Source organism: Nyctereutes procyonoides, unplaced genomic scaffold, assembly GCF_905146905.1.
Source record: "Nyctereutes procyonoides isolate TBG_1078 unplaced genomic scaffold, NYPRO_anot_genome, whole genome shotgun sequence".
NCBI classification, from domain to species: Eukaryota; Metazoa; Chordata; class Mammalia; order Carnivora; family Canidae; genus Nyctereutes; species Nyctereutes procyonoides.
The window spans coordinates 1,043,324-1,114,705 of NW_026575117.1; the positions used below are offsets into that span (position 1 = coordinate 1,043,324).

Genomic DNA, 71,382 nt, shown 5'->3' on the forward strand with positions numbered 1-71,382 from the left:
CTGCATCATCTAAAGAGAAAGTCCCTGGAAAGGATTGTTTTCCGCTCTACAAATTCCCCCAAGAGCCTCCTAAGACATCAATATCCTTGCCTACAAACTGGCAGAGGGGAGGTAGCTGTGGAGACCAAAGAATGTCGTGGTGGCCTCGGACAAGGTAAGTGTGGAAGATTGTTGAAATTATCCAGTCGAACTGTGCACCTGCCTCCACTCCTCCTCTACTTTCCTTGTATTTGGACCCAGATTTGCCTTCGTTTTCTGAGTAAAGTTTCCTCAATGCATGGGGTAAAACTTCATATTTTAGAACTTGAATGCATGAGTGAAAAAAATTAAAAGAATAAAATATGAAATCAAGAAGAGCCATTAAAACAAGCATAGTGTAGCTACCAGGTAAAAATACTGATAATATGGAAGGTCTTCCCAACACTAAAATTTTGTTGAAGCCTAAAGAATTGTGGATTCCTGGGGAGTCACAGAGAAATTCACTATTTTTTTTTTCCAGGACTAAAATCAAATTCGATGTTGTTTTTTTTTTTTTTTTACTATACAAGGGATATTTATAGGCTGAACTTCTTAGGCACAGCTGATTATTTGTCATTCCAGGAATCTTTCAAGTGTTCTGTACATATCTCAGGAGTAAGAGTAATGTTTTTTCTACCTTCACGTAGCCCTCGAGCCTATGGCAGTGGTTGGCACCTAGCAGAGGGTCAACGAACATGTGAGAGTCAACTGAACAAATATGTGAATGATGAACAATGGTACAGTCTTCCCAGTGAACAGGGCCTCACCCAGGGCAGCAAAGTAGACACTCTCTTGCCTTTTATGAGCCAATTTGTGCTGAACTTGCTTGTCTTTTCTTATAATCTCATAGCCTCCTGTTTTGTCCAGCAACATTCTCCATAAGGACTATTCTCTGTGCTTTCGGCTGAGAAAGGACAGAGAAGTGCTTGCTTCAGCCCGAGGGCACTCTGATCTCACGCCTGTCTCCATGCAGGCTCTGCCCTTCTGCCAAGCACTGATGCTTCCTCCATCCCAAAACCTTCCTCAAGACAAGAGGCACTTTATAGGAATTCATTTTCCTAACCTGCAATGCATTTATTTTAATCTGCTTGTGACCTGAAAAGAACAAAACACACCTCCACTCTCTCATTTCAGATTTGGGGTAGTCCTGAGAATATAGCGGTACTCAGAGTAGTAAGTAGACAGGGTGACTGGTGGCTCCTGATCTAAATTTCCCACTGTGGTGCAAAAACTAATAGTGGAATTTAAAATAATAATAATAATAATAATAATAATAATAATAATAATGGAATTTTAAGGTCTACAGATCAGGCTTCCAGTTATTGTTTTGGATCGCAGAAATGTGGATTTGAACAAGTTGTTTCTCATCTTTGGTTCTCAGTTTTTCTATTTATAAAACAATAATAATAATCTGTCTGTCATAGGTAAAAATAAATGGGATAAAATATGTAATGTGCCTGCTATCATGACCATCACATGGGAACTCTTCACTAACACTACCTCATTCATCCTTTATGATTCTTCCTGCGGAGCTTTCAGGCCATGGTTGGGGGGCAGGAGTGGGGAGATACTGCTGATACACAAATATTACAAATATTTGAAGTGTGAGAAGCTTAGAAGTCACGGAAGAGGAGAATACCAAGCACTCATGGGGGTCGGAGGAGAGAGTGTTCACTTCCAGCGGCGCAGATCCATGAGAGCTGCAAGATGATAGGAGTGTTTGCTGGACGCTGGCAACGAGGATTCCAATAGGAAGAGAGTGAGAGAATGGAGGGAAGGAACGACATAAGCAAAAATAGAAACACAGGAAATGCGTCCCGTTTGGCTGAGCTAATGAGTATGTAGAAAAATATTTGGCTCTAAAATTTGATTGGAATCAGATCAGAGAAGACAATAAATATCAAGCTAAGATCGGTGGGGCTTATCTTTGAATCATTTTGAAAAGAACAGGGACAGTAAAAGCCATACTTAGGCACATTCATCTGCAGAATGGCTTGTTGGAGGTAAGAAAATCATGAAAAAGTCGTTAAAATAGTCAAGGGTGAGAGGTACTGTACATGACTATCACGAACCTTAATTCACCTTGCAAAAAGTCTAGTAGATGACAAGTAGATGTGGGTCTGATTTCTACTGCAGCTGCATTGTGTGATGTCTCCTTCCCAAGACAGTCTTAGTTAGGTTAGAAGTGATTTTTTTTTTTAATTCCACAGCCCTTAGGTGTGACCCAGGAGAGGGGGATGTGCGAGGTGGAGTTATATGCTTGTCCAACATCCAGTGACCAACAGGCACAAAGTGGTTCTAGAGAGACTCTTGGCCTGAGCAACTATCAATGTCAACTACTGAGAGAGAGGAGAGGGGGGAGAAGCAAAGGAATGTGAGGAGGAGTATTTCCTAACATCTGGGCACTTAGCATCTAACAAGAAACAGATGTCACCATGAAACGAACAGAAACGGGGCAGAGACGAAGATGACCATTCAGCCAGATCAGATTGTGGATGAGGGCCAGAAAAGGTGGGAAAGCCATGGGAGGAATTATTGAGACCAGGGCTCCTGACAGCGTCTCTGTATTTTTTTTTAAACCACTCTGAAGAACAGGAGGGGGGGGATAGTTGAAAAGAGAAGTGCACATTTTGGGGGGACCTGGGTGGCTCAATCAGTTGGGCATCTGCCTTCTGCTCAGATCATGACCTCAGGGGTCCTGGGATGGAGCCACCAGTCAGAGTCCAGCCTCCAGCTCAGCAGGGAGCTTGCTTCTCCCTCTCCCTCTGCCCCTCCCCTGCTCGTCGCTCATGCCCTCCCTGTGTGCATGCACGCTCTCAAATAAATAAAGTCTTTAAAAAAAAAAGAAGAAAAAGGAAGAAAAGTACACATTTTAAAGCTAAACACAGAGGGACAGAGAGTAAGGGGGGGAAGAACCAAGAAATTAATGAACCTCCAGAAAATATGTCCAGATAATTAATTTGTTGTGTGGCTTTGTGTTTTCTTGGCATCCACTGAAGATGTTTACAAAAGATGCATTGAGGGGCCCCAAAACAAATATTCCAGATGTTTCTGGCCGCGGGAGCTACAACTGAGAGATATTTCCAACTGGCCTATCTAGGCCCCCCAGAGTCAGCTTACGGAGCTGACCGCGAAAAGGAGTGGGGCGGTTTTCAGTGGCTGGGCACCACCCCCATTCCAGGAGTTTGTCTCCTTTCTTCCCCTTGCAGATGACACGGCTGGAGACCCTGGGGAATCAGACTATGGTGACTGAGTTCTTGTTCTCTGTGTTCCCACCTCTGCATCAAGGTGGCCTCCTGTTTTTCATTCCCCTGCTTCTCACCTATGGATTCATCATCACTGGGAACCTGGTGATAGTCATTGTGGTCCAGCTGGATGTGGCCCTGCACACTCCCATGTACTTCTTCATCAGTGTCCTCTCCTTCCTGGAGGTCGGGTACACCACCACCACCATCCCCAAGATGCTCTCCAGCCTGGTCAGTGAGCAGAAGACCATCTCTCTGGCTGGCTGCCTCCTGCAGATGTACTTCTTCCACTCCCTGGGCATCACGGAAGGCTGTGTGCTGACAGCAATGGCCATTGACAGGTACGTCGCCATCTGCAGTCCTCTCCGTTACCCGACCATCATGACTCCCAAGCTGTGCACCCAGCTAACAGCTGGGTCCTGCCTCTGTGGCTTCCTCCTTGTGCTCCCTGAGATCGCGTGGATTGCCACCCTGCCTTTCTGTGGCCCCAACCGGATCCAGCAGATCTTCTGTGACTTCACACCTGTGTTGAGCTTGGCCTGCACAGACACATCACTGGTGGTCATCGTGGACGCTATCCACGCAGTGGAGATCGTGGCCTCCTTCCTGGCCATCGCCCTATCCTACGTCCGGATCATCGTGGTGATTCTGGGGATGCCCTCGGCCGAGGGCCGCCGCAAGGCCTTCTCCACCTGTGCCGCCCACCTTGCTGTGTTCCTGCTCTTCTTCGGCAGTGTGGCTGTCATGTATCTGCGGTTCTCAGCCACCTACTCAGTGTTTTGGGACACAGCAATTGCTGTCAGCTTTGTAATCCTTGCTCCCTTCCTCAACCCCATTATCTACAGCCTGAGAAATAAGGACATGAAAGATGCTATTAGAAGGTTTTTCTGCCATCGGAGGAGGGCTGGTGGGGTCAGGGGGTAGACCTGGAGGCTGGACTCTGAAAAACCTCCTGGAAGTTCAGCATTTCACCATTTCCTGTCTTGTTCATGAGTATGATCTATTTCTACTGCAGAAAAATAACACTACTCGCTCTATTGTTATAAATAAGAACAAAAAAACCGCCTCGTCCAGGATGTGGGCAGCAATGTCATAGCCTGTTTGTGTCAGTGCCCCTGCTGTGTTGTGTCACCGTAGTGGTACACGTGGCTTCTACTGCTATTGGGCACAGGCTGGCTTCCTCCTTGCCCGGCCAGCCGGGCTCCTGCCCTTCTCTTCTGCGCCCCCACATGCTGGTGAGGCCGGACAGCGGGACGAAAGGGATGAGAAAGACATTGTAGTTCTGATCATTGCTACTGTCAACTGGCCCCAAGTCCTCTTTCCATCCCTGAATCCCCTTGTTCAGAGACAGAGGTGGTTTCAACCTCAGGGCTCTACTTTATTCTCTGTCCTCAGTAAACACATAGTTTTGTTTGATCTATTTGGTGTTCAAGAAATGAAATTATACCGGGGCACCTGGCTGGCTCAGTTGGTTAAGCGTCCGACTCTTGGTTTCAGCTCAGGTCCTGAGATCAAGGGCCAGAGTCAGGCTCTGTGCTCAGCAGGGCGTCTGCTTGAGACTCTTTCCCTCCACCCCCCACCCCACTCCTGCGCATGCTCATACTCTCTCTCAAATAAATAAAAAAAAGTCTTAAAAAAGAGAAAAAGAAATGACATTATACCAATCAATGTCTTTCCCCAAAATTTCATGAAACCCACCAGTCACTGATTGTAGGAGTCACTGACTCTGTCCTCCATGGGCTTCCAGTCCTCATTGGGGTGACTGTGGCATCACAGAAACACCGTCCAAACCAGATTTTATACCTTGTTTTGCCACTAAGTTGTGCTGTTTCTGTATCTGTAATACTTCTGGCTGGATCAGATCAGTGATTCCCCAAAACCAGTTGGTCATCAGAATTTATGATTTAGAAAATCTGAAAGTGAAGCCCATGCATGCATTTGCATTGCTTTTGGGTTTTTTTTAAAGATTTTATTTATTTATTCATGAGAGACAGAGAGAGAGAGAGAGAGAGGCAGAGACACAGGCAGAGGGAGAAGCAGGCTCCATGCAGGGAGCCCGACGTGGGACTCGATCCTGGGTCTCCAGGATCAGGCCCTGGGCCGAAGACGGAGCTCAACCGCTGGGCCCCAGGGCTGCCCCTGCATTTGCATTTCTGAAAAGCTGACCCAAACTTTCTGAGGATGGGTCAGAGTTGGTCACTAAGATCATCTCCAGCCCTGGGGCCCTTGCATATTTATAAGGGCTGACATTTTTTAATAACACCCGAGCTTGTGGTAAGTACCTTACACGCATCGTCTCATTTGTACTCACGACAATCCTGTGGAAGCAATATTAACCCTGATTTTCCCAATGAGAAATGCGAATCATAGAATTTCAATAACAAGTCCGAGCGCATGGAGTTAATGATTAGGAATCCAGGGCAGAAACACAACTGCAGCTGCCTCCAGAGCCAGGGCCTATTCACTGTAATCCGGGCTGGCTTCATGCAACCTTCATCCCAAGACCAATTGCTAAACCCAGGAAGAGGAAACGTGGTCACTAAGTATTATCCACGGAGTGCTGATCAGGGTTTGCTCCTCCAGATTCCAAGATTGATTTATTAAAAAAACCTTTGAGTAGCAATTCTATGTTAGTCCTGTGCTAGGTGCAGAGGATCCATTAGCAACTGTCGCATGGGTGGCTTGGCCTTTGGAGACCTCAGAGTCTCGCGATTCAGTAGCTGCTCTTGATAAGAACGTCATTGTCCGTCGAATTCGCTGGTTTTCTTGGCTCAAGAAGCCGTGGTCCTTGTACACTCATTGTTCTCTTCTTTTACTCCCTTTAAACCTTCCCAAATGTGCTACTTGTGTTCCACACCTCTTTGAATACACACCCTTTTGTGTCCTTTGCTCTATCAACTCTGTGCGTTGATTCTCTTCACGAGGACATCCTTATGTCCTCCTTATGTCCCTAAACCTATGGGATTATTTTTGCCGCCGTCGTCCCCTACTTCCCAACATTACTCCAAATTATTGGAATCATCAAGAAAGATTCCTCACACTAATATCACTACCACCGGTGTCAGGACCAACGTGGGCCCTGTTTGAGTGAGACTTGCTTTCTATCCTCTGCTTCTCTCTGCTATCCTGCTTGCCCTCATACCTCCTATTGGATTAAGGGCACACAGACAGCAGGAAGAAGGGTCCCTCGTCTTTAACACCACAGCCTTCAGCACGGGGTTCCGTTGACGGGCTGTCAACCAGCTAAACTTTTTTCTTGACTTGTGGACCAACTAATCTTACAGGTGGGTTGAGGCCTTTAAGAGCAAAGGCAGCAGAAAGAAGAGTCTTGGTGACAATGACAGACAGGCTCCATATCTGCCCAAGGCAGCAAAAGCAGAAGCACAGGAGGGAGGCTCTGTGGTCTGTGTGGAGGCAGGATCCCAGGAAACCAGGCGAAGCTAATAAGTCCATCTGGCAGCTGCTTTGTTTCCTTGATCTTGTCCTAGCCCCAGATCCAGCTCGTTCCCCAGCCCCGGCCCCAGGCCCATAGGAGGAGCCTCTCCTATGCACAACAGTACCTTTTCTTTTTGCGTAAGCTCACGCTTTTAGAAAATATCTCTTTTCACCATTTGTTCTAAACCTGAAGTTCCCTTGGGAGACATCAGCTATCATCTCTACACCTGATGTGGGAACTTCTCAGCATTTCTGAAAAAAAAAAAAAAAAAGGTAACCTAGGCTCTGCTTGGACTCTTTACCCAGATGGTCTCCTACAAAGTCAGGTGGTTATCAGTAGCTCCTCCTTACTGGAGTGAACTTAGGATGGTCACTAAGGCTGAGGACTCTAGGTCATACTGTCTAAACATGAATCTGGATTTCATACTTTCCAAAAATATGATTTGGAGAACTAACACAAGTGTCCTGAGCCTCAATGTCCCTGTGTGTCACTTGGGATCTTTGAGGATTTTGAAGATTAAATGCTGTAATTGTGTATAAAATGTTGAGCACGCTGCCTATAATATTTATCAGATATTAATTATTTTTTAATGTTTTTGTTATTTTTATTACTGTTCTGAGCTGAAAATTACTTCCAGGGCCCTCATGTCATACCACTCCAGGGGACACCATTCAATCTTTACTTTTTGCTTTCTGGAATTCCAGGAGCAAATGCTGAACCCCCTAGGTTTCACAGGACCAAAAGTTATCATTTTATGACTTTTGGCACGAAACAGAAGAATGCTTTGCACGTGTAGGTAACAGAGTCCTGTTTAGGATGTATGGTGTTTTCCCATGTTGGAAAGTAACTATCTTTCATGAGACATAGTTCTTTTTATTTTGAAAGTAGAAAATGATCAGACTGATTTTTGCTAAATCCCTTAGCAAAAGAGTTGGATATTCTCAGAACGTGGGATGAAACACTACTCCTCTGAGACCAGGATAGAAGATTCTCACCCCAGTTTAAATTTCCTTTCCTCAAACAGGGATAGAAACCACGAGGAACGAAGCACCAAGCCTGGCTAAGGCACTTGTACAGGTCACACAAACCCCTGGTTTGTGTCATTTTAAACAGTGATACCCCACAATTGCATGCATATTTTTCCTATAAAAAATAAACGTTTTATTGTTTGTTTTGCTACACTAGATCACCTTCCATGTGTCTTATATCTTTGGACTAATCAACTCCCATGTTTTGTAAGAGAGGCAGAGACACAGGCAGAGGGAGAAGCAGGCCCCATGCAGGAATTTTTGTAAAGTACAGTAATCATGGAAGTAATAGTTATTTTGATGCATTTCTCTTTAAATAATCTTTGTCCACCTAAAATCATTATGTTCAGAGAAAGTAGTCACTAAGATATCTATATTCCAAAACAGGATTTCTTTACAAGTTATCTCAACTCTATAAAGGCTTCATATGTATGATTTCCTCTATGTAATTCATATGTAGGATCTATTTATTTATATACACATATACACCTGGAACTTCATAACTTTACATGTAATGTATATATAACTTCTCTATTTATGTATCTAACTTATATGTTGTAGACAACTAAAGCTTAATTATACATAATATGTTATATACTTAAGCTTTGGTTTGCTTTTTCCATATCCGCACTTACTATTTTTTGGTATAATTATTTTGATTTCTTTCAGAGAAATGTCCAAAAGCATTAGTTTCTTCCCATATTTTTGTCATTTTACATGCTTCAAAGCTATGTTGTTAGATGTAACTCCGATCAGAATAAATGTTTTCTTTATAATATCTTAAGAGTTCCTCTCTGTGTTACTGCTAATACTCCTTCATAGTAAATTCTATTTTATTTCTTATTAATTTTTTTTAATTTTTATTTATTTATGATAGTCACAGAGAGAGAGAGAGAGAGAGGCTCAGAGACATAGGCAGAGGGAGAAGCAGGCTCCATGCACCGGGAGCCCGATGTGGGATTCGATCCTGGGTCTCCAGGATCGCGCCCTGGGCCAAAGGCAGGCGCCAAACCGCTGCGCCACCCAGGGATCCCTTTTATTTCTTATTAATATTACCACATCAAACATTTCCTCTCTCCTTCCTTCCAGGCGTTATCTGTGTGTCTGTATGTTTAGATCAATTCCCTTATAAGCAGCAAATACTGGATTAAAAGATCCAATATGATATGTGCACTTAACCATTTACGTATTTTGTGGTCTAAATAGGTTTGGAAGTGTTTTTACCAAAATATTTGTATTTCCTGCTTTCTTCATTCATTTCTCTTGAATTTTTTCCTTCCTTTTCTAGTTAGATTGATAGAATTTAGTAACTTTTTCCTACAAATATTTTTCTCTGCTAGTTTGAATATACAGATAATGACTCTCCTTTAATGATTATCCTTTTCCCTTATTTTTTATTTATTTTTGTATTTTAAATATTTATTTATTTATTATTTTAGGAAGAGAAAGACAGTACATGAGTGGGGGGAGGGAAAGGGAAGAGGAAGATAATCTCAACCAGACTCTGTGCTAAGTGCAGAGACCATCACGGGGCTTGATCCCACAACCCTGACATCAAATGTTTAATGCACTGAACCACCCAAGCATGCCTTTTTTCCCTTGTTTTCTTAAAAAAATGTTTTATTATTCAATATTTGTAAACATCAATGAAAGTATAGAAAATACTAAGCCCATAGAACTCAAATTTTAATAATACAAAATATTTTATACAAAAATAAAATAGTTTTATTTTTACTTCATCTTTTTAAAAATATATTTCTTAAAGATTTTATTTATTTGACAGAGAGAGAGAGAGAGAGAGAGGGAGCACAAGCAGGGGGAGAAGCAGAGAGAGAGCGAGAAGCGGGCTCCCCACTGAGCAGAGAACCCAATGAGGGGCTGCATCCCAGGACCCTGAGATCAAGACCTGAGCCGAAGGCAGATGCTTAACCAACTGAGCCACCCAGGTGCCCAAAAAATATTTTAAAATAAATCCCAAAGATCTTGACATTTCCCCCTTAACACATTTCTTCACTACCACAATGGGCTGTCACGCTCTAAAGATTCAACAGTTTCTCAAAAGCACCTGACACCTGGTCCATAGTCAAGTGTTCACCCACTCCATAAACGTCCTTTCCCATTTGGTTTATTTGAATCAAAATCCATGTTAGTTGATTGTTGTGTCTTCTAGATGTCTTTTATTTTATTTTTTAAAGATTTTATTTATTTATTCATGAAAGACAGAGAGAGAGAGAGAGAGAGGCAGAGACACAGGTAGAGGGAGAAGTAGGCTCCGTGCTGGGAGCTTGGTGTGGGACTCGATCCGGGGACCCCAGGACCACATCTTGGGCCAAAGGCAGGCACTAAACTGCTGAGCCACCCAGGGATCCCCTCTAGATGTCTTTTAATTTAGAATAGTTCTCTCACAGTCTCTCACCCTCCTCGTCTTTCCCCTTCCCCATTTCATATCTGTCTCCCTATATCTAAAACTCATGTTTAAAGGCTTCTGCTCTACTTGATGGGATGAGCACAGGGTGTTATACTATATGTTGCCAAATTGAATTTAAATTAAAAAATATAAAAAATAAATTAAAAAAATAAATTAAAAAATAATAAACGAATAAATAAAGGCTTCTTCCCCGTGGAGACATCTAGAACAAAGTCTATCTGGCCAACTTAGCCATGTTCTGGTGAGACTGTGGTCATGCACCTGTTAAGCCTAGAGCTTCCCATAAAACTCCAGACAGTGCAGTGCATTCAGTTTTAAAGCAAATAGTCATCAAGTTAGCCTTACTTCAGCCCTGCCTTTAAAAACATCTTTACTGAGATACAATTTACAAACCACAACAATTCATCCATTTAGAGTGTACAATTGAATGGCTTTTAATATATTTACGGACATGTGCAACCATCATTAACAATCAGTTTTGAGGGATCCCTGGGTGGCGCAGCAGTTTGGCGCCTGCCTTTGGCCCAGGGCGCGATCCGGAAGACCCGGGATCGAATCCCACATCGGGCTCCCGGTGCATGGAGCCTGCTTCTCCCTCTGCCTGTGTCTCTGCCTCTCTCTCTCTCTCTCTGTCTGTTACTATCATAAATAAATAAAAAAAAAATTAAAAAAAAAAACAATCAGTTTTGAACGTTTAAACACCTCATAAAGAAACTCTGCATCCTTTTTTTTAGGTTCACGTATTTTGTTTTTAGGTTTTATTTAAATTCAACTTAGTTAACATATAGTGAATTATTAGTTTCAGGGATAGAATTTACTGATTCATCAGAAACTCTGTATCCTTTAGCTCTCACCACCCCGTACCCAGTTGCCCCCCACACATACTTCTGCCACTAATCCAGTTTTTGTTTTACAGATTTCTCTATCCCGGATATTTTGTGTGAATGATATCATAGAGTTGGTGGCCTTTTTTATGGGGGGGGGGTCTGGCTTCTTTCACATAGAACAATACTTGCAAGGTTCATCCATGCTGTGGTATGTATGAAGACTTCATTTCTTGTTATGTACAAATACATTCCATTGTTTAGGTATGTACACGTGTAGTTCACTCAGTTCTCTGTCAGCAGACATCTGGATGGCCTCTGTGTTTTGGCTACCATGAGAAAGGCTGCCGTAAATATTCACGTACAAATTTTTGCGTGGACACATATTTTCATTTCTCTCGGATACACACCGAGGAATAGAATTGCTGGGTCATGTGACAACCCTGTGTTAAATCTTTTGAGGAGATGCCAGGCTGTTTTCCAAAGAGGCTGCATCGCTTTACATTTCCACAAGTCGTGTGTGAGGGTTCTGGTTTACCTCCACCAGCAGCAACATATGTGGTTACCTGGCCCTCTGATGCCAGCCATCCTAGGGAGTGTGACATGGAATCTCACTGTGAGGTTGATTTGCATTTCCCCAAGGATGATGATGCTGGGCATCTTCCCATGTGCTTATTGGCCACTTGCATATCTTCTTTGAATAAGCACCTACTCAGATTCTTTGTTCATTTTCCAATTGTATTATTTGTCTTTTTCTTACTGAGTTGTAAGAGTGCTTTGTATATGATAGATAGAAGTCCCTTACCAGATACATGGTTTGCAGATCATTTTTCTTATTCTGAGAGTTGTCCTTCACTCTCTTGAAGGTGAGTCCCACTTTCACACCTCCCTCTGCAAGTCCTCAGGTGCCCAAGCCCTGGCTGCCACTGCTGACTCCAATCCAGACCCATAGCCTAGTCATCAACTGCTGTAACTGGTATTTTCATGTTTTTTTTTTCCTTTTCTTCGTGCTTTCCTGGACCTTTTAAAGCCTAGAGGAATTGAACACCAATAAAAAATAAATTTATTAAATAAATAAATAAATAATTAAAGCCTAGAGGAACCCAGCTGGGAAGCTGAAGCCTTTGTTTTCTTCATCAGAGTCCCTGACTGACTTGCCCTGTCACGTTGGCAAGATGTTTCACTTGGGTCTAAATTGCCAATTTTTTTGAAATTGCTTTCATAAAATGGCCAACTTTGATCTCTCTGTTAGTTTTCGGCTTAAATGTCATTTCCTCCAGAAGAGAGTGTGTGTGTTTTATTACTAATTACCAGAGTTTTAATTAAGTAATTATAATTAAGTATAAATTAATTATGATGTTAATATCTATCTTCTCAGTCTTTCCAACCAGCCTAAGGGCAGGAACTGGACTGATTCTGTTTTGCTCATCCTTTTATGTAGGTTGTTGCATGGCACCTGATACAGAGTTAGAGCTAAATAAACATGTGCTTGATGGACTGGATGGATGGGTGAATGGATATCTTTAGGGTGGTTGGAATAGAAACACTTGGGGATTTTTGTAGAAAGTTCTATAAAATTGCAAATTTTCTTATAGTCAGTGTTTGATTCTCTATTCATAGTACATATTCAGGTTCATGATAATCCCTAATACCAGCTAATAACTAAATCACCACATATCTCATATGCTAAGTTATAGGATTATTTCTCATATATTTTCATAGGTTTAAGGACATAACTAGCTTGAAACATAATAAAGAGGCAGTCCCATGTAAAGAGCAATCCTGTTTCCTGCCAGTGGTATGACTCCTACACCGTCACAGAGAACGGATGTCAAGGCCGCCAAGACTGAAACACGCAGCCTTCGGGAACCCGAGCACCACAGCTGGCTCACCTCTCAAGTACACCCTCTGGCTCCGTACTCCTTTCCTCTGGGGGAGTAACTGGGAAGTATTTTTGCGTAGTTACATTTTCCTGGATCTTGTTCTAAGGCCCAGAGCAATGATGAGAGATTTGGGGAAGAATAAAATAAATAAAAGTATATATATATATATATATATATATATATATATATATATATATTGCTATCAGTTACATGCCAGATAATTTGTCTGTGATGTACAGACCTTATCACTAATTCACAAAACAACCTTTAAGAAAGTATTTTTAGCAAATGGCAAAATTAAGACTCTAAGGGTTTGAGTTACTTTCTAAAGACCATGCAATTAATAAGTAACTGAATGACCTTGGATTTAAACCCGGATTTATGTTGTCATAAAAACATGCTTTCCTCTACTATGCCAGTGTTTCCCATGGTGATCCATAAACAGCCAGTAGGCATAAAATACCATTCAAGTGTAAATAGCATGTGAAAAGCCATTTAATTTTCTTCTAAAATTTATTTCACAAATATTATTGTTCAGAAACAACTAAATACGTATCAAACTTACTGCATTTATTTATTTATTATTTATTTATTTATTTATTTGTTTATTTATTTATTTATTGTAGATAAAGCTCAAATTTGACAAAAAAATCCCATGTGTGGTATACAAATATCCGAGATTTGAAAATCACCGCACTATTGTCTATTCCAGTCTGGTAGCTTGCTGCGTGTGGCTCCAGCAGAGAGTATGGTGGTCGAGTTGGCACCGAGAGCCAAGCAGCACTTGCCCCAGTTCTGTGTCCCATGCAGAAAAAGCACTCAACGCCCAATATCTCATCGGTGGGGACGGCCAACCCCCAGGGCCACCCTAGGTCGGCCTCACACTTGGCCTGCCCTCCCCACCTTCATCGCAGTATCCCTGACCTCTCAACTGCCTCCTCAAGGCCTCCTTAATATCCTTGTTGCGCAAGCTGTAGATGAAGGGGTTGAGAAAAGGCGTGAGCACCGAGTAGATCACAGCCAGCGCGCGGTCATAGTCCAGCGAGTAGCTCTTCTTCAGCCGCACATACATGAAGAGGATGCTCCCGTAGAAGATGAGAACCACGGTCAGGTGGGAGGCACAGGTGGAGAAGGCCTTTGTCTTGCCCGCAACTGAAGGAATCCTGAGTACCGTGCGGATGATCTGGACATAGGAGCTGAGGATCAACAGGAAGGTGGCCAGGATCTTGCAGGAGTTGATAATGAAGTCCACTAGGACATTGACAGATGTGTCTGTACAGGCCAAGCTCAGCACAGGAGGGAAATCACAAAAGATGTGCTGAATGTGATTGGGGCCACAGAAAGGGAGACGGGACACCAGAGAAATTTCAGCCACCGGCCCAGCCAGGCCTCCCAACCAACAGCCAACAGCAATCCGGGCACAGAGCGCCGGGGTCATGAGGGTGGGGTAGTGGAGAGGCTGGCAGATGGCTAAGTACCTGTCATAAGCCATGGCTGTGAGGAGGTAGCACTCAGCAGCTCCAAGAGAGTGAAAGAAATAGATTTGCAGAAGGCATCCGGAGAAGGAAATGGTTTTCTCCTCGCTGAGCAGGTTCAACAGCATCTTGGGGATGGTGGCCGCTGTGTAGCCGAGCTCCAGCAGCGAGAGCGCGCTGACAAAGTGGTACATGGGCGTGTGGAGCCGGGGGTCCAGGCGCACCACCAGGAATATCAGCAGGTTTCCCAGGACGGTGGTGACGTAAATGAGAAGTAGCAAGACGAAGAGGTAAGCCTGCACCCCCTGGACATGAGGAAAGCCCAAGATGATGAACTCTGTCACCCAGCTCCAGTTCCCAGGGGTCCATGGCTCACCACTCATGTCCCTGGATGTGAGGCAGGGAAGGACAACGAAGAAAGTCGGGCCACAGAAGGTGAGCAGGAACCCTCAGAGCACCTCTGTCCTCCCTCCGCCACCTCCAGAGTAAAGTGCTCTCGGCAAGGGCTTTAAGAGGCCAGCGTTTCGATCCCTGCCGGCAGCCTCCTTCACAGGGTCTGCTCTTGTCACCAGTTCTCTACTCTCACAGCCCAATTTTTGGCCCCCACCAGCCCTTCTGTAACCCAGTTATCTTGCCTCGTGGAAACTAAGTAGGTTTTAGAAACCCAAGTGTTCTTCAGCTAAGGTTTATCTTATTATTTATCTATATTCCTTGTCTCAGGTATGAATGATCCTTTATAGTGATAAAGTATTGGTGGTGCACTGGACCAAGATTACATAATTTCAATGGTATATTTTTATTTTATTTTTTTTATTTTTATTATTTTTTAAAAATATTTTATTTATTTATTCATGAGAGACACACACACAAAGAGAGAGAGAGAGAGAGAGAGAGAGAGAGAGGCAGACACAGGCAGAGGGAGAAGCAGGCCCCATGCAGGGAGCCCGACGTGGGACTGGATCTCCACAGGTGTGGGTCTCCAGGATCACGCCCTGGGCTGAAAGCGGTGCTGAACCGCTGAGCCACCAGGGCTGCCCTCAATTGTATATTTTTATTTGTAATTTCCATTTATTTCCTTCTTCGACTTTCTGAATACCAAGAATCAGTCCTGCCCCCACCCCCCCGGGCTCCTTCCCAAGTCCTGATGGAGACTTAGCTGTAGCAGCCTCCTCCCGGGGCACAGAGGTCAGAGTTTCAGCGTTTTGGACACTGGTGTGAACCTCAGTCAAGGCGAAGAGGGGTTGAATAAATCTGAGAGTCACAGAAAATGAGGAGCCAGTCTATCTCTTTGCATTTCTATTCCAAACTGTGGCCCTCTCTCACTTCCGCTCTGCCTCCATTGACCTCGGGCACTTTTGAGATTTAATTGCTTCACAGATAGTAAATATTTAAGTCGTACTGTGAGGTCAAGGTAACAAAACTTCAGTGAACGTTTTCTGTGTTGGAGGCATTATGCTTAGCCAGGAGCTAAACAGTTATGTAATACAGGGGACCTGAAGTGAAGATGCAAATATTCTAATAGAGAAAATAGAGAAGCAACTGATTGCTCTCCAGCTGTGTATTGGAACATTCCCTCATCAAAGAAACACACTCCTATTCTCACTTATTAAACAATTAAAAAACAAGCCCCCTCTCACCTCCCCCATTCTTTTTCTTGACTCATTTCTCCCACGGCCCCTGGTCTGTTTCCTTTCCTGTTCCTGCAACAACACCCTTCCAAAGAGCTGCCTCCTCTCACGGCCTCTGGTTCCTCCCGGTCCGGTCCGTTTTCTCTTAAACCATTGCAGTCAGACCTTCGCCACCTTCCAGCCCATCAAATCGCCCCTCCTCCCTCACACTAGTCATCCTTGATTTGCTAAGCTGCCAGTTCCCAGCCCTTGGCTTGCCCGGCCCCTCAGCCAGCCCTGAGCGGGGTCTCTGTTCTGGCTCCTGTCGCGCTCTCCTCCTGGGTTCTCAGGGCACCAGCCTTCAGGTCCTTCCTACCCAAGGGGTCACTCCTCCTCAGCTGCCTTGTCGCTCTTTCTCTCTGTCCTGCTTCTAATTCACAGAGCTCAGTGCTGATTCTTCATTTTGCTTTGCTTTGTAAACTCACCCTTTGTCAATGCCGTCCCATGTCATGGCTGTTTCAGCATGGCTGTCTTCAAGCATACGTGTTGAAGACCTTCTAAATCAATTTTCCCCGCTCCAGATGCATCCATTCAACTGTCTGGTCCCGCCTCCCTGAGGGCGTCTGTTGGCCATCTCAAACCCACTCTTGCGGGTGCCCCCAGGTGCCCCCTCTCCAACCAGGGCAGTCATGGTCTTGAGGCTCATGGACCCAAATCCTCCCCATAGCCCTTGTTTCTGTCTTTCTCTCAAATCCAGGATCTATTTTCACTGGGTTGGAGCCTTGACCTCCCTCAACTCCATCACTGCGATCACCTCCTAGCAGACTGTCCCTGTTTGTCTGTCTGTAGCCTGATCCCAACCCAGCGGCCACACTGGGCTTTTGATGCTAAGTCAAGTCCCTGCTCAAACCTCTTCACCTCTTCAGTGACTTGACAGTCATAGTCTCTGTCACAGTGGCTCCTTCTTCCTGGAGCTGTTTCCCACTAAATATCCACTCGGGTAGCTTCTCCATTCCTTCGGAGCCTTCGTGCAGATCCGCCCTGCAGAGCCCCTCCACAGGCCCACCTGTGCCAGCCCCGGCCTCTATCACCCCCGTTGGCCTTTCCGCAGGACACAGGGTGCCGTAACACATCGCGGGGGCCTTGCCTGTTGTTGCAGAGATCTGTCATCTGGGGGAATGCAGGGCCCGCGAGCTCTGTTAGCTCAGCCACTCAGGACTCTCGCGTGCCCACAGCTCCACAGTGACTGGAGCATGATAACGAGTCAATAACTATTTGCTAAGCGAATAAGCAAATTGGGTAGGATAACGGCTTCTTTGTTCAAGCAGGAGGAGCCTGGAAGCGGAGGGCAGGACCTCCTCACAGAAGACATCATTTTTATTTCACATATTAAAGGAAGTGTCAGAATTTGCCAGGTTGGAAAAAAAAAATAAAAAAGAAAGAAGAAAGAAAGGAAAGAAAGAAAGAAAGAAAGAAAGAAAGAAAGAAAGAAAGAAGAAAGAAAGAAAGAAAAGAAGAAAAGAAAAATTCCAGGCACAAGGGAACATGCATAAAGGCAAAGCGGTACAAAGACCTCCAGGGTCCTCTCTGCCCAGGGGCTTCTCTTCTTCCCCTGCCGAGGCCTCTCAGAGCTTCCAGGTCCGCCCTGGACTCTGCTCGCTCCTGCCTGCACTGTCCTCTGAACCCAGACCCCAGAACCTCGTCTTATACCAAAAGTTTTCTCGGTCTGAAGATAGGATGTTTCTCTCCTAAGATGCCGGGTGGCCATTTCTGGGCAGGATCCACGAGTGCTCTTGCTTCAGCAAGACCTTAATAACCATCTTAATATTAGCTACTTCCTGTTTGCCTTACTCTCTTCACTTCAAATCCGTGTGTATCGATTGTCCACCTCTGCCTTCTACCTCCTTCGAATCATAGGTGCAGACATGCCTCCTGTAAAAAGATTATCTCAACATTTCTATCCAACTCAGATCCTGTTTATTCTAAGATGCTTTACATCCCTTCCCCTCTGAGTATGAATATAAAGCTGAATTCCTGGGGCTGCCGCTCCATCTGCAATCACAGATGCGTGGTCCGGGGACCTTGACTAAACTTCCAGATGTATGGGGGCCTGGCCTCAAGGTTGAACATTGAACGGCAATGTCTTGCCCTTTCCTTCCCCAGAGGGTAGGGTTCCCACAGGACTCCAAAGACCTCGTCTCAAGCTATAGAGTAGCCCCTCTTATCCACCTGCGGTCAACTGGAGTCTGGAAGCAGACGACCCTCCTTGTGACATATCATCTGAAGGTCAGGAGTAGCCTCGCGCTGTGTCACAGTGCCTGCACCATCCGCCTCCTTCGTCTCATCCTGGAGGCATTTTATCATTTCACATCATTACAGGAAGGGTGTGAGTGCAATACAGTGAGATATTTTGAGAGAGAAAAAAACTACATTCACATAACTTTTATTACAGCATATTGTTATAATTATTTTGTTATTATTAGTTATTGTTGGTAATTTTCGCCAGTTTATAATTAAGAATTTAACTCTAATTTACAAATTAAACTTTATCATCAGTATGTATGTATAGGACAAAACATAGTATATGTAGGGTTTGGTATTATCCATGGTTTCGGGAATGACTGGGCATCATGGAGCGCATTCCCTACAGACAAGGGGGCTACCGTACATTGCTTCTCTGCTCACTGATGTCCTGCTGGCCCTTGTTCCCTGGATTCTCTACCTGGCACATCAAAAGCAGTGTGGCCAGGTCAAGCATTATTTCCCCCCTGAAACTAGTTCTCCGCACCCTCTGTTCCCCAGGTCATAATTCTCAGAGATTCTGGCCACTACACTCCCCCCACTCAGGGTCAAAAGGAAATTACTGATGGTTTTCCCCTCACATTGTCCATTTTTTTACTTCATTTTCTTTTACTATTTCTAATTACTATTGTAATTCATTTTCCAACACTGACAGACATTGAATCAGTGTTGGAAGAAACTTTAGGAAATATCATTCTCTTTGTACTCCCATAATCTTGGGTTTCATTGGATCATTAAAAATATTGTAAAAGTAATAGATATCCCCATCAATTCATAAAAATAAAAGATCTTTTAAAGCCACCACCAAAATAAAAAAAGAAAAGAAAAGAAAAAAGAAAGAAAGAAAGAGAAGAAAGAAGAAAGAAAGGAAGGAAGGAAGGAAGGAAGGAAGGAAGGAAGGAAGGAAGGAAGGAAGGAAGGAGGGAAGAGAAGGGAAGGGAAGGGAAGGGAAGGGAAGGGAAGGGAAGGAAAGGAAAGGAAAGGAAAGGAAAGGAAAGGAAAGGAAAGGAAAGGAAAGGAAAGGAAAGGAAAGGAAAGGAATTTTCTGAGTTTTACCCACTATCCCTGGTTCTTCTTTGTGGAAAATCCCTGTGGTTCTGGTCCAGATTCATGCTTTAAACACTGTTTTCATCATCATAGAAATGTCACTGCTTGCCAGTCTCTGTGTTTAGTCCTGACCCTTCTGTTTGAAATGTACCCTCCTGAGAACACACTTCCTCCTAAGTCTGTCTATAGACATCCAACAATTTGGGGACTCAAGTCCCTACTTTCTTTCCTTGACCATCCATGGTGAACACCAATCTTTCCCATGTCTGAATTCCCAATAGTCCTTCCTCACATTGCTTCCAACTCTACTCTGTCATGGTGCTACAATATTTTCCTTTCATATGTCTTATCATTCCAAAGCAACTTTCTGTGAGGTTTTTGAAATTAAAGAAATCTCACTTTATGCCCCACCTCCCATAGTACTTGGTCCAGTGTTGGATGCTTCACAGTTGTGAATAGAAAATGAAAAAAAAAATGATGATAATCAGGATGACTAGTTCAGATCCTTAGCTCACCAACTACTCATCTCCTCTCATTGATCTCCTGATATTGGAATCAGGGCTCTTCTACAAACTAATGCATGTATAAATTAACATTTATCTCACTTGGGTCCTTTGCAACCATATTGCATTCCCTTTACTCAAGAACACTTTCAAAACAATTTTTTTAAATATATTTTCTAGTTCCCACAATTGCATTATCCATAGTGCCTAATTATTTAGGAATAGAACTGAAGAGCTGGGTTAGGAGGGGATGCAATTTTAGATCATTTTGTTCTGTACATTTCTTGTGCAAAAGAAGAAAACTAGGACCCAGACAGGGGATATCACACTAGTGATCTTGCTCAGGATCACACTAATTAAAACATAGCCTGTTTACTCGTCCTACACCCAGACTCTATGATAGCATTAGAACAGCAGAATATTTTTGTGTTTTATTTTATTTTTTTTAGAAATTAATTTTTATTGGTGTTCAATTTACCAACATACAGAATAACACCCAGTGCTCATCCCGTCAAGTGTCCCCCTCCGTGCCCGTCACCCATTCACCCCCACCCCCCGCCCTCCTCCCCTTCCACCACCCCTAGTTCATTTCCCAGAGTTAGAAGTCTTTATGTTCTGTGTCCCTTTCTGATATCTCCCACACATTTCTTCTCCCTTCCCTTATATTCCCCTTCACTATTATTCATATTCCCCAATTTGTGTTCTGAATGATATGCCTGTGGGACCTAATTATTCTATACTCTCCCGATTTCTGAATGCTCAGTTTCTTCCCAATACTCCAACCAGAAAGAAATAAGAAGGTAAAAGGGCCTGAGTGACAATGTCCTTACCTAGTGCTCGATGGTGGGGAAGGCTCTGTGGAGCTTATGGTGAGGAATCCAAGCACCGATCAGAGTCTGGAGCTGGGAGCGACTCTCTGATCACTTCTCCCGTCTCATTTACAGTCACATTGGGCACTTCTGGGGCTGGAAGGGAGTTCAGCACTTTGAAGGGCCTGTGGGAGTTCATCGCACCATAGCAGACTCCCCTCCCGTGGCCTGTGGCCTTGATAGGTCCTCATAGAGGCAGAAGCCCCTGGGCCTTTGGAGCAGCCCTCCTGGGGTTGCCAAATTGCTCTCTCAGGGAGGGAACCAAGACACAGGAAGTTCATCAACCAGTGGTCCTTCGTCACCTGTGAGTTCACTTCAACAATAGTAACTACCTGCCCTGGTTGAGATAGAACATCTCTCAGGGAGCTGATTTTTTTTTTCAACACAATACAATAATTGAGGTAGGAGCCTGAGTTTCAGATGGGTTCCTGTGTTGTGGGACCTGTGATAAAGCATATAACTTCCAATGATACTAGTGTTTTCTAAAACGTGACTGGCCTCTTGGACCCTGTCTGAGGACAGGGACAGACCGAGGACACAACACGGTCAATACAGACTCCTAATCCTGCCTGTTGCTCCTACATACAGTGGCTTTATCTTCTCTTACACACAAGAGCCACCCCTTTACTCTTCTGTTATCTTGAAAAGATACCTGAAAAGAGCCCTGCCTCAGGATCTTGGACTTAAATCTCAGTTGTTCTTCCAACCATTTATGGGACATTGGCTACCCAACGGAGTGTTTGATTTCCTGGATTTCATATGGAGAGGATACTACTTGCCTCATAAGACTCCTCACACCTACTGAGGTGACCTGATCAAAAGACAGACAATAACAAGTGGAGGGAAGGATACAGAAAATAGGACCTCAGTACTGTTGATGAGAATGTAAAATGGTGTAGTCACTTTGGAAAACAGTTTAACGGTTTCTCAAATTTTAAACATACCATCACCAAACAACCCAACGATTCTACTCCTAGGAATGTCTACCCAAGAGAATGGAAGTAGAACTCGTACATGGACTCACTGTTCATAGTAGTCAAGAAGTAGAAATGATCTAAATGTCCATCAATGGTTCCTGGATAAATAGAATATGATATTCCATCTATCCAATGGAATATGATATTCCATCTATCCAATGGAATATGATATTCCATCTATCCAATGGAATATTATTTAGCATTAAATGGAAACATTTAACATAAGTATTGATGTGGTTGGATTAAAATCTATGTTACAGTATGAATGAACTTTAAAAACATGCTAAGTGACAGAAATTAGTTGAAAAATAACTGCATATAGTATGATTCCATTTATGTTCAATGGTCAGAATAGGCAAATATCTAGGGATAAGGGACTGGGAAAAGATACGGTGATGGAAATATTCTAAAAGTGGATTGTGGTGAGAGTTGCACAACTCTGTAAATATACTAAAAGTCATTGAGTTACACAGTTTAATAGGGAAGTGTATGGCATGCGAGTTATATCACAATAAAAAAATAAACATTTTTAAAGAGGTGAAATAAAGACATTTTCAGAAAAAGAGAAATTATTGCCAGACATGCATTACAAGAATTGTTAAAGAAAATTCTTCAGGTAGAAGAAAAATAATACTATATAGAAATTTCAAACTACACAAAGAAATGAAGAATGTGAGAAATGGCATAAAGTATATAAATACCATGAAATTGTGGTATATCCTACAATAGTCATGAAAGGAAAAGAACTACGACAAAATAAGATAGTAGAGGTTAATTTCATAAACATAATGTTGAAGGAAGCAGAAACAACCAATCTATATAAAATACCAAAACACATAAAATCCACCTACAGTGTTATATGTCAGGTTGCTGGTCACATGTGGAGCAGGAGATGGGTTGTGTTGGATTTAAGGGATCATGGGGAAAATTTTGGAGATGTTTCCAACATCTTGTTCTGAATGCTCCTTACATAAAGGTTTAACCTGTGAAAGTTCACTCAGTTGCACATCACTGAGTTTTTGTATGGATATTTCAGTATCTTCTAAGATCAAGACTTACCCTCTAGCTTACACATTTTCAATTCTTTGCCAAATTGTAGGTTCTGTGTAATAAAGTGTTGTGATTCCAAAAATAATAGCTACACAAAGTGCATAAATTAGAATGAAGTAGAATAAAATAAATCATATAGAGGGTGCAAATCATATGGAGGGTGCAAAACAAAAAGGGAAAAAGGGCAAAAGAAAGGTAAATGCTCCCTTCTATAATTTCTGAATGCTTTGCTGTTTTCCATGGAAATTCCAGTTCTGCTACAATTAAAGAAAGTATGGAGGAGAGGGATGAGAGAGGAGGAATATGTTGCCTTTCTCAGAAGTAGAGAGTAGGAAGACATAGTGTGAAAGCTTTCATCTCTTTGTATATGTCTAAGGACCCTATGGATAAATAATAGTTGTAATATTCAGTAATATAGAGATAAAAATGGATGCAGAAATAGAAAAGAAGAGAAATTAAAATATAGGTAAAGAAATAGTGACGCAGTCTCATCCATAAAGGAGAATCATGATTTCCTCCCTCTTTGTTCCGTGGAAGTTGTGAAAGTTACATATATATTTTTTTTGCATATTGTATATATATGTACATACATACATATATATGGAACTTTTATGACTTCATATTAATATGCTGAACACAAGTAAGATAATTTTTAATGTTCAATTAATCTGCATTGCTAAGAAAAGTCTTATGTTTGAAATAATTGCTGGAATGCCTAGAAAATTTAAGAAATGAATGAGGAATCTTGAAAGACTGGGAAATTTGTGACTCAGAAAAAAACTCTTATTTTTGTGACAAAAGGCCAGCCTTGGAATTCAGGACCCCAAAAAGACATCTAGGAAAATAAAGAGTTAAATGGGGTCCTAGAACCATACAATGCTAGCAATAAACATCTAAAGATTGCTTACCTGCCCACCACAGTCTGCGAATAAAGCAATATAGATCAAGAACAGATAACTGAGAGTAGCACACAGTTGGTGATTAATAAGGGCTGGTTGTCATTATTATCCAGAGAGATTTAAATGGCAGAGGTAGGACAAGTTGAGGCTGGCTGTATCGGAGACAGGAGTGAGTTCAAAGCACTTTAAAAAGAGTGGGCTACAGTAGTGATTAGAGTAGGGATCAATGTGTTAGTGAAAGGAGTGGTTCAGATTCATCCTATTTTACATTCTTGACATTTTTATTGATACTCAGCAAGTTTAGACACTTTTGAGATTCTGGACATATAACAAGTAACAAAACTGACATGATTTCAGACGAAATGTAGTTTAGAGACTTGTAGGAAAGAACAACAAATGATATCTATACTGATGCCAGTTATCTGTCTATCTATATATTTACAAATTAGTTGCAATACATATTTAGAAGGAAGCAAACATGATTTAAAAGGGGAAAATGAGTAGCATATGTTAGGCAACATACATTAGGTGATAACATACATCATCCTCTTGGAGATAATGTCACTTGAATGTGGCATTTGAACAAATACTCACACAATGAGGAGTGAACCAAACGAAGTGTTGTGGCGGGAGGAACGGTGCAAAGTTCTTGGAGCCACACAAATCTTCATGTATTTGAATAACTCAGAGTTCTGGTGTAGTAGGAAATTTAAAGCCATAAGAATAACTCAAGGAGGGGATCCCTGGGTGGCTCAGCAGTTTGGTGCCTGCCTTTGGCTCAGGGTGTGATCCTGGAGACCCAGGATCAAGTCCCACATTGGGCTCCCTGCATGGAGCCTGCTTTTCCCTCTGCGTTTCTCTCTATCTCTCATGAATAAATAAAATCTTTAAAAAAAAAAGAATAACTCAAGGATCTAGTAAGGTAGGATAAAAAAAAGATAGAAAGATGGATTTGAAGAATAAGAGGAAAATGAAGAGATAATGATGCAATCAGAGCTAAGAGACAAACTTTTTTAGGGAGTAAGAAGTGGTCATGTGTATCAAGAGTTCAAGAAAAAGGAAAGACAAGAAGAGCCTAATGGATTCAACATGGAGATAATTAATGATCTTGGCAAAATATTGTTTGGAGGGTCTGAGCCAAAGCCAGATTGCAATGGGTTGTAAAGTGAAGAGAAGAGAGAAGAGAGATTGTGTCATTAATCATTTTGAGAACTTTGATTGGAAATGAGAGCAGAGAGAAATAGACTTCTAGCTAGCTGAGGATGCATGCCAAGTAAATATGCGTGTTTGTTAAGAAGGGAGATTCTAAAGCATTCTTAAATGCTGAATGCACAGATCAAGTAAAAAATGGAAAGCCATAAAGATACAGGAAATAAAAGAAACATAAAAATTATGTCTTTGGGAAGGCAAGGGGAGATGAGATCCGTAGCACGTGTAATAATGGGAAGATTACTCAAGGTCAGGACGAAGGTACAGAGAACTTTCATGAGGCCAGCACTGAAGTGGAGAAAGGACTTTGGTGGAGAGTCAGTGGTGAGTAGGACTAGCTCTCCCCCCTTTCCAGAAGATGGTCCTCTTGATGGCCTTAATGAGTTCCTTGTTACGAAGGCTGTATATAATTGGGTTGACCAGTGGCGTCAGTACAGAGTAGACTACAGCAAGTGTTCGGTCAAGGGTCAGGGAATAGCTCTTCTTTAGGCGCACATACATGAAGATGATGCTCCCAAAGAAGATGAGAACCACAGTGAGATGCGAGGCACATGTAGAGAAGGCCTTCCTTCTCCCTGCTGCTGTTTTTATCTTCAGTACAGCACCAATGATTCTTCCATAAGAAACCATAATAAAGAGAAAGGTGATTAGGATGATGAAGGCATTGATGGCAAAGTCCACAAGGACATTAGTGGATGTGTCCTTGCAGGCCAGGCTCAGCAGAGGCGGAAAGTCACAGAAGATGTGTTGAATTTCATTGTAGCCACAGAAGGGGAGCCGGGAGACCAGGATGACCTCGGAAATGGGACACAGGAAGCCACAAGTCCAACAGCCAGCAGCCATCTTGCTACAGAGGGTTGGCGTCATAATTGCAGGGTAGTGGAGGGGCCGGCAGATGGCCAGATACCGGTCATAGGCCATGGCTGTAAGAAGGTAGCATTCAGAGGCCCCTAGGGAGTGGAAGAAGTAGGTCTGAAGGAGGCATCCTGCAAAAGAAATGGTCTTCTTCTCACTGAGAAGATTGGCCAGCATCTTGGGGATGGTGGTGGCCGTGTACCACAGCTCCAAGACGGAGAGTACACTGACAAAGTGGTACATGGGTGTGTGCAGGGCTGCATCCAGTCGTATGACTAAGAAGATGAGCATGTTGCCGCAGATAGTGAACAGGTATGCCAACAGCAGCAGGACAAAAAGCCAGCCTCTGACGTGTCCCACTTTGGGGAAACCAAGGAGCACGAACTCAACCAGGCTTGAGCGGTTGTGCCTTTCCATGGGAGGCTGAGGTGGGAAGGGAGGGAGAGAAAACTGGGTGGAGGTGACTGCCAAACCCAACTCAACACTTCCTTTGTCTTGACGGTTTTTTTGACTGGAAGGCAGTATTTTATTATATGACTGCTGCCACGGGGAATACCGCTCTATGGGTAACAGCAGCTAATGCTCACCAAGCATTGAGCACTTTTGCGAGTGTTTTCTATTTTACGTAATTTTTACATGAGCAACGAGTGCCATCGCGATACCCATTTTACAGACAAGAAAGTTCAAGAATAGAGAGGATGGTGAGACTATGAGCTCTTCTGTTTATTACGGACACCATGTCACAGAAACAAGATTAGAATCCATGGCCTCCATGCTGTCTACACTATGAGCCCTTCCCCAAACATTCTAGCCCTCTTCCCCCAGGACCTAGTGTTTTCCTTCAGTCAGATTCAAAAGGTGAGCTTCGTATATGAGATGAGTACAAGGGGGAAGTCTTACTGCTCCGTTCACAGGTACGAATACTTCTTGAAGACACCTGTGTCGGGCAAAAGGAGCAGACCTCCGGCAAGGTGCAGCCCCTGCCCCCAGAAAGCTGATGGCCTCGCCGGGGAAGCAGCACACCAGCTCATCATCTTGGTCTTGCCCGAGAAGCGCCCAGCCCCACGGAGGGCTGAGGAAGACGCTTGTTTCTCAGACCAGGGTCACTTCTCAGGAGCTTCTCAGAGGAGGAGGCTCCCGAACTGAATGTTCCAGTTCGTTAGCTAAAAGAAGAAAATCAACATTTCAGACAAAATGCACGTGAGCAGGCACCCAGCAGGAAGCAGCCAGCCTTAGGGAAGTGCATGTTCCCCTCTGTGGTGACACCACTGGGAAGTTCGCCCAGTGACTTGGGACCTTACCCCCTTAGGATGAATGTTTGCTAGATGGACGGCATGGTCAGACGTAGTTTCTGGAACATCACTGATGGTTAATCATTCTAACCTCCAGCTCAGAGACAAAGGGGTCAGTTTGCCTTGTGGGTGCTGCTGGTGGGAAGATAACTGGGGTGGTTCACGACTCAGAAAGGACCCCATCAAGGGGCAAGAAGCACATATCCTGCATGTTCAGGAAATTGACCATCGATAGACATGGGGAACACATGGCTGGCTTGGTGGAATTTTGTGCCAAAGAAAGTGTTGCATGTTCTAATTGTTTTTGAACACGGTGTGATGCAAATGCAAAAAGAGAAAGAGAGAGAGAGAGAGAGAGAGAGAGAGAGAGAGACCACCAACAGAAAATGTCACAAGCACTGTGACTACGAATGCATAAAAATGGTAGCCGGTGACAGCCCCGCCGTATCCTGCGTCCGTCATAGTGCATCTGGAGAGGGCTTCCAAATTTTAGTTTCCAGACAATCTGCCCTGTCTTACTTATTTTATGATCCTAATAGTTGGTACGGTGGCCTTCACATGCAACATGTTCAATGAAACCAATTTTTTAATCAAGCTAATTAATTTGTTAACCCGCAGAGCCCCCCCCACCACCACCACGTTCCCCTCAGCTCCTACCACCCACCCAACCCCAGCATCGCTCTCGAACCCATTTAACATATGCTCGGTTGATTCAAAGCCTAGTGCGTAAGGGGCTCTTCTCGAACCTCTTGCATCTACAGGGGCTGCGCTTTCAGCTCTCTAATGATAAAAGATAAATAACATTAAAATAGAAATCTCTGCCTCATTGTGTTTCTGGCATCTGTGCCCCTCTTAGCCATTTGCTTGGCGCATGCCTCTCTCTTTTTTCCCCTCATCTGGCAACTGCTTCTCATCCTTCAAAATCAGGTCAAATGTCAGCTCTTCTGGAAGCCTTTCCTGACTCCCTTGGAAAAAGTTCCTGATTCCTTCTACCTGGGTTTCAGAGCCCACTTAGCAAACTGCATTTCCTTTGAAACCAGTCTGTCTCCCCAGAAACCGGCAAGATCGTTGGGTTTAAAATGCAGCATTTTGGTAACGGAGGTACATCCCCGCCACTGCCCAGGACAGCAAGCACAGGCCTGTGAGCTCAGCTAATGCTTTTTGGACGTGCTTGACATTTTTTGTAGCCTGAATTTAAGTTGTATTTTTTAGTTTCACCTGAACACACCCTTCTGGTGGTGACCTTGGCATCTCGAGCTCAGCGTCCCTAAAGGAACTCAGCCGGGCAAATTTCGTCTTGTGTCCCTTCCCCCCTGATCCTGTTAAAGAACCCATTGCTCTTACCCACCCAGAGAAATTCAGCTCAACTAATATTTTTGATCATCCTTGGTGTGGAGCAATTGTAACTGATGATCTTTTACCTTTCTACCAATTAACTTTTCTGAAGCCAACTGTCAAGGCAAACATGGAACGATTCCAGAAGCATCCGTCCTCTAGATCTAAAATTCTAACGTCAGCAAGTATCTTTAACCCCCCAGTTAGGGAGCCTACATACAGTCCTCTCTAGGTCAAGTCTTTTCAAATCCAGCTGCTCCCGGGACGATACACCTCATTAGATCTTTGTAGTCACCGTTCCCATGTCATGAGTGACTTTCTCGGAAGACCCTGCTATCTGCCCTCATGCCAGCACAGAGCCAGCCTGTGGCAGCACCCAGGGCAGCTTCCTGTCTCTCAACATTTTCAAAGCAGGTTTAAGCACAATTAGTCACCCTCTGGGTTGTAGAGTGAATTTAAGTATCAAACGGGGAGGATGATGGGCAGTATGGCCTTCCCAGTCCCTTCCAATCTGGTCGTCTAGGATTCTCAAAACCAGACCCTCCAAGTCCTTATTTAAGTCATCTTTCCACTAAGCCAACTCTGCAATTTCAAAATATTAGCTCTTTTCAGATCTCTTGTTATCAGTCCCACCTTTCAGAGCCCCAACCTGCACGGCTGGCGTGGCCCTCGGATCACCTACCGGCAGCTGCACGTCACCTGCATCTGCTTCCGTGTTGCTGGGCTCAGACATACATGGGAGACCAAGGCTGGATCTAGGAGCCTTTTCTCCTCTTCAGAGAGTCCTGTCCCCCTGGGGCAGGGTCCCCTGATCCAACTCTGAGTGCTTCAGGCCACGAGGGGATGCAGACAAGAGAGAGACCACCAGCCCCAGGGGCAGGTGAGCATCAGGGCCAGCCTCCAGGGAGGCCTCCTGGACGGATGCCACGTCGCCCTCCACCACATGGGCTCTAAGCAGCTCTCCCAAATGCTCCCTGTCTCATGACCCCTTCCACATGCCCCCGTCTCCCCATCGCCACTGACTTCTTTTTTTTTTCACTTAATATATCACTTTTATTAAAGACAAAGCTGATTTCTAGCATCTCAGAGTATTCTGGCATAGTTTATTTATTTATTTATTTATTTATTTATTTATTTATTTATCTCGTTATGGCTTTACATCTCTCATTTCTTTTTTCTTTTCTTTTTTAATAATAAATTTATTTTTTCTTAACACAAACTCTTGGACTCTGGCTCTGAAAACATGCCCCCCTCTTCCCACAACCACACACACCCTTGCATTTCCTATCTGGCCTCACAAGTCCTAAGGGACTTTGTATTTCCCCACATCTTTCCAACTAATTACTTCCCCTGATCATGTGCTGGATCCAGCCCTGCATGGCTTTTCCTTTAGGAAGCCTCTCTAACTCAAGCTACCCATTCTGGGGGTTGGGGGGTGGGGAAGTATGGGTCTTGGAGCTTCAGAAACCTTCATGTCAACCTCAGCTCTGATAAAATACCGGTTTACTGAACCTCTGCTAGGTCACACGTACCTGTCCAAGTGCAACGCGTGCACCAATAGGATCCTCACAGTTGCTCTGTGAGAGTGACACAGTTGTTATTCCCATTTCACATCTGGGGAAACCAAGGCACAGAGAGTTTAATGATGTGGCCCAGGCCACACAGCTGGCAGTGTCCCTGCTCAGACTCCAGAACTGTGCTCATCATTTCTAAGCTCAGAAATGTTGGTAGCAGTTGAAGGTACATCGCCAAGGTCTCAAGTGCAGCCTGTTTCAAGGCCTGTACTCCTGAGCCCAGCTCATTGCCAGGCACCCTTTGGCAATCACATGTGTCTTTGAGTCTAAGTCGTCCCTGGATAAACATGTGTGGTGAGAGTTAAGTGAGATGAACACAGAAGGTGACTGCATTCGCTCTCAAATGTGTCCAGATACCTTCCTGCTTCCTGTAGTAGATTTAAACTCCTCAAAATAACTCTGTAACCACATCCAAGTTACTTATCTTACAGTCTTAGTTTCTTCATCCTTAGAGAGAGACTATTTAGGGCCTGGTAATGCCTTCCAGCTGAAGGATGGACCACCGGCTGACCACAATGAGGGGGTCACACTCTCAACACAATGAGGGGGTCAACCCCCAACACAGGGTTCCAGTAAGGGGGTGTTAGAGCCGATTTTTAAAGGATTTGTGGATTCCTGTTGGGTGGTCTGAGCAAGGGAGCGCGGTTTGGTCTGAATTGGATCCTGCCAGCTACTTCCTGGAGAGATTTCTATAATTGGGCATCTTAATGAGTCCCACCCAGCAGGTAGGTGAAAGCTGTGATTGATAAAGAAGCAATGGTCACTCATATTTGCCAGGAGACTGAGGTTCTTCTTTTATGTTTTGTACAGTGATCTCGTTTTTATACATGTTTACACATGATTATTAAGGGACCTTTTCCCTTATTTTCTAATGTTATCCGATCCCAGAGGGACCTAGTCTGATGTTGGCCTCCTGGTGACAACACCATAGCTGGCTTTGAATGTCTTTCTCTTTCTCAGGCAAAATACATAAAAGATGGAATATAAAGTCTAGTTCATACACTGTGATCCATACACTTTTTCTTCCCCCTTCCCTGTTATTATAGTATTTTCCTTTCTAGTGTTTCCAACATTAATTTATAATTTCCCCATTGAGGAGTTGACTGTATTACACAATAAAAGGACCTATCTGTATCATTAAAATTTTAGTTTCCTTGAGTGAAACCCAAGTCCGTGTGACTCCCACACATTGGTCATGAAGCAACCTTCTGGGCTCCATGTGACTCTAGTTTCATAAATACTGGAACACAGCTTTCATGTCCTGCCTCGATTACCTTTCCTTCCAGCCGAAGACCTGCCAACTGAGCTATGGGGATGTTGAAGTCTCTCAACGTACCACTTGATCTTTCTCAGATTGGCTTGGGCTTGTTGCTGTCCTTCTTACTGAAAATAGTAACAAAACTACCAGGATTTAATATAAAAATAGGAATCAGTTACATCCCCTAAATGTTTGAATCACACTCCACTCTGCTTAGCGTACTCCACAACAAAATCCTGTCGTTGTGCCCATCTGTCTGGGCTCCCCTCCACCAAGATGGGGCCTCCTAATTCCTTGGTCTTCACCTTAACCTCTCTTCTTCGAAGACGTCCTACCTGCTGCACACATTCCATAAGCACCCCACCTTCCAACCTTTATTCTGCTCACCACAGCCTGGCTATTTTTTTCCTAGCACACACTTCAATTATTTATATGCTTATTTCTCTCTTTTTACCAGTAAAGGATGAAGTCAGTGAAGACAAAGACCAAGTTTGCTTAACACCACCGTGCGGTGCTTGGCATTTTTCTTTTTGCATAAAGTAGATATTCAGTAACAGTTTGTTTTGTGAATTAAAAAAGGCCTTCCCTAGGCAAGGGAAACAAAAGCAAAACTGAACTATTGGGATTTAATCAAGATAAAAAGCTTCTGCACAGCAAGAGAATGGTCAATAAAACTGCAAGACAGCCTACAGAATGGGAGAAGATATTTGCAAATGACCTATCAGATCAAGGGCTAGCATCCAAGATCTATGAAGAACTTATTAAACTCAACAGCAAAGAAACGAACAATCCAATCATGAAATGGGCAAAAGACATGAGGAGAAATCTCACAGAGGAAGACATAGACATGGCCAACAAGCACATGAGAAAATGCTCTGCATCACTTGCCATCAGGGAAATACAGGTCAAAACCACCATGAGTTTCCACCTCACACCAGTGAGAATGGGGAAAATTAACAAGACGGGAAACAACACATGTAGGAGAGGATGTGGAGAAAGGGGAACCCTCCTGCACTGTTGGTGGGAATGTGAACTGGTGCAGCCACTCTGGAAAACTGCGTGGAGGTTCCTCAAAGAGTTAAAAATAGATCTGCCCTATGACCGAGCAATTGCACTGTTGGGGATTTACCCCAAAGATTCAGATGCAGTGAAACGCTGGGGCACCTGCACCCCGATGTTTCTAGCAGCAATGTCCACAATAGCCAAACTTGGAAGGAGCCTCGGTGTCCATCGGCAGATGATGGATAAAGAAGCTGTGGTCTATGTATACAATGGAATATTCCTCAGCCATTAGAAACGACAAATACCCACCATTTGCTTCGATGTGGATGGAACTGGAGGGTATTATGCTCAGTGAAATAAGTCAATTGGAGAAGGACAAACATCTTATGGTCTCATTCATTTGGGGAATATAAAAAATAGTGAAAGGGAATAAAGGGGAAAGGAGAGAAAATGAGTGGGAGATATCAGAGAGGGAGACAGAACATGGGAGACTCCTAACTCTGGGAAATGAACAAGGGGTAGTGGAAAGGGAGGTGAGCAGGGGGTTAGGGTGACTGGGTGATGGGCATTGAGGGGGGCACTTGACGGGATGAGCACTGGGTGTTATGCTATATGTTGGCAAATTGAACTCCAATAAAAAAAAAGATTCATACAAAAAAAAGGGATTTTTAAAGACAAAGGGGATGTGCGTGTGTTATTGACAAAGAATTCTGATCGGTGTTGGCAGCAGGAAGCTAGCCTTGGCTGAACACCTTGGTGGTGAGAGCTTTCACCCAGTAAAGCCTGCTCTTCAGGCTGCAGAGGTCCCTGCAGAGTTCTTGACACACTCGAGGTTTGACCCAGCTCAGAGTCCACGGTCCCCCCGGGAAGGGCGCACATGAGGCTCACTTGTCCAACAGCCTCCCGGCTCTACCCTAAACCCCTGACCTAGGTGAGCCCGTGTCATGTCACTTGTCACTTGTCACACCTTCCAGAGCTCATATCCACCCTTCCCCTGCCACTTAGAGCTGGTGTGCCCTTTGCGTGAGCTGCTGGTGGCAGAGATGACACCTACAAGCCCTGGGGAGGCGGGTGGTCACAGCGGGAATGTCGGATAAGCCCCTTTTGGAAGAGGAAACATGAAAATTTCAGAATAGCCAGCCCGCCAGGAAGGAAATAAGCTATAATAACTAAGAGGAAACTCTAAAGCCATCACTTGGAACTCAAAGTTTGCCCAGAAACTTTTCTATAAGTCTCTTGATTATTATCAATAAGAGAAGAATAAAAATATAATTATAGAAGCCCCTGGAAGCTAGACCGTCGTGCCCAGGAATCCCGTCGAAGCAAGCTTCTTAGACAAGACCCACGCTAATGCTGCCTGGCGTCTACCACAGGCATGGCCACAACTGTTTTGTTTCTATGTTAATACTGATTATGCGGATTATTTAGTAGATCCAAGGGGGTCATAAAGCACGTCCACTAGGAGAGACCAGGAATGGGTCGTGACTTGCATGTGCGTGAATCATTTCAGCTGTATCTGAAAGTGGCCTTGCTTTTTCCAAGAGAAAAAATTACGGAAGTTCAGAACAGTAATTTAATTTCTTTCCTTTCTTTTTTTTTTTTTTTTAGCTCTTTAATTTCTAAAGTGATCATCACATTCACTTTCTTCCTCCCTTCTGGTCCCATTCACAGGATTATAAATAAATAAATAAATAAATAAATAAATAAATAAATAAATAAATATCCTTCTGGCAATTTTTAAGCCGGAATTATGTGGAGCTTTTTATAAAGCACGGCAGGCACCCTACAATCTCCTGTTCAGGATTCCAAATGCTGAATATTGTTCAGCTTCTCATGTGGATTTAATACTTGCCCACACGGCCCGTTTTAGCTCTGTTTCTAAAAAGCCATCAGAGCAAAGGTTTGCATTCGAAATAGTTCTTTACTGTATAAACCATTAAGGTATCATTTCTTCTAATACCGTCACTTCCACAGGCCACTGAGTATAACTGAATTATTTTATTAAATCTGACTCAGCTGATGTCTGGTGGAAGCCCTGTCACACTTATCCTCAACCCCACCCCCACCCCACCCCCCGCCACACACCACCTATCTTCTGGACTCTCATTACTATTCTTGACCTTGGGGAATATGGTCCGATCCCGTGAACACCGCATTGGGAAACTGTATGAGATATTGTTCCATCAAAAGGCCAATTTGGGGTGAACACGTGTTTTTCTAATATTGGTTTCCGTAACCACGAGTGTGTCCTATCTCACCATTAGTTATAAAAGTGTTAGATAACGACCTTGAATACTGATGTATGAGAATGTCTCTTATGAACATTCTTGAGTAAGGGGGTGGGGGGGACTGTTCACCGTGAGACGACTGCCACGATGATCAAGCTGATAAAACACCCATCACCTCACATACTTCTCATACTTCATTTTCTTTCTTTCTTTTTCCTTTTTTAATTTCTTTTCCCTTTTGGAGAGAATTCTAGAGATCTAGATCCTTTTTTTTCCCCCTTGGAGAGAGCTCTAGAGATCTGCCCTCTTAGCAAATTTCAGACACACGGTGCAGTACAGTTAACCACGGCCACCGTGCTACACATCAGGTCTTCGGGACAAAGGGCACTCCAGTTTAGTGCACGTTATTTCACAGCCCAGCAGGAGTTTAATTCCGTGCATGCTTCCAATTGATCTGCACTTTATGTGCCTTCAGGGGGTGAGTCATGCTAACTATTATCTTTAAATGTTTTATATCGTTACGTAGAATTTATCTGCCCAGTGTATTATTTACGCTGGGAGGGCTTTCGGATATCCTACTTTGACAGTGGGTGTACTCGTGCTGTGGTTCCCCCACCTGGTGACCGTCCTTCCTCCTTGAGCACCACCCCCTTCCAGCCCGTGGCAGAGACCAGATCACACCAAGGGGCAGCCAGCTCCCTCCGGGAGCAAGGCAGCGGGCTGGGCCACACATGCCTGGGGCCTCCAATTTCAGATCAGGTCAGTCAGGGGTTCTCAGCCTTGATCTTGCTCCAAATCATCTTGAGGCTTCGTGGAAACACAAATTGCCAGGCCCCACCCTCAAGCTTTGTCATTCAGGTCTTGGATGAGCATTGTCACTCAAATAAAATTCGTTATTTATGGTTATAGTTTCCCTGAGAAGATTCCAGAAAACTGTTGAGCCTCATTCACCCCTCGGCTAATTAATGCCCCCATGTTTGGTAAAACTCAAAACTGCTGTCACTTGTTCACTATGGGAGGCAAAGAACTAGAGAAATTACCTATAATTTCTTATTTTTATGAGAAATTACCTATTATTTCTTATTTTCTGTCTTTTTTTATGACTGTAGAGAGCAAAATACCTTTCCAGTAATGACTCTGTAGGCTCACATAAATACTGTTTAAAAGAATTTTCTGCACCTGGGCTACCCTGAAGTGAAAAGTCAGGGCTGCAGACTCTCTGCATCAGGTCAACAACTCAGAGACCAGGGTTACAGATCCTCGGTGCTGACTCCCTCCCAGCCTACTTTCAAATTCCCATGTAATCTTGGTCTGGTTATTTCCCACCTACTGACTTTGGTTTTATCCTCTGTAAAGACAGAGGGGTTTTGATCAGATGGCTACTTGGGCCCCGCATAACTCAGAAGTGCACCTCCCTGCAGACGGTGTCTGTTGGCTTAACCTGGACTCACACCTCGTCCCCGTGTCTCACCCAGATAGGCCCCTCCACCACCACTCCCAACCCACTCCTGTAGGAAAGCAACAATTGCTTTGACCGGGGATGGGACAGGGTCACAGGTTTGATATCTGCTGTAGTTCCTTCCTGTAAGATTAGCCTTCATGGTTTAATATTAAAACAGGTTTCTTCTTACTTAGAAACCTGCCCCCCCCAACCCCCACCAATGGTCAGAGCAGAGAATGGAGCCCAGCTCTGGATTTGATGGTCAGAAAACTTGACCTGAGGCCAAGGTTACATTGTCCTTAGAAAAACCTCAAGTTGGACAGTCCATCTTCATTTGATAAACAGAGATTCCCAAACATCCTATAGCTCTAGTAAGGATCACTGATTTGGGAGAGAGGTCAGAGGTGTTGCATGTCATCCCACATATGTCACGAAGCCAGGATAGTCAGAGACAATGATATGAAGGAAGACTCAGAGTCTCAAGAATTTTAATCTGGGGGATAGGGGGACCAAGACTGGGACCTGGACTCAGACCTGAGGCTTTGTCTCCTCAAGATTTTTATTACGAGAGCTAGCAGGTTGGCCATAGGAATGATTAACTTTGGGAATCAGAGAAAACATGTTCACTTCAAAGGGTAAAAGGATAGGCTACTGACTCCAGGAGGGGGGATCAGAGGAGCTGTGTCTGGAGAACAATGTGGTCAAGAGTCAGTGTGCAGACTCAGGGCCTCCCCCAGTGCACGGAGGACTATGAGATCCAGTTCTCAGATAGGCTCTGCACCTGCTTCCCCACACACATACATTTTCTTTTCATTAAATAAGTTAAAAGTAACACCAAATCATCCTTGCATTAGAAATAAAGTATCTCAACATCATTAGGAAAAAACAAGAAACCCGAAACTCATTCACTGTCATCTTTTTAAAATGCTGCCCAGAAGAATTATTTTTTAAATGTATTCTTTTAGTATTTCCAATAGAGCTGCTGAGACAATGTGTCTCCTATGAGGACCCAGACGGTTCCATGTCTGGTCTGAAGGGAACTTGCAGAGAAATCCCAGCTAGGTTCCCAGGGAATTAGAACACAAGGTCCGAGGCTTGGGGAAAATATCAGAATCAACATCTATGAAGGTCTTTTACTTTCCCTCAGTCTCTTTCTACCAATCCAGGCACTGCTTCCCTCTACTTTCATGACCTCCCACCACCACAGAGGCAATAGAGCAAATGGGAAGTTGTTTTTCTTGATATTAGGCAATATGTCACTGGTGGTAATGGTAGAAATTAAGGTGGTGGTGGTGGTGGTAGTGGTGATGGTGGTGATGGTGGTGATGGTGGTGATAGTGGTGGTGGTGGTGCTGATGGTGGTGATAGTGGTGGTGGTGGTGCTGATGGTGGTGATAGTGGTGGTGGTGGTGCTGATGGTGGTGGTGGTGATGGTGGTGATGGTTGTGGTGGTGATGGTTGTGATTGTGGTGGTGGTGATGGTGGTGGTGGTGATGGTGATGGTGGTGATGATAGTGGTGATGGTGATGGTGGTGGTGGTGGTGGTGATGGTGGTGGTGATGGTGGTGATGGTGATGGTGGTGATGGTGATGGTGGTGATGGTGATGGTGGTGATAGTGTGGCAGGAAGAGGGAGAGGGAAGGTGGGAGAGAGGGAGATGGATGGAAGACCAACTCTTCAAAATATAACTGCAAACTCTCTAAAAACAGAAATCACGCCTTCTTTTTCTTACCCCCTCTTGGTTCTCAGAGCTAGTTCCACATTCATGGGATTCTATCCATGATGTTGCCAGGATGACTAACTGACGATCTCAAACTCACAGTGCAGGGCGTATTTCTATGACTCACTTCTCACTATCAGCACCCCTAGCACCCTCCTCTCTAACCCCCAATCTCCCCCTATAGACAATAAATTCCCAGCTCCAGCTTCATACTTTCTTGAACTGCGGGTTTCTGGGAACATGGAGCCCTGTGCTTCTACAAGCCCTCTTCCCATAGTTTCTTAATCCACATGACCTGAGAAATTCTTTCATTTTGCATTTGCTAACCTTGTTTTTCTCCATTCTCAGAGCCTCTCCAGGAATCCCATCCTGAACACGATTCCACAGTCAGCTTTTGTTATTCCAGATTCTTTCAAACGCAGTTCCATCTCTCTCTAAGTTCTAAGTTTAACTAAATATTTGCACCTACATTCTTATTTTTGTTTATTTTTTCTCAGATGTGTCCTTTCACCCCTATCAGGTAGGTACGTGTTCAGAGGCCATGTCTACAATGTTCTTGGTTTGCCTCAATCCAAGACTCAGCCCACTTGAATTGGAATATGGAGTATGTTTGAAAAAATTACTTTATTGATTGTTTGACTGACTAACCAACTAAATCCAAGAGTCTATAGATCATCAGGGTCCTTTCAAAATGGCCCTAATCTTCTGGATGACCCGCCTGACAGCCACCTTCACCTCCTTGTTGCGAAGGGTATAGATGATGGGGTTGAGGAAGGGGGTGAGAAAGGTGTACACCAAGGCGATACACTTATCTGTGCCCTCAGCTTGACTCCCGGGCAGCCCCACGTAGACAACAAAGGCAGAGCCAAAGAACAGGGCCACCACGGTCACGTGCGAGGTGCAGGTGGAGAAGGCCTTGGCCCGGCTGGCGGCTGAGGGCAGCTTCAGCACCGCCCTCAGGACACCCCCGTACAGTCCTAAAATCAGCACAAAGTTGCATGTATTGATCATGCCAATGACTGCCCCGTGCACTCGAGCGTGCCAGCCCGTGTCCACACACGCCAACCTCATCAGGGGGGCCAGGTCACAAAAGTAGTGGGCCACCTGCTTCTGGCAGAAGGGCAGGGTGGCCGTGAGGCCGGCTGGCACCAGGGCCGCCGAGAAGCCGGCCACCCAAGAGGCCCCCGCCAGCCCCAGCTGCGCCTTCCTGCTCATGAGCGCGGGGTAGTGCAGCGGGCGGCAGATGGCCAGGTGGCGGTCCAGAGCCATGACGGCCAGCAGGGAGCACTCCGTCATGCCCAGGGAGTGCACGGCGTACAGCTGGAGGAAGCAGCCGGCCGCCGGGATGTGGGGGCGCCCACGGAGCCAGGTGAGCAGCAGCGTGGGCACCGTGGCGCTGACGTACCAGACCTCCAGGAAGGAGAGCACGCCGAGGAAGAAGTACATGGGCGTGGACAGGCCCGCATCCGCCTGCACCAGCACAATGATGAACGAGTTCGAGGCCAGCGTGAGGACATACACGCCCAGGGTAGCCAGGAAGGCGAGTGGCCGCACGGGCCCGGGGGCCCCGAACCCCGTGAGAATGAAGCTCTGCGGCCACGTGCGGTTCAGCCGATCCATGAGCCCTCAGAGCAAGGGGCAAAGACAGGAGATTCACTACCTCTAGGAATCTTACTCCTAACAAATTCCCCAGGGCCAAGAGTATCAATGAATAAACCTGAAAATAATGTAAATGTTATCAAAACACTGTTCAATCCTCACTTTTCAAAAGAGGAACTGAAGGCCTGATGGCAGAAGGTCCCGCTGACAGTTGGGGTGGAGTCTGGGTTCCTGCTGCACAGCCGGTGCTTGGCCCAGTGGATAGAATGTGACCCCAGAGTCAGACCCGGGGTTTCCTCCCACATCTCCCACCGGGAAATGGGAGAGACCAGAAATCCTCACGCTCATCCCCTGACGATCCAAAGGAAACATCCGTCAATGCTCTAAAGCATCCACACCTGCGTGCCATGTCGTCAACAGTCAGTTGTGGTAACCTGTGGAAGAAGCAGACATACTTCCCCAGCTGGGTCTCCTAGGGGAACCCGTCTGCAATTCAGGGATGTTCTCAGTCAACGCTGGAGGAGAAAACAGTGAGAGAAGAGAGAAATGTCCTCTGAGAAGAGCCCTTCAAAACTCAGAATGGCAAGGCCAGAAGCGGAATCAGGAATAGACGTGGTGAATTCTGAGGAAGGATCCCCACAGAGAAATCTGTCCCAGGAAGTCCCTAAGATGGGTGTGTGTGAACGGATGAGATCGGGGCTCCATGGTGTGGGTCTAGAAGGACAAGGCATAAGATAAAACCCATTCTCTTTTGGAATTGGCTTCCTAAACTTGCATTGCCTCTAACTCAAAATGAACATTGAGCCTGACCTTTCCCCTCTCTTTACCTTCTCTTCTCTAAGATGCAAAGATTTAATCAAAATCCTAGAGGAGAACACAGGCAACACCCTTTTTGAACTTGGCCACAGCAACTTCTTGCAGGATACATCCATAAAGGCAAGAGAAACAAAAGCAAAAATGAATTATTGGGACTTAATCAAGATAAAGAGCTTCTTTCTGCACAGCAGAATAAACAGTCGACAAAACTAAAGACAGCCTACGGAATGGGAGAAGATATTTGCAAATGACCTATCAGATAAAGGGCTAGTTTCCAAGATCTATAAAGAACTTATTAAACTCAACAGCAGAGAAACAAACAATCCCATCATGAAATGGGCAAAAGACATGAAGAGAAATCTCACAGAGGAAGACATAGACATGGCCAACAGGCACATGAGGAAATGCTCCTCATCACTCACCATCAGGGAAATACAAATCCAAACCACAATGAGATACCACCAGACACCAGTGAGAATGGGGAAAATTAACAAGGCAGGAAACCACAAGTGTTGGAGAGGAAGTGGAGAAAGGGGAACCCTCCTGCACTGTTGGTGGGAATGTGAACTGGTGCAGCCACTCTGGAAAACTGTGTGGAGGTTCCTCAAAGAGTTAAAAATAGACCTGCCCTACGACCCAGCAATCGCACTGCTGGGATTTACCCCAAAGATACAGATGCAGTGAAACGCTGGGACACCTGCACCCCGATGTTCACAGCAGCAATGTCCACAATAGCCCAACTGTGGAAGGAGCCACAGTGTCCATGGACAGATGATGTATAAAGAAGATGTGGTCTCTATACAATGGAATATTCCTCAGCCATTAGAAACAACAAATACCCACCATTTGCTTTGACGTGGATGGACCTGGAGGGTATTATGCTGAGTGAAGTAAGAAAATCGGAGAAGGACAAACATCTTATGGTCTCATTCATTTGGGGAATATAAAAAATAGTGAAAGGGAATAAAGGAGAAAGGAGAAAAATGAGTGGGAAATATCAGAAAGGGAGACAGAACATGAGAGACTCCTAACTCTGGGAAACGAACTAGGTGTGGTGGAAGGAGAGGAGGGCGGGGGGGTGGGGGTGACTGGGTGACAGGCACTGAGGGGGGCCCTGGACAGGATGAGCACTGGGTGTTATATATGGCAAATCAAATTCCAATAAAAATATGTATGTATAAAAGATATATATGTATCTGTTAAATATAACTATGGACAATTTAAAAAAAGATTTAAATAGATGTCTTATAAAGGCCTTATTGCCTTGGTAGTCTGTGGTTCCCTAAAGCTACTGAAAAATGTTTTTGAGGTGAAGGTGGAGATAGGTGATCTACACTAAGGTCCCCAGAGTTCTCCTCCCACTCCCTACACCCTAACAGGCCTCCCCCCAGAAAGGGTTGACACCCTCCCCGGGTCCTCTGCTTCCTCACACTCACCTGTGCCACCCCTCCCTGCCCATTACCTGACTGTTGGGATGACAGTGACACTCACAGCGACCTCCTCAGCATCCTTTCCACCCCCAGACTCTCCCCTACTTATACCTCATGTTCCCGCACACGCTCGCCTCCCTGGGGCTCCGTGCTGGGTGCTCCCCGGGGTTGCTGAGTGTGACTAGGTCTCCCCCAGGGGTTCCTCTGAGCCAGGCAGTTGAGCACAGGGAAGCAAAGCTCATATGCTCTGTTGTTCAAGTGACTTTTCTCAACCCTGCAACCCTGATCCTTGGGCTCTGGAATCCAGCCTCGGGGCCGTTGCCACCTGTGGGTGACTACAAGTTTTTGCAAGTTCCACATAGCTTTCTCTGGAGAGAGACAGCCCATCTCACATAATCTTGTGCACACATGGACGGTAACACTTTGAACACCCCCAAGGTTTTGTCTTTTCACAATTCCCCTTACAAAGAATTTCTTCATCCAGCTTCTCTTCCCGACCACCCTAACCTTGGCACCCAGTCTGTACAGGCACTGCTGCCATTTTTTTGCCCAACATCACCACCTCCATGTTGTCACGTTTGTTGTGTCTATCATTACTCTCTGGTTCCGTCATGGTTTATTGAGCACCTAATATGCTGCTGTAAGTGCATGTTCCAAGTCTCTGTTACCAGTACGGCTGCCATGACCTACACCACCTCCATTATGATCACCCAGGACTTCTGCATGAGGTTTATCTACCCTTTCATGATTACTTTTACTTGTGTTTATACCCTTGATATTTTCATCAAAACCCTTGAGATGAGCATCTAACCTCAGCTTAGCACTGTCTGTGAGTATATACCTGAATAAATATGGGATTCAGAACAATAATGGGATAAAAGCATTTACCCCATAGTAATGCTTTTGAATCCTTCACAAATCCAAATGTACTTATCTTCTTTGTTTTGAATCAAAGGTGGGAACAAGACAGCTCCTAAATTAAATGTAAGGTAAAGAGGTAACTGCAGAACATGAACAAGTACATCAATACCGAAGCAGAGGGGAGTCATGAAATGTTCTAGGATCCAACTGGAGAAGCTTCATGCTGGGGCCGAAGACTTTTGAGCAAAAGGGAAAGAAGACATTTGCCTTTGAGGGGTGCAAATGCAATTTCAGGACTGGAAGAGTCTCTGAGGGAAAAAAATCTCAAGTATTTGGACAGAGGGCCTGGTTCAATCTGAGCCAGCATTGAGCCTACCTCCCACGTCACGTGAGGTGCCGACCTTTCTCCTGGCAGAGAGTTCTAACTGGACTTTAACTAAATCGTGTGTCCTCCACAGTCCCAAGTACCAAAATACTCTTCATTTTTATCCTCACTTCATGGTTCTGTATAGATTCCTCATCTCTCTAGACTCTTCAAATGAATAATCATGCTGTACCTAGAACGGTCACATTAATGATTATTTTTTGCTGTTGCTCTATTGCATCACATTGGTATTCCCACAGTCAATTTTTATTGAGGCTTTTATGAGCTGGACTCTGAAACATGTTGCATGTTCACTTGCACTCAGACACCTGGATGTCTTGGCCTTAACTCAGAGGATTACAAGACTGTGAACGTGATGTAAATACCCAGGAATAGGACTTGTAGACATTATCTGGGACCAACAGTGCGGAAATTAAAATACATATTAAAGGGCCAAATTCTTCCATGTAGAGGACTTGCTGGGCCAAGAAAGTGGTGTCTTCTCCTGTATCATCCCCTTTCAGCAGAGACGGCTTTCCTGGCATTTTACTCTGCAAGAGAAAGACACAAGACCTCATGTCTCCCTCAAGTCATTCATGATGTGGACAGGCAGATGACATCTAAACTTATAGATGCTTAAAATATAAGTGAAAAAAGCAGGGCTGGATGTGTTCAAAAATTCATAGTATCATTGTTAATATTTGGGGGAAAAAGTCTGTTTATTTGAAATTAAAAGTGAGCAGATGAACAATTGTTTTAAGGCAATGGCATTATAAGTGATTTTAAAATTTTATTTGTCTTAACATCTTAATATGCTGTATTTCTGTATAAGGTGTCCTTGGAAAGTGTGATTTAAAGGTTAGAAAAATTGGGGATCCTTGGGTGGCTCAGTAGTTTAGCGCCTGCCTTCGGCCCAGGGCGTGATCCTGGAGTCCCGGGATTGAGTCCCATATCGTGTTCCCTGCATGGAGCCTGCTTCTCCCTCTGCCTGTGTCTCTGTTTCTCTCTCTCTGTCTCTCTCATAAATAAATAAATAAAATCTTTAAAAAAAATAAAAAAATAAAGGCTAGAAAAATTGTATCGAGTATCACAAAAATAATGTGAGAAATATGGGAAATCACGTTAGGAAGTGGGCAAAATGAGATGCGTTAAACACAGTCCTTCCCTTCATGATGTTTACCATAAAGTTTGGGAGACAGGCCCACAAATCAATCATATAAAAAAAATCTAAGGTTTTTTAAACACAGGAAAACATCAACTTCATACACAATGAGATCTATTTGAAAGTAAAATTACAATGGACATTATTTCTAGATTTTCATATTTACAGAGGACCGAGGTTTAGAAATACACTTTATAGATATTGTTGTGGGAAAACGAACTTTCATCCACTGCTGATGGAAGAACAAAGTGACATAACCCCCTCCCAGGAAAATGCAGGCATATTTACCTGTATCCCGTGCATCTGCACTATAGGCCAGGAGCAGCATTCCCGGACATGTGTGCGCACACATGGGAAGTGAAATAGGCACCGGTTGTCCGTGTGGCTCTGTACTTAATAGGCAAAGGCTGGAGTGATGCAGGGGTCCTTCAGTGGGGCCCAGTGAGGCTAAGCACAGGACGGAGTCCCATGGGGTTGATTTTAAAATGGGAAAGCACTCTCTGCATGGAACTGGAAAGCTCTCCAAGATGTCTCATTAAGGAAAAGGACAACAAAGGACGAGGAATAAAGTATATAGTATGGGGCCTTCTGCTTAAGGCGGAGACATTACAAGACATTCTCATCTTCAGGGCTTTGCCCGTAGAAACGCCGTAATCCTACAGGAAGAAGCATTACAGGTGGTTTCCTATCAGCACGGGGATGAGGAACAGAAAGGAACAGATGGGCTGGGAAGGTGGGCAGCAAGTCTTTTGTATGGAAGTACTTGTTGACTGCTCGGTTGTCCAACTCTTCAGGAATATCATTTGCTGAAGCAAAGAAAATTATATATATATATATATATATATATATATATATATATATATATTTTAAAACTACCTTACTTAGATGATACACTCTAGTCTTATGTCTGTGGACTCTAGTGTAGCACCCCTGATGTTCCAGAGGAGTTATTAATGGCACCTCTTTGCTCTCTGATGCATTTAGCTGGAGCAACAAGCGCCCGCGCTAGGCAGGCTGCCGGGCCGTGGGCACAGAGCCTGGCCCGGCGGCGGTGAGCATGCTGCTCTCTCTGGAGCCCATCCAGGTGCCATCAGTGGCCAAGTGCACAGAGCCCAGCCTGTCCTTGTACGCTCACCACAAAGAGCCTGTGCTTCTCTCACATTTAACTCACATCTGAAAGATTGATGCCGACTGTAGAAAGCCGTCGGCTGAACAGAACTGCGGCCAGAGGCGAGCAGCCAGGGCGCAGCTCCCTCGCGGGCCTCGTTGGGGTGGGAGGCAGCTGCTCGTGTCCCCCTTTGGGAAACTGCGCTAGGCTCGACCTACAGTTTGTAGTTTGGAGGGAAGGACAGCGAGGGGGTCACAAAAAGGGAGAGATGGGGACATGAAGGCGAGGGGACTAGGAGCAGTGAAGAGCTCGAGGTAACGTCCCGTCTGCGGCTACGAGCGGCCGTTGACCCGTGGTCCTGACTCTCCAGGGCACCTGCGGGTTCGGGGGTCGGTTCTTCAGTCCGTGGACACCCAGCCCCAAGCCACGGGCCAGCGGGCTGCCTCCAGGTGTTAGGTGGCCACTGATGCCTCCAAAATGGGATCCGGAGCCCCAGGCGCCCCGCGGTGTAGACCCACAGAGATGAGACCACAGGGCCATCAACTCCTATGACCCAGGCTGACCCAGGCTGCCGCAGGGCCCAGGAGCCTCCAGGCTCCCTGCTGCCGCCACCCCAAGAACAAAGGCCCCACCGGGTGTACTGACCGGCCTGCTGAGGCTGGCAGTGAGAAGGAGGGAGGAGAGGCCGCGGCTGCGGCCGCAGCCGGTGCTTGCCTTGCAGTGTCGCCGATTCCTCTGGCACCCACGAAATAGAGATGTGAGCTGCGGGGGGTCCCTGGGGGCACAGCGGTTCAGCGCCGCCTTCGGCCCCGCCTGTGACCCTGGGATCCCGGGATCGAGGTCACGTCGGGCTCCCTGCATGGAGCCTACTTCTCCCTCTGCCTGAGCCTCTGCCTCTCTCTCTGTGTCTCTCATGAATAAATAAATAAAATCTTTTTTTTTTAATATATTTTTTTTATTTACTTATGATAGTCACAGAGAGAGAGAGAGAGAGGCAGAGACACAGGCAGAGGGAGAAGCAAGCTCCATGCACCAGGAGCCCGACGTGGGATTCGATCCCGGGTCTCCAGGATCGCGCCCTGGGCCAAAGGCAGGCGCTAAACCGCTGCGCCACCCAGGGATCCCATAAAATCTTTTTTTTAAAAAAAAAATGTGAGCTACGTGTGGAACTAAACACCCTCACAGGCAGGAATTTCCACTGCAGCAGCATCTGTGGAGAACCATTGAAGAGATGGCGACTGATGATCATACGGTGCCTAATGTTCTACTGTTGTCCTCCTTTTACAGATCAGGAAACTGAGGCACAGGGAAATTAAGTGAACTGTCTAAGGTCGCACAGCGAGCAAATGATAGAATTAATGTTGGAGCCCAGGCAGAGAGGCAGTAAGGGCCATGCTCTGACCCGACCCCTGCGCTGCCTCTGAAATACGGGGCCCGCTCATGCATCGGGCACTTAGCTTGTGTCCTTTCACTTCATCATTAGAACTCTTTGTTACAGAGCCTTTTTTTTTTCTTTTAAAAAGGTTTTATTTATTCATGAGAGGCAGAGACACAGGCAGAGGGAGAAGCAGGCTCCATTCAGGGAGCTTGATGTGGGACTCGATCCTGGGACCCCAGGGTCACGCCCTGAACTGAAGGCAGACGCTAAACTGCTGAGCCACTCAGGTGCCCCCGTTATTTTAAAGACAACAACAACAAAAGTAAATAAATAAAAAAAGACAACAAAATAGAGGTTGAAGAAAACATACCGTTTTTTTGTTTTTTGTTTTTTTGTTTGTTTGTTTGTTTTTTTTTTTTTTTGTTCAGGATCACATAGTCAAAAAGCAGCAAATCTGGGGTCTGGGCCAATGGCCACCCCTCTCCGTCCCGGATACGTGGATGTCACCTCTGGGGCTGCTTCCCCCCTTGGCTCCTCTCAGCTCTGTCAGTAGGAGCGGGTGTGAACGGCCATGTGCCATGGCCCTCGCTGGGCAGCGGGGACGAGGCCGCTGCTCTCACCAGGGTCATGCTCCCCGGGGCAGACCCGTGAGCCTCGGACCCAGGGACCAGGCTTGGGTCCACATTCCCGATGGCAGCTCCAGGAGCGTTTCTGCCTCCATCCCGCTGAGATGGTTCCTCCTTCTTCGGGAGATATGGGAAGATGACAACATCTGAAAGCAGCCGCCACTGTCTCCAGCACAGGGCAGACGCGTAAAAACTAATTGGATGGATTTTTTAAGAGTCACTTGTATAAAAATGACCACGGGAGAGGCCGTCCAAGCCCCATCAAGCGGCCTGCTCTGCACCAGGGTTTGGGTCCCGGCTGCCTCCCTAGGCCCGGGCCCCCGGCAGCGGAGGGCCTCCCATCCGCACGTGGCCAGAGGACGGGAGTTTTCAGACTTTGCTCAGCAGAGGACCCGGCGGGTGGGGAGTCGGGGGAAAGGCAGGAAATGTGACCCGACTTTCTGTCCCGACCCGTTTTCTCCTTGGCACACGTGGGCTTCGTCTACAGGGTGCGCAGAGCTCTTCCGTGGGCGGCTTGGTCTCTGTCCATTTAGTGGAGCTCCAGATCCTTTCCCAGGAATAGTCCATGAAGATGGGTGGGAACCCAGACAACACCCTCATTGTCCCCCCAGCGGGGAGACAGCGGTAGTGTCGGGCTCCCAGCCACCGGCCCCGCAACACTGCTGCTCCCGGTGGGGCTGCTGCCCAGGCCAGGCCGAGCCAGCTGCGCCCACCCACTCTGCCCACACTCACCGCCGCCCGTTGGGGTCCTGCCTGCCGGCTACCATCTTCCACAGTCCCACCCCTCCTCTGGGACACTGCCCCCTGCCCCCAGCTCTACATGGTCTTCCTCCCCCCGCATCGTGCTGTCTCCCCCAGTCAGGAGTTTGCATTGGACCCTGTTGGTTTGTTTTTCTCCTTCTCCTTTGTGGTGTTTCCCACCACCCCCTCCCTGTTAGATTGGAAAGGAATGAAAACCCTGTCCCCCTTGCCCCTCCCTCCACGGCTGTGAAGCCCGGTTACCCAGACCACGTCCTCCCGAGTGGCCATTGGCAGCCTGTGTGACCCATCGTCTGACGGCTTCGTTCACGGGGGTTTATTGTCGCTGTGATCGGATGTCTGGCTGACCTGCCAGCTGGTTCCCACCGTGGCCCGGGAGCTGATTGGCGATAACAGAGGTCGTCAGTGTTGATTCAGGGCAGTCCCGACCCTGATGGTGACCCTCTTCACCGCCGCTCTCACCTCCTTGTTGCGAAGGGTATAGATGATGGGGTTGAGGAAGGGGGTGAGAAAGGTGTACACCAAGGCGATACACTTATCTGTGCCCTCAGCTTGACTCCCGGGCAGCCCCACGTAGACAACAAAGGCAGAGCCAAAGAACAGGGCCACCACGGTCACGTGCGAGGCGCAGGTGGAGAAGGCCTTGGCCCGGCTGGCGGCTGAGGGCAGCTTCAGCACTGCCCTCAGGATACCCCCGTACAGTCCTAAAATCAGCACAAAGTTGCAGCCTGTGGCCACACCGATCACTGCCCCGTGCACTCGAGCATGCCAGCCCGTGTCCACACACGCCAACCTCATCAGGGGGGCCAGGTCACAAAAGTAGTGGGCCACCTGCTTCTGGCAGAAGGGCAGGGTGGCCGTGAGGCCGGCTGGCACCAGGGCCACCGAGAAGCCGGCCACCCAAGAGGCCCCCGCCAGCCCCAGCTGCGCCTTCCTGCTCATGAGCGCGGGGTAGTGCAGCGGGCGGCAGATGGCCAGGTGGCGGTCCAGAGCCATGACGGCCAGCAGGGAGCACTCCGTCATGCCCAGGGAGTGCACGGCGTACAGCTGGAGGAAGCAGCCGGCCGCCGGGATGTGGGGGCGCCCACGGAGCCAGGTGAGCAGCAGCGTGGGCACCGTGGCGCTGACGTACCAGACCTCCAGGAAGGAGAGCACGCCGAGGAAGAAGTACATGGGCGTGGACAGGCCCGCATCCGCCTGCACCAGCACAATGATGAACGAGTTCGAGGCCAGCGTGAGGACATACACGCCCAGGGTAGCCAGGAAGGCGAGTGGCCGCACGGGCCCGGGGGCCCCGAACCCTGTGAGAACGAAGCTCTGCGGCCACGTGCGGTTCAGCCGATCCATGAGCCCTCGGAGCCGCTCCAGGATCTCCTTCTCTTTGGAAAACTGTCCTCGTGCCAATGAAGCGTAGGCACCTGGTGGGAACAGAGGTTCTCTAGCCGATGCCCTCCCTTCGCCGCAGAGGAGCTGCCCTCCTGAAGGCAGAAGTGATTTGTCCCCCGTGACTGGATCTGCTGTTGACAGAGCTGGACCTCGAGACCAAGGCTCCTGACCCCACTGCAACTCTTTTCTAATTTATAGTATTGGGTTCTGGAGAGTCAGGGACCTGGATTTTTTCCCTGTTCCACCGTCAAGAAATAGGATACATAGGAACGATCCTTCCTCTATCCTTCCTGTAACTTCCAATGATGCAAAGACCAGCCAAATTGGGCTGTGGAAAAGACAGAGGTCATCCCCCATATGTGACTGTCAGGGACTCTTCCTGGAAGCCTCGCTGGAGCTTACAGACCGTGCCTACAAGCGCTGGAGGAAGAGGTGGGGAATGATGGAAATGCAGGCGCTCTGACAACAGTCCCTGGCATCTCCGTTGCACGGTGCCCGATGGGTGCTCGCTCCCTCAGCAGACACACCCTGTCTTTTGAAAGATGATTCCCACCGGAGAAATGCAGCAGGAATTCCCATGGAGGAAAACCCTGTGGTCAGAAGTCCAAGCAAGAAGTCCTGTGGTATAAAGAAGAGGCTTCTCTGAATCAGGGATCTGGCTTTGGCGGTGTTGCGTCATTGGCCCGCAATGCACACTGAGCTAAGCCTCTTCTCCTCCCCCTCAACTTCTTCTCTAAAATAAATTTTTAAAAGAAGTTTTGAACAGATGTTTCCTAAGACTCTTACAACACAGAAAGGTCATAGTTCCCTAGAGTCACTGAAAATGTATTTGGGGTGAAGGGGGAGATAGGTGATCTACACTAAGGTCCCCAGAGTTCTCCTCCCACTCCCTACACCCTAACGGGCCTCCCCCCAGAAAGGGTCGACACCCTCCCCGGGTCCTCTGCTTCCCCACACTCACCTGTGCCACCCCTCCCTGCCCATTACCTGACTGTTGGGATGACAGTGACACTCACAGCGACCTCCTCAGCATCCTTTCCACCCCCAGACTCTCCCCTACTTATACCTCATGTTCCCGCACACGCTCGCCTCCCTGGGGCTCCGTGCTGGGTGCTCCCCGGGGTTGCTGAGTGTGACTAGGTCTCCCCCAGGAATTCCTCTGAGGCAGGCAGTTGAGCACAGGGAAGTGAAGCACGTATGTTCTGTTGTTCAAGTGACTTTTCTTAACCCTGCAACCCTGATCCTTGGGCTCTGGAGTCCAGCCTCGGGGCCGTTGCCACCTGTGGGTGACTACAAGTTTTTGCAAGTTCCACATAGCTTTCTCTGGAGAGAGACAGCCCATCTCACATAATCTTGTGCACACATGGACAGTAACAGAAGGGAGTGTTGTCTTTCTAAAACATTGCCAGTGTAAGACATGTCAATCAGCTTCTCCTCCAAAGACAAGGACTGGATGACCCAAGAAGACCAAACCAGCAGTTTGCCCATGACTAGCTTTGCCATGGTTTGAGAAAGGTCAGCAGGCCTGATATACTTCTTTGGCCCCCTTCATGTCCATGATGACCACCATCACCACCACTGATGGCCCATGTCCACTATCACCCATTCACTGATTCTCTCATCAGTGCACATCTGCTATGTGCCAAGTGCTGTCCAGACCACCAGCACCACCAGCACCACCACCAGCACCAGCACCAACACCACCAGCACCAGCACCACCATCATCACAATCACCAGCACCACCAGCACCAGCACCACCACCACCAGTGCCACCACCAGCACCACCACAACCACCAGCACCAGCACCACCACCACCACTGCCATCACTGCTTATGCTACCACCACCATCACTAGCACACAGATATCCTGATCCAGATCCCTGACATTCCTCTCAGTTTATGACCATTGGCATCATCTTCAGAAAGGCCCTGCACTCAGCATATGAACCCTGACCTCAACTGGGTACCGTACATGTGCATGCACTGGATAGATATAAAGGCCATAAAAGTAATAGACTAAAAACATTAATCCATTGGAGAATAATAGATCTGCATCATCGGTAGGTGCAACCACAGTTTACCATTTAGGAATCAGAGACACAGGACAAGATGGTAGCAAAGCTGAGTTGGCCAGCAAGACATTAACGATGAAAGATTTGCACATAGACCACGTAAACTTAGAACAAACCATCTCATCTCTTCAAGTCCATCTAGAAAATCTTCCTGAGAGAGCTAGAGTAGTTTAAAAGGTTTTGAGAATTTAACTTTAGAAAATAATGTAGCCAAGGGAATCAGAAGAATCTCTACTCGAGTAAAAAGTTCTCAGATGCTTGGGCAATTAGAGGTTCTCATTCAGTCATTTCTAGCCTTCAGCCTATACTCGGCATCACCTGAACACCTGACCTCCCTCCAGGATGGATGTTTGCAACCATCATTTGACAAAATTGCTGCCTTCCCCACAGTCCCAAACACCAAAACACCCCCAATTTGCAGTCTTAGTTATGGATCTGTGAGATTCTGAGACAGACCTCCCCCTCGCTTTATAGCGCCCAATTTGATATCACCCGGCTCGGCAGTAAGAGTGTATCATAATGACTGTGTGTTTGTCCGCAGAAAAGCAATCGACGGGACACACACATGTATTTATAAGAAGCTAATACACAAACCCAGATCAATGCAATAATTAGTGCTAAAGATTTGTCGGTATTTATGAATAAGGACTGGGGTGTTCAAGTTAAAAGTGGCAAGAAGAAAGAAAATAAAAATTGGAGCATTTTAAGTGTAGGCTTTGCTTGGCTGGGGAAGACATTTATTTATCTTCTTCACGTCACCCTCCACCACAGGGCGTGCTCACTAATATTTATTCTGTATTAGACACAGAGCAAGAGCAAGAGGTACCTTTCGATGCCTCCATCAAATACAAGCAGCAAAAGAGAACAAGATAGTGTTGAAAACGATTGTATACGTGATTTCTTTCATTTTTATTCATCTAAATATTCTGTTTTATGGAGATAGTTACATACGATATTGTTCTTTAAAGGAAAAAAAAGTGATCCAAAGGATAGAAAAATTATTATCAAAAGCAGCTTAAATAGTATGAGGAGGGAGAAAAGCACAATGATTCTGTTACTCATTAATTAAATATATTTATTTATTTTTTATTTTCTACGCTATTAAGGAATGTATGAGATGTATAAAACATCATCTCTTTCCTCAAGATGCTTAATTTGGAGTGAGGGAGACAGACCCCAAAATAGGCATTTATAAAACAACAGGGACACTTAAGTGTATGAAGAAATATTCAACCTGACTCATAATAAGATTCACAGAAATTTAAATACATTGAGGTGCTTTCTTCACCTTCGGATTGACAAGGATCCAGTAGTCTAAAAACACCCTTTGTTGGCAAGACTGTGGGGAAACAGTCTCACGCGTTGCTCGTGGGAGTAGAGAACAGCGTGATACATTTGGAGGAAAATCTAGCAAGACTTAGGCAGGCTACACACTCACTTGCGCACAGCAATCCCGCTTCCAGCCTCTGTCTCTCAAAGATCTCTGCACTATCTGAACTGATGTGTGCCCCGAGTTCTTCCGTAATTCCATTTGTAACGGCAAGACTGGAAGCGACCCATGACCCTTCCCATAAGGGACTGGATAACCTAAACGCATAATGGAACGCTGTGGAGCCAGTTATCAACAGGCCATTTCTACAGCGATATGGAATATTCTGGAGATCTCCAGAGCACATATGAGAACTCTACATTTACTTGTTTTTGCATAAAGAAACACTTTTGAGGGTTGTAGGAAGCACTTGGGAAAGTTGTTTCCTTTCGTGGGGATGAGGGCTAGCAAGGATAGAAAGGGGCAGATGGACATGGGTTGGAGAAATGCTCTGCTGCATATGCAATTTATAGTATTTTTTAAAATTTTTTGATGATGTAGGTATATTATCTATCAAGAAAAATATTTTTTAAACCCATGTTAATATAGTGACGTGGTGCAATCATACCCTGGTTTGCCCAAGCGAGTTTGGTCAATGCCTATTTCCCAAGGATAATTATTAGTAGTGCCCTGCTTCATTCTTTTTTTTTTTTTTTTTTGTGATAGAGAGAGAGAGAGAGAGAGAGAGAGGCAGAGACACAGGCAGAGGGAGAAGCAGGCTCCATGCAGGGAACCCAACATGGGACTCGATCCCTGGTCCCCAGGATTGCTCCCTGGAGCAAAGGCAGGCGCCAAACCAATGAGCCACCCAGGGATGCCCCCTTGAGTCTGTTTTCTACCTTGTACATACCTGCTTCAGGTGTTATGGTTCTAAAGGGTTTTTTTTATTTATTTTCTTTATTTATTTATGATAGTCACAGAGAGAGAGAGAGAGAGGCAGAGACACAGGCAGAGGGAGAAGCAGGCTCCATGCACTGGGAGCCCAACGTGGGATTCGATCCCGGGTCTCCAGGATCGCGCCCTGGGCCAAAGGCAGGCGCCAAACCGCTGGGCCAAAGCTATTTGTTTGAAAATATGGGATCAGATGGTTTCCTGAGTTTCTTGACTGATCCTTCAAGAGAGTCTGCTTCCTGCTGGGCGAGGCTGCAGTTGCTGAACGGATGAGGGAGGAAGGAGCATCCCGGTCCCCAGCTGCCCGCACACTGCAATAGACACAGACCCGCGTGCACGCTCCGCAAGTGATAGGACGAGCGCCCTCCTCAGGACAAACAAGAGCCTGGCCTTGGGCATCTGGATTGGGGTCCAGGGCCCAAGGGCTGGATGGTGGCCTGACTTATTTATAAACTCACTCCTGGCAGGGGAGCCCTGGGGAGCGGGAACGGGCAGGTCTGAGCTTCGACAGGCTGACGACTCTTTTCTGTGTCTAAGGGAAACTGGGCGCACTGATATGCTGCAGGTGAGTCTCCTGGCAGGTGCAGAAGGTAGGACCAGGGCGATGTTGGCCCCAGCGCTTTCTGAACCCATCGCCCTCAGTTGTGTGTCCCACTTACATGCCTTCTTTTCCGGCAATTCCAGACTGGCCCTGATCAAGGAGCCCATCTGCTCACCTGCCTGTATTGGTCCCTAACCTAGAATGTCCTCCTCCCCACCTCACCTGGGCACCAACACTAGGTCCATCCGTTCCCTAGACTGGTCGTGGAACACTCTGAGCCTCAGTTTCCTTATGTATGAGCTCGTAAACCCACTTCCCTGGGCTCTCAAATAGTTTCTCTGTCATTGCTACCGATGTGTTGGTGGTTGGTCTTGAGCGGGCCGAAAGGTCAGTCAGCTTTGTTTTTTGTTTTGTTTTAAAGATTTTATTTATTTATTCATGATAGACACAGAAAGAGAGAAAGAGGCAAAGGGAGAAGCAGGCTTCATGCAGGGAGCCCAATGCGGGACTCGATCCCGGGATCCCGGGGTAATGCCCTGGGCCGGAGGCAGAGGCTCAATGGCCGAGCCACCCAGGAGTCCCCAGATCAGGCAACTTTGTCATTTCAGCTGAGCTTCCTGAACAAGGGCTAAACCACCCCCCATCCACGAGGTCTCCATTCTGGGGAGGCTCCCGGGGCCTCAGACCTCCGCCTCCTGGATGGGGGGGTCAACAGGTGCCCTGTCTGGCCTTGCTCGGTGCAGAGGCTCCTGAGATGGGGGGCGGGGGGGCCAGAGCTGTGCCCACAGGTGGGGCCTGAGGGAATGCTCGGGGCCAGGGAGGGGCCGGACAGCACCTGAGGCCTAGAGGAGGCCAAGGGGAGGGCCTCGCTCAGCTACAAGGTGCTACCGTGGTGGGGGCTCTGCGGCCCTGGGTCCGGAGACTCTGCTGCCCCCCCAGCAGCAGGACGCCGAGCCCCAACCCTGAGCAGCTGTCTGGGCCAAGCCTTACTGTCCCCGGCTTCTCCGCTGGTCTCAGGCAGTGGCGCTGAATTCCGGGTCCCTAGTCAAGCCAGCGGTAGCCTCCGCTGCCCTGGGCCAAGCAGGGGAGCCTCGGGGAGCCTCCGGGAGCCTCGGGCCCACAGGGGCACCGCCCGGCCCCCCAAAGCCCGTCCCAGCACCCAGATCCCTGGACAGCCAGACCCACCCAGCCAACGAATCCCTGCACCAAGCTTTCCTCCCTGGCGAGCGAGCGAGTGGCTCAGGGGACACGGCAAGGCGCTAACAAGTTTGCTAATAAGAAGGCAAACAAGCTGCTTAATTGAGCTGCGGGCAGCCGAGGTGAGGCCCGGTGCTGCTCCCAGGGGCCTCCCAGAGGCCTCAGGAGGCACAGCCTCAACGGTGCTAATTAGCAATGTGTTTTTTTGTTGTTGTTGTTGTTGTTTTTGTTTTTTGCAGAGGCCTTCCCCCGCTGAGTCATGCAGCAGACACTTGGGGAGCCTCAGGCCTCTCCCTGCCGCCTTCATTTAATACTAATTGGGAACACGGGGCTGCAGAGCAGGATGTGGAAAGCAGCTGTAGCACAGGCGCCTCTGAGAGCCCCCCACCCCCAGGCCTGGGTCGCACCAGGGTCCCCGGCCCGCCCTAGCCATGTGCAAGAGCCTGTCCCCTGTGCTCATGGGTAGCTCTGTCCATGCGCGGGCCACGGCGAAAGGCCCGAGCCTGCACTGACTCACGACCCCAGACTCGCTCACACCCTTTCTGCGGCCCCCTGTTTTTGTAGCACAGGAAATATGGAGATGGATTTTATGAATTACATGGTTTCTTTGAACCCCAATTTTATGAGCCACAATACACAATACATTTTTCATTCTGATGCCGAGGAAAACAGCATCAGGAATCAACAGTAGGTTGACTTATGCTTTAAAAAAAAAAAAAAAAAGTCTCTTAAGGGAAGGAAGTGAAAGAGAAAGAGAGATAGTCAAAGATGTGCTCCAGCCCCGCCAAGAGGGGCGCACACCATCTGAGTCCAAACGCGGGAAGGTATTGCCACATTATTTACTCTTTTAGATAATTTTTTAAACTCTCATTTCCTTTTGTAAAAAAAAAAAAAAAGTCACCATTTCCTTCTAGAAAAAAAATCCAGTGGTTCTGATCAGCTGCCTGTCAGCATCCCCCTGCTTGTCTGTGCACCCGCCTAACCATGCGCACGCGGCTCCGTGCCTCCCGCCGGCAGGGGCCAGTAACCACCTGGAAGCACACACTGTTGGAAAAACCTGGAATTTGAATTCCACTCCCACAAGTTAACAGTTATGGGGTGTAGTGCAGTTTAGCTAGACCCTTTTCCAGAATGTCACAAAGTTGAAATTAGTCAGTTGGGAGCCTTTTCAGATTGGCTTCTTCCACTTAATAACATGCAGTTGAGGTACCTCCATGTCTTTTCATGGCTTGACGGCTCATCTCCTTTCAGCACTGAGTAATGGGCTGGGTCTATGGATGATGTTGGTTTGGATTCAGACAAGCAGCTTTCTTCCTTTCTGTAGACGGCCTCTTAACATTTGCCTACATTAGCTTTGGGGGAGCCTCATCCTTCTGGAAGATCAGGTGGTGGTTTGTCACAATACTGTCTCCTGTGGGGTGCCTGGAAAGCTCCACGGTTGAGTGTCTGCCTTCAGTTCAGGGCATGACCCCGGGCCCTGGGATCGAGTCCCGCCTTGGGCTCCCTGCAGGGAGCCTGCTTCTCCCTCTGCCTTGTCTCTGCCTCTCGTCAATAAATAAAAATCTTTTAAAAACCCAAAACAACCCAATACCGTCTCCTGACTTATGCCATTTGTTTGACGTCTCAGGGTTGACGCTACTCCAGAAATGCAACCACTGCGTCACAAAAAACAAAAACAAAAAAACAAAAAAAAACAACACTACAGCACAAAGGGTTTATCAGGCCCCCTAATCTTCAAGATGCTCAGTGCTCTTCCAGACTTTTCAAGGCTTCAATACTGTCATAATAGGAGTCCACTACCCATTCGTATTTACCCATGATTCACGCAGAAAGCGTGCATGACCATGACTTTAATCATTGAGGCAATGCAGCCTAGTCAAAAGGCAGTAGGGCCAAACTCCTTTGACATGTCCGAGTAAGGACTTGTATTCATAATGATCTTCTATCTCTGTGAAGCTTCAAGTTTGCCAATTATTAAAAATTGGGTGGGGGATCCCTGAGTGGTTCAGCGGTTTAGCGCCTGCCTTTGGCCCCGGGGCATGATCCTGGGGACCCAGGATCGAGTCCCACGTCGGGCTCCCTGCATGGAGCCTGCTTCTCCCTCTGCCTGTGTCTCTGCCTCTCTCTCTGTGCGTCTCTCATAAATAAATAAATAAATAAATAAATAAATAAATAAATAAATAAATAAATAAATCTATCTTAAAAAAAAAAGAAATTAAAAATTGGGTGTATGCTTAGGGACCATTTAAACCAAAGCAATGTCATGGAAGGCCCACGCCCATCCCAGAATATGCAGTCAAGTGCTCATAGAAAGAGAGGCCTCTCCCAACCTCTCCTGCCACTGCCAGTCCATGAACAGGTGCACAGGGGGATGCAGCCAGGGGGCACGCCACGCCCGCGTGATATGCTGAGCCTCATTCAAGGGCCTATAGGTTTCTAATAACCCACATTAGAAAAAAAATTCCAAAGTTCAAACTCCCTTCAGCTACTGATGCTTGAAGTCAAAAGTAAAAAGCAAAGAGGGATTATGTAACTATTGTTTCTCCTTGTGCAAGATTACTATTTATAGACAGCAAACTTCAGTGTCTGGAGCTGCTGAAATAGAGACCGACAAGTCGGAGAGGTGGAGCCTCAAAACCGCCCCCTGAATACGTGACCCCGTTGTCCTCAGATGTTGGCACGGTGTGAGATGAACGCCAGCAGCCAGGTCTTTAAGTGACTCTGCCCAGGGCCCTTTCTCCCTTGTGATCTTTCAGAAAACATCATTTTCTCCACCCGTCATAAAATTATAATACCCTGAAGTAGACTTTGCAGAGCTTTTCTGACATTTTTTTTCATTCAGCGAAGGCAGTGCCCCTGCATCTCTGAGGACTGCCATGGAGGATGTCTCCAGGGAGGTGCGATGTGTGAGACTTTCTCCAGGAGAGCCCCGGGCCCCCAGTGGGGAACCGCACGGTCACAGTGGAGAATTAATTATGGGACTGTCGGGGAACAGGGTTGTATCAACAGTACGCAGAAAAGTGAAAGCTGGTTCTGATCCTCCCTCCATCTAGGTGGAAAATAGACATCTTTCCTTCTACCACACTGAGGCCCGGACAAAGGGCAACATTTTTCGACAACTGCAAGTTGAACATTAATTCCCAGATGTCTCCTGGCATCTGTGGGCAATTAGAGGAAAGCTTCGTTTTTGTCCACGGGAGGATGAACAGGAAACTTGGTGGCGGCTGTTGGGCAAGACAGCAGCGGGAGAAAACCATCACGAGCTAATATTAAGCAAAAGATAAATCAGGACATGGACCTGTGTTATGCGTCTTAATACTAAGGCAATTATCCCAATTATGCACCAGGAAATCATGTCTCACTTCCACAAATACGGTTGCACCAAAATGTGGCTTCTTTACTTTTTCATGAGTCTGTTTAATTTTATTTTGAGTTTCATTCTATGACAAGGACGAGAGGCACTACCTCCACCCTTTTTGGGATGGCCGCTCCTTTACTCTGAGACAACGTACATTGGTGCCAAAGGGTAAGGAAAAATCTCAAATATATCTAGCTTTGGGGTATATGTTGACGATGTATGGCCTGGTACACGATGAATATCTTCTAATTATTTCATGTGTGCTTGAGAAGTGTCCATAAATGTGGGATTCAGCAGCCTGTAAGTTAGATAAAGGTTCTTAAGCTTGTTAATTGTGTTGGCCAAATCTGAATCTAAATCTTAACTATTTTGTACTTTGTCCTTCCAGCAATGGAGAGATGGTAAAGTCTCCAACTCTGATGGTGATTTTGTCAATTTCTGTCATCGTCTTGATTTCAACCATATATTTTCATATATAGTTTGCCTATCTATACAAGCATTTATATAATATGTGTGTATATGAAAATAAAGAAAACAAATTTACTGTATGCTGCCCTACTGAGTCATGTAAAGTGATGATAAATTATATATGTATCTATTTTATTATTATCTATTTATCATTTATTATTTATTATTATTATCTATTAATATCTATTTATGTACATAAGTACATAATTTAACTTCTATTTTCTTGGGGGTTGAATATTTTGTCATCACGTGGTGAAACTCCATCTGTACTGACAATTTCTTTCTAGAACTTTATGATAAGCTACAGTGTTAAACCGCTTTATTCAAGTTAAGGTTTGAATAATATAACTTTCCAAGTTTTTGTTAAGTGGCTTAATGCCTTATGTGCATCTTCTCAAGGTTGTATAGCTGGATTTATTTTTAATCCAAATTGAAGACACTTGTCTCTGAGCTGGTGAGTTTGGTCCATTTATATACACATTTTATGAGTATGTTTTAATTAGATTCTGACATCTTAGTTCATTTCAGTCTGCTTTCTTTTTCTCCCTTCTTGCCAAATTTCTTTAACAATTTTTTATCTCTCTTCTCCTTAAAGGCAAAGGCCATAGCAAACTCTCCTATCTCTGGCTCCTACTGTCCAGTTACCATGTGGATGTACTTCTCTTTGGTTTCTTCTCTTTGGTTCTGGCTTATTTGTAAGGCTGCAGATGAAGGTGTTCATTCTCTTTTACTTCCTTCCTTGTAGGCCCCCAACGCTTCTTGGCCTTATTCTTTCCTGTTGAATAGTTTTTGCTGAAGGGTTGTTGAGCCTTTGTGTTGCCCCACCTCTGAAGCTTTGAATCTGAGATTAATTTTAATTGGGGAAAAACATGTAAAATGTACCCTCTTCACCAGTGTTAAGTAGACCGTTCAGTAGTGTTGTGTGTGTTTACACAGTTGTGTGACCCAGCTGCAGACCTCTTTTCATCTTGCAAAACTGAAACTCTGTCCCCGATGAACAAGTTCCCCATCCTCCCTCCGCCAGCTTCTAGAAAACACCAGAAATACTGCTTTCTGTCTCAGTGATTTGAAGACTCTTGATGCCTCATACAAGTACAATCATGTAGTCTTTGGTCTTTTTGTGACCATCTTCCGTCACTTAGCATAGTGCCCTCAAAGTTTATCCATGTTGATCAGGTGACAAATTTCCTTTATTTTTCTTTTTGCTATAAATGATCACATTTATTTATGTACTTATTTTAATTCAGGTATAGTTAACATACATTAGTTTCAGATGTGCAATAAAAAACAGACTCAAATACAAAGAACAAACTGGTAGTTTGCCAGAGGGGCAATGGGAAGGGAACGGGTAAAATAGGGGGTGGGGATTAAGAATGTGCTTTGTGATGAGAATTTCCTTCCTTTTTAAGGTGGAATAATACTCCATTGTATTATATAACACATTTTATTTATCCACTCACCCATTAATGGACACTTGTATTGCTTTCATGTTCCAGTGGTTGTGAATGCTGCTGTAACAAACATGGGTGTGTAGATGTTTCTTTCAGTTTCTACTTTTGCTTCTTTGTGCATATATGCCTAGAAATAAAATTCCTGGATCATAATAATTCTTTTTTTTAAATTTTTTGAGGGTTCACATTGTTTGCATAACCATTGCACTATTTTACATTTCCAGCCACTGCACAAGCTTTGTGACTTCTCTCCATCCTGACTGATTCTTGCTATTTTCTCTCTGGTAGCAGCCATCCTAGTGAATGTGCTATGGTATCTCACTGTGCTTTATTTCAATTTCCATAATGATAATTCTGTAATGAGCATTGATTATTATTGAGCATTTTCTCCTATGCTTATTGTTCATTTGTATAGCACTAAAATAAGTCTACTCAAGTTCTTTGCTCATTTTAATATCAGATTGTTTTTCACTGAGTTATAGGAGCTTTCATATATTCTAGACATTAATCCCTTAGCAGATATACAATTTGAAAATATTTTCTGTCATTCCAAAGGAAAAGGTTTCCTTTTCTCTCTGTTGATTGTGTAAGTTTGATGCACAGAAGGTTTTCATTTTGATGTGGACAGAGTTATGTGTTTTTCTTTTGTTAACTGTGCATTGGGTGTCACATTGTAGAAACCATTGCCAACTCCAAGGTCAGAAGCCTTTCCCTGATGTTTTCTGACAGTTTTATCATTTTAGCTCTTATGTTTAGATCTTTAATTTATTTGAGTTAACCTCTGTATATGGCATAAGTCCAATTTCATTCATTTGCATATTAATATCCTGACTGCCCAACACTATTTTTGACAAAAATAAAAATAAAAAGGAAACAGATTCACAAATGCTGAGAACAACTGAGGGTTGCCAGAGGGGGATGAGTGAAACAGGCGAAGAGGATTAACTGGCACAAACTTCCAAGTATAAAGTAAATAAGTCTACTCAGCACTAGGAATATAGCTAATAATACTGTAATAATTGTGTATGGTGACAGTCGGTAACTACATGAGTGGTGAGCACTGCATAATGTATACAATTGTCGAATCACTATGTTGCACACCTGAAACTAAGAAAACATTGCACGCCAATGATCCTTCAATTTAAAAAGTATGACTTTAAAAAATCATTTGACCTTACCATAGGTGGTAAGGGTTTATTTCTGTGCTTTGGTTTTCCATCTGGTTTTCCATTTCCATTCCATGTCTTTCTTTATGCCAGTCCTGCACTGTTTTGATTGAAATTAGAAATGTGAGACCTCCAAATCTGCTCTTCCTTTTCAAGATTGTTTCGACTATTTGGAAGCTTTGGCTATTTCATATGAATTTTAGCATGATTTTTTCTGTATCTGAAAAGAAATGCCATTGGGATTCTGATAAGGATTGCACTGAACCTGTAGATCACTATGGGTACCACTGATACTTTAACGTAATAGGTCTTCCAGTCCATGAATACAGGATGACTTCCCATGTGTCTGTGTCTTCTTTTATTCCTTTTAATCATGTTTTGTAGTTTTCAGTGTACAAGTCTTTCACCTTGGTTAAGTTTTTTCCTAAGTATTTCATATTTTTGAAGCCATTATAAATGAAATTGTTTCTTAATTTCCTTCCTGGACTGTATTTCGTTAGTGTATAAAAGTGAAACTGATTTTTGTGTGTTGATTTCTTTTCATCCACAACTTGGCTAAATTAATTAGTCTAATGGTGCAGTCTTTAGAGTTTTCTGCATATAAGTTCATATTATTTTGAGTTGATTTTTGTGCATGGTATGAGGTAGGGGGTTCAATGTCATTTTTTGTATGTAGATATCCAGTCTCCCCAACACCATTTGTTGAAGAGATTGTGATTTATTTGTTGTGTATCTTTGGCACCTTTGTCAAAGACAGTTGACTATATATTCATGGGTTTATTTCGGGGCTTTCTATTCTGTTCTATCAGTCTATATGTTTGTCTCTATACCAGTTGAAGTAAAGAACCATCCCTTTGAATCAATTAACTGCTTTTAACAGCGATATTGCTAAGGTTGAGAATTCCATTTCAACAAGAGATTCAGTAGAATTGGCCCAGCATGTAGGCATTTTTTTTTAATTTCTAAAATTTATTTCAATTCAACTATACTTAACATACAATGTTATATTAGTTTCAGGTGTACAATATAATGATTCAACAATTCTTTACATTACTCAGAGCTCATCATGATAAGTGTACTTTTACTATCCTCTGCCTTCTCACTCATCCCCCCACCTGCCTCCTCTTCTGGAACCCATCAGTTTGTTCTCTGTATTTAGGAGTCTGTTTTGTTTGTTTGTTGGTCTCTTTTTTGTTGTTTGTTTTTATATCTGAGCTGTAAGTTAGGTTGCTTTTTAAATAAAAATTTCATCTTATATTCTTCTGTTTCCTAGGAATACTACAGTTTGCATATAACACCCAAAAAGTAAATAACATTTTATAAAGTTTACTTATTTTATTTTTCTGTATTTTCTAAGAATATTACATTTTCCACCTCACACATTTATAACACAAACAAATAAAACTTCCTTTTTCAAAGGGCATTGTCCACCAAAGTGGCAGATACAGTCCCTTTAATCCAGGAGTGAGTTGGGTCAGGTGGCGGATTTGTGCACAGGAAGCCACACAGGGTGGGGCGCCCTGGACCTCACCAACATGGGGGTCTGAATCCTGACTGTGGCTTCCAGAGGACAAGGCCTCACTGGGGTCCGCCTCAGGTTAGGCAGATTGGTATCACAGCCAATGTGAATATCAGTGAATCCTGTGCCCTGGGGAAAGGTTTATTTGGTCCAGAAGAAATACCTCCTTTCTTCTATTATATCCCTCTGAAGGGGAGTGTTCCTGTCATTGGTTTCTCTGGAGGAAGCACCATTGGTGCTTGGATTGGATTTATACAGATGGAGCCAATATTTTCCAGAAGCCTCCCTATCCCTAGCTGCTGTGAAATATCTAGTCCCAGCCCCCGATCTGAAGGTACATCACATTATTACCTCTTCAGCTGTATTTTCCTATTCTCGTATTTTTTTTTCCTATTCTCATATTTTAGATGTGTGGACTCCAGACCCACGTGAACCAAGGAGGGACACGCAAGGAGCAAAAAGTTATGAGATAGTGAATGAAATCTACTCTAAGTGACAGTAAATATCACCTAAGGAAATGAAATGGCTGAGATATGACATCAAAGTACAAGCAGCAAAAGCAAAAACCAGTAAGTGGGACTACATCAAATAAAAACTTCTACACAGCAAAAGAAACAACTGATGTAATGAAAAAGCAACCTCAGGAATCAGAGGAAATATTTTCAAGCCATATATCTGACGAGGGGTTAACTTCCACAACTCAATAGCAAAACAAAAACAAAAACCCCACAATAGAAAATCTGATTAACAAATGGGCAGTTGAACTAATCGACATTTTTCCAAGGAAGACATATCAATAGCCAACAGGTATATGAAAAGATGCTCAATATCACCCATCATCAGGGAACTGCAAATCAAAACTACAATGAGACATCACCTCACAACTGTTAGAATGACTATTATCAAAAATATAAGAGATAACCAATTAACCAATGCTGGCAAGGATGTAGGAAAAAAAGAACCCTCCTGCACTGTTGATGTCAATGCAAACTGGTGCAGCCACTGTGGAAACAGCCTGGAGGTTCATCATAAAACTAAAAATGGAATTCCTATATGATCCAGCAATATGACTTTTGGATAGACATCCAAAAGTAATAACAGGATATCAAAGAGATATACGTGTACCTTCATGTTTATTGTAGCATTAGTCACAATAGCTAAGATATGGAAATAACCTACGTGTCCATCAGTGGCTGTATGGAAAAAGAAAATGTGGCATATATACACAATGGAATATTAATCAGCCAAGGGAAAGAAGGAAATGTTCCTATTTGCAGCAAGGTTGGATCTAAAGGGCATTATGCTAAGTGAAATAATTCAGATGGAGGAAGACAAATACTGTACGATCTCACTTATATGTAGAATCCAAAAGAAAAGCTGAACTCATTGAAACAGAGTAGAGTGTTGTTTACCAGAAGTTGGGGCACAGGGTGTGCAGGAAATGAGGAGGTGTTGGTCAAAGCATAGAAACTGCCAGGTGTAAAGTGAGTAGGTTCTGGGGATGCAATGCACAGCATGTGATTACAGTTAATAATCGTGTATCACATACTTGAGAGAGTAGACTTCGGATGTCCTCAGCACAAGAAAGGAATGACAATTATGTGATATGAAGGAGGCGTTAGCAAAGGCTAAAGTGTCGATCATTTTGCAACACAAGTGTAAGTGTATCAGATCAACACACGCGTCTTAAACGAATGCATATGACATATGTCAATTATATCTCAATAAAGCTAAAAAACAACAGAGGTACAAGAGAGCAAGCAGTGCTGGGGACATTGCAGATGGCTTCAGTAGAGATATAAAACCTTGCCATCCAGCTTGACACCAGAAAGACTGAATCCTGGGGAAGAAGGCCCAAGCACCAGAGTAGGGACTGTTATAAAACACACTAACAAAGCCCTAAACCAATCCCAGACAGGAGTCTGAGGTTGAGTCATAAATACATGAAACTAGAGAGACAGCTTGGGATTTTACACACATCCACCTTAACAAAGCCTAAGCCAAGCTCTGACATGAGAGACGGTTGCTTAGAAACATGACAAAAAGAGAAGCTTGGGAAATACCGTGGCCAATTTATTGGAAATTCATAATAACTCAAGAAATGCATCGAATTAAATTTCCAATTATAAAGCAAAACCCAGTAGCATTAATGCAGTATAAGATAAACCAACAATCACAGATATTTAAAAGCTCTGATGTAGGAATTGATAGGACGAGAAGAAAATCACCAGAAAAGAAACTGAAAAATTGTAGGCCTACATTCAACCAATATGATCTAATTTTCAAATAAAGAATATCGTAAAAACAACCAACTACTACATATTCTCTTCAGGTGTACGTGGAATGCTCACCAAAGTGAGATATATGCAGGGACTTACAGTGAGTCTCCGTAAAACTCACCTCTGGGATCTTAGAGTATATTTAATGACCACCATTGGACTAAATTAGAAATCAACAATATGATATCTAGGACATTTTCAACTTGCTTGAAATTATGTGACACTTTTTAAAAAAAATATTTTATTTTATTTATTTATATATGAGAAACAGAGAGAGAGAGAGAGAGAGGCAGAGACACAGGCAGAGGGAGAAGCAGGCTCCACGCAGGGAACCCGACATGGGACTCGATCCTGGGTCTCCAGGATCAGGCCCTGGGCTGAAGGCGGCACTAAACCGCTGAGCCCCCCGGGGATCCCCTATGTGACACATTTTAAAATAAGCCATAACTTAATACATGCCAAAGATGATTAAGGACAATAAAATCTACACCATACAACGTAGGCAACAAAGCAAAAGTAGTGCTGACAGGAAAAAAAAAATTGTTACCGTTAAGTGTTTTAATTTGAAAGAAGAGAGTCCTAATACAATTGATATAAATGCATGCCTTAGGACATTAGAAAAAAAGGAGCAAAGCGAACAATTAATAGTATATAGAAATAATGATGCCGTAAGCAGAAATCAACACACAAATTTGACTTTGTTACGAAACACAGGTAAACAGACAAAACAGAAGAGTCAACAGCAAAGAGACGAACAGTAAAATAGACCAGAAAAGATCAAGAAAATTAATATAGCCAAGCATTGGTTCTTATAAGATATTAATTCAGGTGGCTGATAACATGGTAAATGTGTAAATGAAGACGGTGGCTGAGGCTCATTCAGTAGTAGGTTCTGTTCTGGCCCTTCAGGAAGCGCCAGAGGCGGGGACTTGTGGCCGGACGATACCCAGCATGCCGTCCCCTCCCGTGTTCTTCTCTGAGATCTCAAGTGATCCTCTCAAGTAGAACTAGGAGATAGGATTTGAGATGACAGGAGGTCTCACAGATATCCCAGATCCCAGATATCCCCACCACCACCACCAACAGCACCAGTATTGAGTTCTCTGGTTTCCCAGTTGGCTGATACCATGACAGCAATGAGGCCTTGCAAATTCTGGAACACTGATCTTTTTTATGTAGTTTTGGAATGTAGGCGAGGTGTGGTGGGGTGAGGTCCGGAGCTGACAGCTAAAAAGAGAATTCTTGAGATATCTTTGGTGCTAAATGGAGGTTCTATGAAAGCCCCGGGGACAGGTCCCGTGGGCACAGAGAGCTGCCCCTGGGTTGAGAGGGAGGCTGATTACGTTCTTGGGAGTTGGGGGAGGTAAGGAAAAGGGAGGCTTCAAAGGGATTTTCATAGGGTAAAGAGGACCTACGGACACTGGAGGCCTTGCTATTGTCACGTTAAGATCATTTTTCCCTCTAGCAAGGCCTCAACATTAAGACAGTTGGTCCAACCAGGGGTGGTGGAAGGGGAGGAGGGCGAAGGGTGGGGGTGAGTGGGTGACAGGCACTGAGGGGGGGCACTTGATGGGATGAGCACTGGGTGTTATGCTATATGTTGGAAAATTGAACACCAAAAAAAAAATAAATTTATTAAAAAAAAAAAAAGACAGTTGGTCACACCAGTACCCTCCTTAATACCTTAATCCATCCGGCCATTCACCAACCGTCTCCCTCTATCAATCTGCAGTTCTCGGTCATTAAAGAGCCTGTTATGACTTGTTTCCCTCTTTCATTGTTTTCTTTCCCCCTTCCCATACGTTCATAGGTTTCCTTTCTTCAATTCCACATATGACTCCTATTAACACATAGTTAAAATGAGTCCTGGGGTTGTATACAAGTGAGGAATACCCGAATTCTACCCAAGAAACCAATATTAAACTGTATGTTCACTAACTAAAATTTAAATTAAAAAAATAATTCGATGTGGGTTAACATATGATGAGTTAACTAAATCTGCTTTAAGCAAAATAAGTATTATAAACCCTAAAATTTGTATTATTGTACAGATTAAAACATATAACCCACATGAAAAAAAGAAAAAGACATTTGGGAGCTGCTCGAAGGAACGTGGCCCTCTGCCCCTTCAAGTCTCTGCCCCTGGGCTACAGGTGACCAGGACATTTAATTCTATCTACATTTCCTTCTGGAAGCAAGGTTCTTGATAAAAATGCTTTTAATTCTTGTAAATTACTAAGGTGTTGGTAAACGGAGGGAGACGCACGTCTCACAGGACCGTGATCTCCGTAAGGTATCTTTAGGGCAGCCAGGAGTGCCCGAGGACCTCACGCACGTCCCACCTGGGGCGTCAGGGTTTCAGGCTGTCTGCTGGTGCCTTGTCCTCTGCTCACCTTCTGCTCCCTCATCGTTGTAGTAGGTTGAGGTCCTGGTGAATCCCTGCGTGTCTCTACGATGGCCCAAGTCACTGATTGTTGGACCACTGACCAGGAGTCGGGGCAAAGGCATAGTTGTTTTTCATTTCTTCGGCCCACTTTTTAAAATTCTAAATGCACGTAGGTGATGAGAGAGAGGAAGGGAAGCCAAGGACGAAGCAAAGCTGATACACCCACACGCACCCACCCAGCCCCGTCCGGCCTTTGGCCAAGTGTGACATTCCTCAGGCACTTCTGGCTGCCCTAAAACTAACGGGAGGAAAAAACCCAGTTAATTAATAGAGATCACAGTCCAGCAAGACAGGAGTCTCCCTCAGTTTGCCAATGTCTCGGTGATTTACAAAGAAAAAGCTTTCTTATCCACAGGCTAAACCTCAGAGACCCGTAACTCCATTTCCTGGAGCCCTAACATCACTCTCCCGTCCACGAGTGATGTGGAAACCGAGGCAGGAGTCAATGTAAACAGAGATAAATTTCTTGAGGATCTGTAGCCTATGGACAAGGACCTGCGATGGGAGGAATATCCCGGTCCTGGGGGAAGCTCCCAATTGTCTTAATGTTGACGCCTTGCTAGAGGGAAAAACCACTTTAGCTTGACAATGGCAAGGCCTCCAGCGTCCTGAGGGTCTCGAGCTTATCAAAGTCCTTTTGGACACCTCCTTTTTCCCTTAGCTCCCCCGTACTCCCAAATACATAATCCTCCATCCCTCACAACCCCCGGGCAGCAGCTCTTTCTGCCCGTGGTCCATACCCCCGTGCGTTGGTAAAATCACTTTTATTGCACCAAAGCCTTCTCGAGAATTCTTTCCTGGCCATCGGCTCCAGACCTCGCCAACCTTCCAAAACTACATCATAGGGATGGAGGAGCATCGTTCCCACTTCCCTCTGTTTGGGTCTGTAGTGTGTGTGTCTTCTGCTGGAGAGATGACAGAGGGCATCACTCCACAGGAGCTAGTTTCCTCCACAAGGAAAAGGAAACAGCCTGAAGCCTGATATCCCTGTCCTCGGTCTCCTCCCTCTGGCCTCCCTCCAGTCCTTCCCCTCTTCATGCTAGCAGAGCTCAATGCGTCCACCTAAACTGCACGAACATCTGCGGTAAAGAGTTAGGGCACGGGCCAGACCCTCCTGGGTTTCTCTGGACTCCTTCCTGCACATTTAGGGGTTTTTCAAGCCCAGAGTTCAAAGCCACAAACCTGGTTCCAGTGAATCCCATCAGTTTTCTCCACCTTTCGCATGCGGGCCCCTTCCTTCCTGCAAGTCAGCCAGCGGGTGGCCACCATGCCACGTGCCGACTGCTTCCCTTTATTTGACATCTCGGGGTGACAATTCTCCAAATTGCACCCACTGTACAATATAGAAAAAAAAGCTTTGTAGACAAAGTATTTAGCAGGCCCTCAACTCTTCCAGAAGCTTCCTTGCTCTACCAGAATTTGCAGGGTTCATTGCTGTGATGGTATGAGCTGATTAGCCACTTGTGCTTACCCGTGAAAAATTGCCCCAGCATCTCCGAGTGACAGCCCGGGTCGCTCTGTGAACAGGAAAGGAGGACGTCGGGGTTGGTGACTCACTCCTCCTTCGTGGCCTCGCTTAAGGGGCCCTGGCGGCGGCTGCCCCGCAGTGAAGCTGCTGCTTCGGGAAGGCCTAATGCCCCAAGTGCATTCAGACGTTTGAAAAAAAAAAAAAAAGAAACAAATGATCATTTAGCTCGGAGTTCTTCACGGTGACTAAGATGTTTAAGAGAGAGCTGCTGTGCTCCTTGCACGAGGGAAACAGAAAGCTACAGACCTGGGTGGGAGGAGTCTCAGAGGAGCTCCCTGGGGCCTCTGGGGCTGGGCCCGCCCGGCCTGGCCCCATCACTCTGCGAGGCCATTTTCTTATCTCGGGAAGTAGATTCTTCGCTTCCCGGAGATTGCAGTGGCCGCAGCCCAGTTTCTGGGAGCTTCCCTGATTTATCTGCCTCCTGGAACCACACGGATACTGATCGGCACCCTTCTGAAGACCTCAAGATCTGAGCTTCTGGGGAGAACCTTCAGCGAGGTAAGTCCGGCCAGAGAGCCGTGCAGGAGATGCGGGTCCTCAGGGGATCCTGGGATCCCAGGATCGCAGGATGCCAGGATCACAGGATCACAAGATCCCAGGATCGCAGGATCCCAGGATCCCTGGATCACCGGAGGCGGGCAGCTCTCCAGTCCTCATGGGGGGAGGGTGCAGGGGGGGCATCCCCTGGATTTTGCAAGGTGGGCACCTCAGTGCCTTCATTCTAATCCTTCCACTATGTGGGGAAATAACGTCCACCTGTGACTCTCGCAGATTTTAAAATTCACTCTGCAGGTGTTTATGATGCGAGCTGATAGTTAGAAGCAGGCCTTGGCTTTCCTGCCTGGAGGGGGCCCAGGAAACGTGCTGCCTGTGTTGGGAGCTGGGGGAGGGGACAGGATGGTGTCAGAAAAAAGTATTATGCAATGATGTTAAATAAGAAAACACATCTGGACACAAAAACCTATTCTATGGTATTATCCCAGGGTCACAGGACAGGAGCACAGCCCCCCCACAGCAGCAGCAGCAGCAGCTCAGGCTCCTGGGTCCCCGGCACAGCACACGGGCCCTTGCCCTCTCCCAGGTGCTGTGGCCCTGCTCGGCCCACCGGGGGGGGGGGGGGGGCGGCACTTGAGGTCCCGACAGGCCTGCTGCCCCCCTTCTTCACGGCACACTGCGGGGGAGTCTGTAGGAAAGAGGTGGTTGGAGACAAATCTGTAGCCACATTTTGGGATTACTTCAGTCTCTCCATAGAGCTTGGTACCCAGACACTTCGTGTAGTGTAATGTTTTAAATATTAGTTTCAGAACTTCCTAAGGGTTAGATCAAGCTTTTCATCCAAGCCTAACACAGTGTTGGTCAACTTTTCTAAGTATTTTCTGCTGCTTTTCTTGCTTTGTTCAGTAACTGACAAGCGAGAATCAAACAATTATCGTGATTTTGTCCATTTTTCCTTGTAGTTCTCTCAATCGTTAACATATATTATATATATGAATATAGGTAGAGAGAAGCATGCTGCATAACACTATCCATAATATAAATATATAAGCTCATAATACATAATAGGATTAAAACTGTTCCATCTTTCTGGAATATAAACTTTCTATCATCCTGCAGTGAAACTCCAGTTCTGATTAAAACCTTTGTCTTAGGGTCTATTTAAAGCTACGCTGACACAGATACACTACTGTGCTTAGCATTTCTACGTACAACTGCTTGCAACTATTATTTTTAAACTTTTTATTACTTTTTATCAATGACACATGTGTAGTTTTTCTTTTTTAAATCCAGTTTTGAAATGTTGCCTTTTAGTAGGTTTATGACTTTTGTACACTGGGTGAAATGCTGTATTTTGACTTAATTTATAACACTTATCTATAGTGTTTATTCTGCACTTTCTTCTTCTCCAATAGTTTTGGATTCGTGTCTCTAACCCCTCTTAACTGGCAAGTACCCAGTGAACACACATCTTCCTTCTCCCCAGTCCGCCCCGCTGTGTTGATCTACTTCCTGTTTCTCTTCAGTTAGGGCTTTATTTATTTTTAAAATATCAAAAGAGGCAATCAAAGTCTTGTTCTCACTTACTTTTTAATCTGCAGCTTTTTCGT

The 71,382-nt window shown here is 45.3% G+C and overlaps 6 protein-coding genes across 6 annotated transcripts in view; 2 read left to right on the forward strand and 4 right to left on the reverse strand.

Moving 5' to 3' along the window:
* Nucleotides 1–3,227: 3,227 nt before the first annotated feature.
* Nucleotides 3,228–4,187, forward strand: LOC129515138 (olfactory receptor 6K6). Its single transcript, XM_055333865.1, has one exon. The coding sequence runs from the start codon at nucleotides 3,228–3,230 to the stop codon at nucleotides 4,185–4,187; it is 960 nt and encodes a 319-aa protein (XP_055189840.1).
* Nucleotides 4,188–13,730: 9,543 nt separating this feature from the next.
* On the reverse strand, nucleotides 13,731–14,720 carry LOC129515139 (olfactory receptor 6N1). The gene has a single exon (XM_055333867.1). It carries the CDS (start codon nucleotides 14,718–14,720, stop codon nucleotides 13,731–13,733), a length of 990 nt encoding a protein of 329 aa, XP_055189842.1.
* Nucleotides 14,721–25,117: 10,397 nt separating this feature from the next.
* Nucleotides 25,118–26,071, reverse strand: LOC129515115 (olfactory receptor 6N2). Its single transcript, XM_055333844.1, has one exon. The coding sequence runs from the start codon at nucleotides 26,069–26,071 to the stop codon at nucleotides 25,118–25,120; it is 954 nt and encodes a 317-aa protein (XP_055189819.1).
* Nucleotides 26,072–38,179: 12,108 nt separating this feature from the next.
* On the reverse strand, nucleotides 38,180–39,124 carry LOC129515140 (olfactory receptor 10C1-like). The gene has a single exon (XM_055333868.1). It carries the CDS (start codon nucleotides 39,122–39,124, stop codon nucleotides 38,180–38,182), a length of 945 nt encoding a protein of 314 aa, XP_055189843.1.
* Nucleotides 39,125–48,009: 8,885 nt separating this feature from the next.
* LOC129515141 (olfactory receptor 6N2-like) lies at nucleotides 48,010–49,073 on the reverse strand. The gene has a single exon (XM_055333869.1). It carries the CDS (start codon nucleotides 48,952–48,954, stop codon nucleotides 48,010–48,012), a length of 945 nt encoding a protein of 314 aa, XP_055189844.1. The 5' UTR covers nucleotides 48,955–49,073.
* A 20,528-nt stretch (nucleotides 49,074–69,601) lies between these two features.
* MNDA (myeloid cell nuclear differentiation antigen) overlaps nucleotides 69,602–71,382 on the forward strand; it is a 12,486-nt gene continuing 10,705 nt past the window's right edge. Inside the window, exon 1 of the mRNA XM_055334151.1 lies at nucleotides 69,602–69,775. The gene's annotated coding sequence lies outside the window, so the exon portion shown is untranslated. The remainder of the gene's footprint in view (nucleotides 69,776–71,382) is intronic.

Bases quoted from the DNA above. Each gene is read 5' to 3' on its own strand.
- LOC129515138 (XM_055333865.1), top strand. From the start codon at position 3,228: ATGACACGGCTGGAGACCCTGGGGAATCAGACTATGGTGACTGAGTTC.
- LOC129515139 (XM_055333867.1), bottom strand. From the start codon at position 14,720: ATGAGTGGTGAGCCATGGACCCCTGGGAACTGGAGCTGGGTGACAGAG.
- LOC129515115 (XM_055333844.1), bottom strand. From the start codon at position 26,071: ATGGAAAGGCACAACCGCTCAAGCCTGGTTGAGTTCGTGCTCCTTGGT.
- LOC129515140 (XM_055333868.1), bottom strand. From the start codon at position 39,124: ATGGATCGGCTGAACCGCACGTGGCCGCAGAGCTTCATTCTCACGGGG.
- LOC129515141 (XM_055333869.1), bottom strand. From the start codon at position 48,954: ATGGATCGGCTGAACCGCACGTGGCCGCAGAGCTTCGTTCTCACAGGG.